The following is a 72,089-nucleotide window of genomic DNA, read 5'->3' on the forward strand; positions in this document are numbered from 1 at the left end:
AAATAACTGATGAAGGTCGAAGTAGTGAGGATATAAAATGTAGACTGGCAATGCAAGGAAAGCGTTTCTGAAGAAGAGAAATTTGTTAACATCGAGTACAGATTTAAGTGCCAGGAATCATTTCTGAAAGTATTTGTATGGAGTGTAGCCATGTATGGAAGTGAAACATGGACGAAAAATAGTTTGGACAAGAAGAGAATAGAAGCTTTCGAAACGTGGTGCTACAGAAGAACGCTGAAGATTAGATGGGTAGATCACATAACTAATGAGGAGGTATTGAATAGAATTGGGGAGGAGTTTGTGGCACAACTTGACAAGAAGAAGGGACCGGTTGGTAGGTCATGTTCTGAGGCATCAAGGGATCACAAATTTAGCATTGGAGGGCAGCATGGAGGTTAAAAATCGTAGAGGGAGACCAAGAGATGAATACACTAAGCAGATTCAGAAGGATGTAGGTTGCAGTAGGTACTGGGAGATGAAGATGCTTGCACAGGATAGAGTCTCATGGAGAGTTGTATCAAACCAGTCTCAGGACTGAAGACAACAACAACAATATTTTGAGCCACAAAAACATATTTGTGACTGACGGCAGCATTTCTTTCTGAAAAATGAAGGAATACTGGTTTCTGGTTTTCTAGGCTGTGTAATTTCTTCATCTGCGTCCAGTTCAGCAAAGTGCAGACTACGTAAATCTCGAATGCAACAAATAATCTCAGGAGATTTGCGGCAGAGACTAGGAGACGTTGACGCAGCACCGCTGTAGCCCGCAAGAACAGAGCGGGCCAGCAGGGGTGTAACTCACGTCCGGCTGACCCGCGAGGTTAATTCGATTCCGTGCGAAACGCATCGCGAGAAGCGTCGCCGCGCGACGGCGCCCTCTGCGATCGGGAGGCCGACCCGTACGCGAGCCGCCGCTGCGCATTTGAATAGCAAAGTGTCCTCCGCTGCCAGCTGCAGCGTGCGCGGGTCTGGCCGTGGCGGCGGTGTCGGCGCAGATCGCGCTGCCCCGAGGGCCCGAACCGCCGGCGCGGACTCGTTTTAGAAATTCCAATTGCAGCGGCCGCCGATAAGAAGGGACGCCGGAGGGACGGCATCTCAGCCAGCTGGTGCCGGGCGTGCGAGGAACGCGGCCATCGGCAGGGTTAGCTTCGGACCGCGGCGCGCCTGCGAGCTCTGCGGAAGGCGAGGCCCATCGATAGCGACTCGCGAAACAAATCGCACCGTGTCACCGGCACATAAAGAGCGCGCGCTATCGGGACAGCGCCACGGTCTCGCTCTCTCCCTCTCTCTCTCTCCGTCTCTCTCTCTCTCTCTTTCTCTCTGTACCGGGTCGTGCGCCGAGGTGGGAGCCGGCGAGAGCACGGAAGAAGGGAGAACAATAAAGAGCGAGAGGCGCAGCTAGGAGCCGTTCAAACAAATCGCACGATCACTTGCAGCCCGCCCGCTTCGCCCCTTTGTCCTTTTGTTATCCTCGGGAAACCGACACTCGAATAAACATGGTGGCAGAGATGGCCTGTGGGCGCGAGGGCGTACGCCGCAAAGTGACCGCAACAGATAGCTTGACTTACGGTCGCGCGCGCGCTCGCTATCGCCGCCGCATCTCGAACCCCGGACCCGCTGCCACGAGCACACCGCATCCTGCCGCGCCTCCGACGTCGCCGCCCATCTTCGTAGCTACCGGATCGTCCAGTCGAGATTGATCCCTTCTGCGCGACGAGAGACATACACGGTGAGGGGCGAGAGAAAAATGTCTTAATAATAAAGTCAGAGCAGGAGAGTTGGCATCTAATCGGGCAAAATTTTCCGGCTAACCAATGGTCGAAAATTCACCGTTGAGGATCTACGGCCGTGAAACGACAAGCCAATCATCAAGGAGTGCACAGAACTTCGTCATGTAAGTGGATGTGTTTGATTCCATACAGCAGTGCAGATTTATCCGACCAACAAGGAAAGTAAACGGGTGGCCAAAATTAAAGCAACAAACGGAAATTTTGGATGTCTGCATTTATTTTGCCACGAAAGAGTATAAACAGGTGATAGAAACAAGATAAATAATAAAGAACATAAATGGTTCAAATGGCTCTGAGCACTATGGGACTTAACATCTGAGATCATCAGTCCCCTAGAACTTAGAACTACGAGGTGCATTCAAGTTCTAAGGCCTCTGATTTTTTTTCTAATTAACTACTCACCCGAAATCGATGAAACTGGCGTTACTTCTCGACGTAATCGCCCTGCAGACGTACACATTTTTCACAACGCTGACGCCATGATTCCATGGCAGCGGCGAAGGCTTCTTTAGGAGTCTGTTTTGACCACTGGAAAATCGCTGAGGGAATAGCAGCACGGCTGGTGAATGTGCGGCCACGGAGAGTGTTTTCGTTGTTGCAAAAAGCCAAAAGTCACTAGGAGCCAGGTCAGGTGAGTAGGGAGCATGAGGAATCACTTCAAAGTTGTTATCACGAAGAAACTGTTGCGTAACGTTAGCTCTATGTGCGGGTGCGTTGTCTTGGTGAAACAGCACACGCGCAGCCCTTCCCGGACGTTTTTGTTGCAGTGCAGGAAGGAATTTGTTCTTCAAACCATTTTCATAGGTTGCACCTGTTACCGTAGTGCCCTTTGGAACGCAATGGGTAAGGATTACGCCCTCTCTGTCCCAGAACATGGACACCATCATTTTTTCAGCACTGGCGGTTACCCGAAATTTTTTTGGTGGCGGTGAATCTGTGTGCTTCCATTGAGCTGACTGGCGCTTTGTTTCTGGATTGAAAAATGGCATCCACGTCTCATCCATTGTCACAACCGACGGAAAGAAAGTCCCATTCATGCTGTCGTTGCGCATCAACATTGCTTGGCAACATGCCACACGGGCAGCCGTGTGGTCGTCCGTCAGCATTCGTGGCACCCACCTGGATGACACTTTTCGCATTTTCAGGTCGTCATGCAGGATTGTGTGCACAGAACCCCGCCAACTCTCGAGGCGATCTGTTCAACAGTCATTCGGCGATCCCCCAAAACAATTCTCTCCACTTTCTCGATCATGTCGTCAGACCGGCTTGTGCGAGCCCGAGGTTGTTTCGGTTTGTTGTCACACGATATTCTGCCTTTATTAAACTGTCGCACCCACGGACGCACTTTCGACACATCCATAACTCCATCACAACATGTCTCCTTCAACTGTCGATGAATTTCAATTGGTTTCACACCACGCAAATACAGAAAACGAATGATTGCACGCTGTTCAAGTAAGGAAAACGTCGCCATTTTAAGTATTTAAAACAGTTCTCATTCTCGCCGCTGGCGGTAAAATTCTATCTGCCGTACGGTGCTGCCATCTCTGGGACGTATTGACAATGAACGCGGCCTCATTTTAAAACAATGCGCATGTTTCTATCTCTTTCCAGTCCGGAGAAAAAAATCGGAGGCCTTAGAACTTGAATGCACCTCGTACTTAAATCTAACTAATCTAAGGACATCACACACATCCATGCCCGAGGCAGGATTCGAACCTGCGACTGTAGTGGTAGCGCGGATCCACACTGAAGCGCCTAGAACCGCTCGGCCACCGCAGCCGGCCACAGAACATAAATAGCGGCTGTATGCATAATGGTAGACAAAAATATTTTTCGGTTTTTCCAAGTTAACGGACTTACACATACATTCCGACAGCTGGTTAATGTGATCAGTATGGGGTGTGGTTCAAATGACTCTGAGCACTATGGGACTTAACATCTGAGCTCATCAGTCCCCTAGAACTTAGAACTACTTAAACCTAACTAACCTAAGGACATCACACACATCCATGCCCGAGGCAGGATTCGAACCTGCGACCGTAGTGGTAGCGCGGTTCCACACTGAAGTGCCTAGAACCGCTCGGCCACACCGGCCGGCTGGGGTGTGGTCACCTGTGGCAGCAATACACCTCGACAACGACATGGCATGCTGCGAATGATGTCATCAGCCTCATGTTGGAGCAGTAACGCCGACTCTTCCTGCAGAGCTGCTCTCAAGTCTTGGAGAACGGTTGGTGGATGCTGACGTGATGCCACCCGTCTCCGTAGACCATCCCAGACATGCTCTATGAGATTCAAATCGGGTGATCGAGCAGGCTATGCCATGCGTGCAGCATTTTCCGTTTCCAAGAAAACATCGACCACCCGTTCTCTATGAGGTCGGTCATTATAGTCCAACAGTACGAAGTCTGGGTCCAGACCACCTCGCAACAACAGCACATGACGTTCTAAGATCTCGTTACTATACCTGACAGCTGATAATACTTTCCGATTCGCGCTGATAAGTTGTTGAAGAGGTGTTCGAATGGTCCACACAATCCCTATTCACACCATTAGGGATCATCCCCGATATTGGTCTCTTTTTCCGAAATCGTGTTCCACATTCCTTCCAGATGGTTCAAATGGCTCTGAGCACTATGGGACTTAACATCTATGGTCATCAGTCCCCTAGGACTTAGAACTACTTAAACCTAACCAACCTACGGACATCACACAACACCCAGTCATCACGAGGCAGAGAAAATCCCTGACCCCGCCGGCAATCGAACCCGGGAACCCGGACGTGGGAAGCGAGAACGCTACCGCACGACCACGAGCTGCGGACCCAGATGCGAAAGCTTAGAGAATCACTCTCAAGACCAAATCGGGACTCATCTGTGAAAAGAACATTGGCCCTCTGTTCGATGTCCAGGTGGCATGTTACGACTTCAAATGATTCAGATGGCTCTGAGCACTATGGGACTCACCTGCTGACGTCATTAGTCCCCTAGAACTTAGAACTAGTTAAACCTAACTAACCTAAGGACATCACACACACCCATGCCCGAGGCAGGATTCGAACCTGCGACCGTAGCGATCTTGCGGTTCCAGACTGCAGCGCCTTTAACCGCACGGCCACTTCGGCCGGCTGTTACGACTTCACTCTAGACGTTCCCTTCTGTGAAGAGGCATCAAAGATACACATACAGCAGGTCTACGACAATAAAGACCACTCTACCGAAGCCTTATTTCACCGTTTGTCTCGATGCAATACGTCCAGTAGATGCTGCGAGGTCAAATGCCAGTCGTCGTGCAGTACTAAGGCGGTACCGTCGTGCCCTTACAGCCAAATAACACTTCTCTTTCTGATATCAGACGTGGGCAGCCCTCCCCTAGTCTTCGGGATACTGTATCGGTTTCTATAAATTGTCGCCACATCCGAGAAGCAACAGAATGATTCACACTAAGCCATCGGGCCTCATCAGTTTGTGACTGTCCCACTTCCATTCTTCCTATAGCCCTCCACCGCAGATAGTCTGGTAGGCGTCTTCTTTGCGCCATTCTGCCCCGTCTGTGTATGCACAGCGATTGTGGATGTGGGACTACCCGGCACACACTAACGAGTTTCATAGGTAGGCGTAGTTGTCCGTTGACCGAAATGCCACCTTCCGTGCAGAACACGACTGTACGGACATCTGTTGACTGTATAATTACTTCGTGAATTACACACAATACGGGGAAACAGCTGTTCGTTGCTTTAATTTTGGACACCAGTGTATTTCTATTCCAACGAACATATCTGTAAGAAATTTTGATTACAGGACCATTAAATACCCGTCAATGCGCTGATGAGTGTCGTTTTTCGGAAATACTCTGCAAAAGTGCGGATGTCATTGTAGAAGCTGAACGCAATGCAGATGTCTTAACTATAAACGCATGCAAGAACTTTCAGTAAACTGCTAACAGCAATATGAGTGACTACAAAAAGCACAGTGAAGAAAAGCAACTTGATCGAATGTCTTAACTGCAAATTCTATAGTATTAGTACTGAGTGCCAAGTCAATAGCATATTTTAAATCGGCCAGAGGTTCGCCAATATTGCACCCACAGTTCTACCATGCGTAACGTAACTTTCGCAGATAACTGATTGTAAATGACAGAACGCAATTTCATGATACAGAACTATTATGCAATTTTAATGTAATAATACTGTACCAACAGTCCTTATTTTGTTAGTGTTTTATAAGGCATTTTGTGAAAGTCTTATATAATATATTTTTTATGTCATGATTATATTGTATTGTAGTAATAAGGAATTTCCTAAACATCAATTTTATTTAGGACAACTAAATCATTAAATCTCTTGTCTTTTTTAATATTTAATTTTGCTCAAAAATAGATTTTTTTTCACAAAAATATTACAAGAACAGGCAGCTAAAATAGGATTACAAATTTCATTTGAAAAAACAAAATTTATGACTGACGTCAAAGATGCACCTTCTGATCTCAAAATTGGTAATAACTACATCTCTCGATTAAAAGAATTTAAATATTTAGGTGAATGGATTGCAGAAAATTGTAATGAAAAGAGTCCAGAAAATGGAGACGGCGTTTCAGTTAACAAAAAACATTTACAGCAAAAAGAGTCTCTCGTGAAACTGCAAAATACGACACTACACAACAGTAATTAGACCCGAAGCTCTCTACGCATCTGAGACACTAAACCTTCAACACAGAACACTAAAAGAGGAATTAGAAGTGAAAGAACGTAAGATAATGAGGAAAATCCTAGGACCAAGAACTAAAGATGGGGTACATTATCCAAAACCTAATGCAGAAATATATAAAAATATCTCCAAAATAACAGACACAATGCGCACGAGAAGAATCCAATTCATGGGGCACTTAGAAAGAATGGACTCAAACAGGTTAACGCACAAAATCCATACATTTTTAAAGAACAAAACTACAAGACCGAACTGGTACAAACAGACGGTAAAAGACCTGAGAGAATTAGGGTCTCCAAATCTACATGATAGAAATGAAATCAGAAAAATCACAAACACACGGGGTTTTGAGGAAGAAGAGAGAAAAACTAAACGACATACATGGTCTACGCAACGAAAGCTAGCCCATTCGTTGTTTATGAAGGAGTACTGGGCGAAAAGGAAGGCCAACAAATGTTGATTACGAGTGGTCCTAAGTGATCCATCCGCGAAGAAGAAGAAAATAGGGGGTGATGAAGCAAAGCAAATGCTGTATCATGTGTGAGGTACAGAGGCGAGCGAATGTGCTGGGACTGCCCAGTTCACTGCTAGTAGCGCCACGTCACCTTGACGCGTCTGCGCGTAGCGCGCAAATACTGCACCACAATTAAGTGTAAAATTAAAAGTCAAGATTAATGTTTAAAACTTTCATAAAATGTAGTTTAATATAATAATGTTTCAAATATCAAGTACCTACACTTGATAGTTTCCGTCAAAATGCAGTTTTAAGTGAAAAATAAGTGGCGCTAAATAATAAAGCTAGAAAGCCATACTTTCGCCAGAAGGTCCTATAGAGCTCATTAATAAGTATTGTTAGTTTCAAAACCAAAGAACGAAAATTACGATCGGAATCCACGTTTTTAGGAAAAAATAAGTGGCGCTAAATATGAGACTTAGAAACGTAAAAATTTTTCTTAGTGCTTAAGTTCTCCCTAAAAGTAACTGAGAGACCACTTTAATAAATGTCTTATAGTTTTTGAGTAATTAAGTAAAAACGAAATTTGTAAAAATATACCGAACTGTAGTTGATTAAGTGCCTGTATTTTTAAGAGTAGAGGATTTTGGTTAAAGCAGATGATAAAAGCTACCAAATAATAGAACTATACCAAGTTTGAGAGTTGTAGTATTAATAACAGCCAGTACAAGTTTTAGTAAATGTATGGTTCAGAGGTAACGATATACCGTTAGTTCCACTATAAAAATTCTAGAAGGCAAAATTTTTATTCAAGCGAGCTGAAACTTTTCCTGTGCTTTCAAATAACTTATACGAATACATGTAAAAATTAAGAAGGTTCTGAATTAATAAATAAATATGTCATTAATGATTATGCGTCCGAGAAAGCGGTCGTTCTGAGGCTGCTGCCATTTACACAAGACAGATAACAACAGATGTTCGCTGGGCCGTCCGTTGTGGCACGTATACAAATACTGCTCGAGATGCTGTAAAAAGCTTCACTTCGCACTCAGCCACTGTACGAAACACCTCTGTTAAACGTCGGATCGTGCTCTGCCTCGGATGACGTCAGAGCCGGACTGTGACGAATCGCGTATTTGCGGTAAAAACCTATAGTGAGCTCGCGAGAACTGCGTATGGTCCTCGATCGCTTAGAATTCGCCAAAGTAATTGTTAGTGTGTTGTCTATTAGTCAGGGCGAAAGACAATCTGATAGGAACGTATCATAGAGGTCGCCTCTGAACTGCTAGTTGTGCTGCAAGAGTAGAAGGCTTTACTTTCAATTGAACGTAGTGAATTATCAAGTGTTATACGTGAGAAACTTTACTCAACATATCTATTAAATAGAAATTTACACTTTCATTTAAAAACCATAGTTCTGATCCCGCTAAGCAGAAGGAGAATAGAAACATTTCTTTCAGTGGGCTGGACCAGAATGTGGCCGTGCAGATTGGAAACTAAAGTCAGTATGTTTCCCTTCGCTTTCTGGCTGACCACAGAATTATTTGCCAGGCTCGCGTGAATAAGACGGTGCAATACAATACAAATAACCAACAAAATTATTTAACCCGCCGCCCCACAAGCTGTATTACATTTGATCAGAGGCTTGGCAGGATTAGTTCGCAGAAAGTATACCCCTAAAAGCCTAGTATGTTACTGTGAGTCAGCGATGGTTCTTCCAGAACATGTTAGAAAAGCTGAGGATAATTTCTAAAAGACAAACCTAATACGATAACAAAACTGGTTGACTGAATACAAGTAAAAACCTCGATATGAAAGTGGAAGGAAAATTTCAAGCCTTTTTATGTAGTTTCCGAAAACGTCTGTTGTGCTACTTCAGAATTAACTTCTGTCATGTAGAATTTTAGATCTTAGTTTTGATCGAATATACAAAAAGAGCGACGCGTTCATCACAATGATTCAGTGGCTAACATGGGGGTCAAAAGAGGTGCCTCCACTTGTGGTGTTTTCACTATGAAAAAGTACCATTGGCCTGGCCAAATCTCTCGTCACAGAGGAAACCAAGATTTACAGATTAGGTCCGTTTCAAGACCACCGTTAAAGATAGTCTCGACCAACATCGAGGGATGTTCAACAACCAGATCACTTTTATTATCTGACCTATGTCAAAAACATGACTGTAATATTTTATGCGTACAAGATACCAACCGTGGTATGAACGACTGCCGCCAAGAATTGATGGCATGAGACTAGTTATAGAGTGACATCACTCAAAGTAAGAAAGTACAGTTTTCTGCAAACTGTCTCTAATGATAAAATCCCCTCGTCTAAGATATGATTGCGACATGCAAATTATAACTGTGGAACTCGACAGGTGTACTGTAACTTCTGTGTACAAACCCCCTGCCGCTAATTCTGTTATCCAACCCCCAGAAAATCACAACAACCAGAAAAGCAGAGAGTCATTATCGGCGATTTTAACAGCCACCACACTGATTGGCGATATGGCGCATGTAACAACGATGGATTTGAAGTTGAGCTGTGGGTAGAGTGCCAGAAACGCAAACTCATCCATCACCCAAAGCAGCCAAAGACACACTATTGCTGTCGACTGAAGAAGAGTTACAACCGTGATCTCATTTTTTTTAAAAAAAAAGAGTCACTTTATCAGATAATAAAGAAGAAGTTGTCTAAGCAATACCCTCCACACAACACATACCTAGACCAGTTATGTACTACTGAAAAAGTTTCACAACCTGAAATCGCACACGTGGGACGTCACGCGGGACGTTAAGTACAAAGAAAAGTTCACTACGTAAATACTAAAAAAACGCAAAATTACAAATCAGGTTTCGAACTGGGGCAGTTTCAGAAGGGAATGACATCCACGCAAACTTATAATTGAAAGATGGACAAGTGTGTCGTTTACAAGGATAAGTTCTCAATCAAAGTAAAAACACAAACAAAGGTACCAGTTTCCTAAAACGGATGATTCCATGGGAGGACAAGTTCCACAAAACTTACAGTTCAAAGCCGGATACCAGCTTCTTTTAAATAGTTTTCGAGCAAGTAATAAATAATCAAAGAGGTGAAATAAAGCAGTTAAACTTTTACGGAAGGGGTAGCACTCCCAACCAATTTTTTGTACAAGACTATCTGTGCTGCCGAGTACTTGGTACAATATGACGTAATTCAAATCCACCACCACCATAGAACACAGTGCCCAGAAGAGGTGATTTTGAACCAGTGTAGGTGGGCAGGGTAGTACTTGTGGACCAGCTTCGTGCAGGTGAGAAGGGTGGGATGAAGCCTGCTAAACTTTACCAATATGAATGATGGCCATTAAGAGACGATCAGTTGTACAGTAGCCACGTGGCAGCCCTTTTAGATCAAGCTGACCGTCAACTTGAAATCGCTATAAGACTTCGGTGTCGTGCGGAACTGCCTTCCGTAATGCTTCTCTTAGCGAGGCGGTCATCAGTTTTATTTTGGAGACTGTCTTGATGCCCTTTTATCCAAAGCAGGCGGAAATCAATGCCTAACGTCCACGCGTCAACTATGCCCTCCAGAACATCCAGTACTTATCTATTAGTCTGTTCTCGTTCCTGCAACACACACTAGGGGTCCGTGACAATAGAAACCGGTAAGTCTGCATGCCATAATTAACAACCTCCCTGATGGTCAGTAACTTCGCCGTGAATATAGACGATTCAGGAGGCAGTGAAATCATTTGGTACGAGTCGCTTGAGGAGCTGAAGAAGGTGTGTCCCACAGAGGGCAGAATGTTTATGATCAGTGTTTTTGGATTCATCTTTAACAATACACACGACAACCAGAACATTTATGTCATGACTTCAGCACACCTAGGCAACATGAAGATGTTCAACGAACACATAATTGCAGTGACCACAGAAGAACAATAAAAAAATTCTATGTACAAACTGTAATATTTCTGGCTTAGTCAGCCATCATATTACGCTCCAAGAAGCTGTTCCCAGAGCAGTGGAGATGCATGAAGTACATAGATGACGAAATGTGGTGTGAGGTACGGGCGTCAAAACGTGAAAGTATAGTTATTATTATTAGTTAAAATACTCATTGAAATGACTTCAGTTTTTAATATAAATACCTCTCAACAGCTGACTATCAATCAGTCATTTTAGAATTATTAAAAACAATTTAAAACAAAAACAAAAGACTGACGAAATTGCAGACGAAGCACTTCGGAAGCGTTCGGGTCACGCCTTTTCTGGTATGGCGCGCGAAATGTTTCGGGCTGTTCGTCACTCTGGATTAGGCAGTCGAGAAGAACAGACATATTCTCTGTCGTAGGATGTGTTTCCAATTTTTATTTAATTTCCTGTTCGTCACTCTAGATTAGGCAGTCGAGAAGAACAGACATGTTGTCTGTCGTAAGATGTGTTTCCAACTTTTATTTAAGTTCCTGTTCGTTACTCTGGATTAGGCAGTCGAGATGTACAGTCATGTTGTCTGTGGCAGAATGTGTTTGCCAGTATTCAGTATTAAAAGATTTACTCCGGTAGTCATGAGGCAAAGACACGTTCCACATATAGTGTAAAGATACATATTCGTAAACATTGTGTTTGATCACGTACTTTGCTGTATCAGAAGGTGTTGTATTAAGATCATGTAGTCTTCTCGTGTGGCTATATTAAAATACGCAAGTGGCATCCCAAAGAAGTGATACATTATTTCAAAACAGAATCTCGCTTAAAGTCAGTTTCAGCTTCAAGATTCAGAACCTACGACCTGCGTGCTGTTTTCTGCGCTGGGGACATCAACTTGAAGAATGCAGGTAAGTGAACTATAACAGAACCTTCGTATTCCACACAGTGCAGTGGAAACAACTAGACGCCTCACGTGTACTGCATGCACAGAACAAATGTGCTGAGTGACACGTCATTTGCAGTACTGCAGAGGAGGTAAAGGAGGATGATCGTTATTAACACCAACAATAAATTAATTATTCTTTCTTGCCGTAAAACATAGTCTCTTAATGCGAAATGAAACCACGTAAAGACGTACACCAGCGAGCCAGCAGTAGTTACAATAGTGTCAAGTTAACATTACTACCATTTTCACAGTAGAACAATAATATACAGTCGCTGTGCAAAACGGTTCTGTATGAATCAACGTTGGTGTGGTTGATATTGCTCTTCACCAACCTCGCCGCCTAGGCACAGGATGCTTGACAACAGTCCCAGTCGAGAGGATCCGGGTTCTGGCCGGAATAGCTTCAACGGGTATCAGGCGGATAGTAACAGCGAAATCGACAGGGGGTAATGTCAACAAAGATGGCAGACACCCAACTCATGGGCATTAACCTGCTGCTCGACATCTTCGCAGAAGAACAAGCTTCAACGCTGGAGGTAAGAGCTATATGTGATTGCATACCAGCAAAAGAGAAACTATCCTCAGGGATTAGCCTGTCATGATTATCATGGAGATCACTTAATCGTCTTCGTGTGGACATTGGCCGAAGTAAAACTGTGATGTTAAAATGGGAACTCTGCGATAGCCGAGATGTGTTTGTGGGTGTGGTGTTGAGTGGAGATGATCCACTTCCTCACTGACCTGTTTAGATCTCATTAGGCATTGTGACCCAAGAGAGTCCTGCATCAGGAAGCCCAAAAGCAGTGTACCTTGCTGAGGTACCATATTTCATTTACGAGGGCTACTCGGAAAGTAAGGTCCGATGGAGTGCGCAATGGAAACCATAGTGAAAATCCGATGAAGCTTTGCAGAGATGCGTTGGGCAGTGCCTCTAGAATACCCGTCGATCGCGTCACGTCGCTCTTCTCAGTTCTGAGCACACAGTGAGCACGTTAAAAATGCTTAGAACAATAGTGTCCCCCCACCAAGTATGAGGACCTGACGTGAGATTTCGCCTGATGTCATGCAGAACAAATAACATGGCTGCCATCGTTTCCTCGTGCATGACAATTCTTGGCCGCACTCTGAAGGTTCAATGAAGATGCTCCTGCAGCGTCTTGGACGGTAAGTGTTTGATCACCCACAGTAGAGCCCGTAATTGACTCTCCCTGAATTTCATCTCTGCTCACATGAACCGCTGGCTATGAAGACAGTCTTCTGGCACAGACAACGAGCTGCAGACCAACGTAGAGAATTGGGAGGGAGCACAAGCGGCTGCCTTCTATGACGAGCGGATTGGAAAACGCTACGAAAGATGCCTAAATCGGATTGGTGACTATGTAAAGAAGTACCTGGGAGGCGTAGCAAAGTGTTGCAAATAAAACATTTTTTATTTTCACAGTGGTTTCCATTCTGCGACCGATCGCACCTTATTTTCCAAGTAGGCCTTGTAAATGGTTGTCTCCGACACGCTAAGAAGAAGAAGTGGCTACCATAACGGTTCCGTGTACGGGAGGTGCATCTCTCGTCATTTCTACATCTACATTTGTACTCAGCAAGCCATCCAACGGTGTGTGGCGGAAGGCACTTTACGTGCCACTGTCATTACCTCCCTTTCCCGTTCCAGTAGCGTATGGTTCGCGGAAAGAACGACTGCCGGAAAGCCTCCGTGCGCGCTCGAATCTCTCTGATTTTATATTCGTTATCTCCTCGGGAGGTATATGTAGGGGGAAGCAATATATTCGATACCTCATCCAGAAACGCACCCTCTCGAAACCTGGACAGCAAGCTACACCGCGATGCAGAACGCCTCTCTTGCAGAGTCTGCCACTTGAGTTTGCTAAACATCTCCGTAACGCTGTCACTCTTACCAAATAACCCTGTGACGATACGCGCCGCTCTTCTTTGGATCTTCTCTATCTCCTCCGTCAACCCGACCTGGTACGGATCCCACACTGATGAGCAATACTCAAGTATAGGTCGAACGAGTGTTTCGTAAACCACTTCCTTTTTTGATGGACTACATTTTCTAACGACTCTCCCAATGAATCTCAACCTGGCACCCGCCTTACCAACAATTAATTTTATATGATCATTCCACTTTACATCGTTCCGTACCCATACTCCCGTACCCATATTTTACAGAAGTAACTGCTACCAGTGTTTGTTCCGCTATCATATAATCATATAATAAAGGATCTTTCTTTCTGTGTATTCGCAATACTTTACATTTGTCTATGTTAATGGTCAGTTGCCACTCCCTGCACCAAGTGCCTATCCGCTGCAGATCTTCCTGCATGTCGCTTCAAGTTTCTAATGCTGCAGCTTTTCTGTGTACTACAGCATCATCCTCAAAAAGCCGCATGGAACTTCCGACGCCCGGCCGGAGTGGCCGAGCGGTTCTAGGCGCTACAGTCTGGAACCGCGCGACCGCTACGGTCGCAGGTTCGAATCCTGCCTCGGGCATGAATGTTTGTGATGTCCTTAGGTTAGTTAGATTTAAGTAGTTCTAAGTTCTAGGGGACTGATGACCTCAGAAGTTAAGTCCCATAGTGCTCAGAGCCATTTGAACCATTTGAACTTCCGACACTATCTACTAGGTTATTTATATATATTGTGAAAAGCAATGGTCCCATAACACTCCCCTGTGGCACGGGAGATGTTACTTTAACGTCTGTAGACGTCTCTCCTTTGAGAACAACATTCTCTTCAATCCAGCCACACACAGCTGGTCTGATATTCCGTAAGCTCTTACTTTGTTTATCAGGCGACAATGCGGAACTGTATCGAAAGCCTTCCGGAAGGCAAAGAAAATGGTATCTACCTGGGAGACTGTATGTAATATTTTCTGGGTCTCACGAACAAATAAAACGAGTTGGGTCTCACACGATCGCTGTTTCCGCAATCCATGTTGATTCCTACAGAGCAGATTCTGGGTTTCCACAGATGACATGATGAAAATGGAAAAAATGGAAATGAAGTCCCATGCTTCTTTACAGAGCGTAGGGGAACGATGCGGGAGACCCGGTGCGGGTCTACTAGGCAATGTCCTATTGTAGGTGGTTTGTCGTTGCCTTCCTCCGACCGTAATGGGGATTAACGATGATAATGAAGACGACACAACAACACCCAGTCATCTCGAGGCAGGAAAAATCCATGACCCCGCCGGGAATCGAACCCGGGACCCCGTACTCGGGAAGCGACAACGCTACCGCGAGACCACGAGAGCGGACATGATACGCGAGCAAAAGTTTCAGTATAGACAGAAAATATAAATTGTATAGCAAATCGTATTGGTACCAACATGCGACATAGAACTGTAGGAGGGATCGGGTTCCCTGCTATCGTATCAGTTTTACATTTCTTCTGCTCCAAACCATACATTTCACCGTTTTCAATTCCTACAGATATCTTACGGCCTCGTGTCAAAGCAACGAACAACACGCGACAGTTTGTCAGCTGTTTTACTGCATTCGCCTTTCGGCTACCTTTGATGTCTTCAGCGGAAACCATTACGATAAAAAGTGGTCGTGCCACGTCGACAATCTCGCACAAGCACCTCTCAGTCTAATTCTTTTTTTTTTTTTTTTCCCGGGTCTCACATCCTACGATCACACACACACACAGACCTCGGGACTCATCCGGCGGCTTTGGCCGCCTTCTGTGGCTCGGGGAATTGAGCAGTAAGCATAATCTTGTTTAACGAATTGGTTTCGAAATTGAAATCAGGTCGGTGAGCCGGCCCGCCGAGCTGTTCCGCAGCCATTAACGATCGGTGTTCCCTAATTAGCGTCGCTGCGAGTCGGTCGTGCCCGCCCCATTAGTCGGCGGGTGGGACGCCAGCGACGGCGGCGGCGTCCTTTGGCTTCGACTTTATCGTCGCCTGCGCCCATTATTGAGGGTCCGGTTTGGCAGCACAAGCGAGCGCTCACCCACGGAGGTGGCAGCTGGCGGTCCCCACGCGCACCAGCGTACGGGAACAAGTGTCCCAGCAGCGGACACAACCGCGCGCCAAGCCTCACATTACTTATCGTTTGTGGGAAGGAGTTGGGCGGAATCGGGATGAGCTCACAGTTTGTTACTGTCATGTCACCGCCCCCTCCCTAAATACATCTACATCTACTTGGGTACTCTGCAAATCATTTAAGTGAAACTTCCCGGCATATTAAAACTGTGTGCCGGACTGAGACTCGAACTCGGGACCTTGCCTTTCGCGGGCAAGTGCTCTACCAACTGAGCTACCCAAGCACGATTCACGCCCCGTCCTCACAGGTTTACTTCTGCCAGTACCTCGCCTCTTACCTTCCAAACTTTACAGAAGCTCTCCTGCGTACCTTGCAGAACTAGCACTCCTGAAAGAAAGGATATAGCGGAGACATGGCTTAGCCACAGCCTGGGGGATGTTTCCAGAATGAGTAGAGCACTTGCCTGCAGAGGTCCCGAGTTCGAATCTCGGTCTGGCACACAGTTTTAATCTGCCAGGAAGTTTCGTTGCGCACACTCCGCTGCAGAGTGACAAAGTTTCGCTGTGGAAACTGTTATAAGCATCTCGCATTGAAGTCAGTCCTAATTTTCGAGCTTCTGTGAAAGATCGCTAATCTTGGCGATTTTGCGTCTTTTTAAATTTGGCATGTTTGTTTCGTGGTTTTGTGCAACAGTGTTCTGACCCGTTTTTTGTACCAAGGATGATCAGCTCCGTCGTTTGTTAATTTATTTGGTATAAATCTCTCAATTGCTGCCGATACTATTTCTTTGAATTCCAGTCACATTTGGTTCAAAATGGCTCTGAGCACTATGGGACTTAACTTCTGAGGTCATCAGTCCCCTAGAACTTAGAACTACTTAAACCTAAGGACATCACACACACCCTTGCCCGAGGCAGGATTCGAACCTGCGACAGTAGCGGTCGTGCGGTTCCAGACTGTAGCGCCTAGAACCGCTCGGCCACCCTGGCTCTCCCACATTTAGTCTACAATTATATTATTAATTTGTAATGAGTGGAGATTGTCTCTCAGTAAGGCGTCAAGTGAATTTTTATCCGCTTTTTTGAATAGGTATATTTTTCGCTTACTTTTGGAGGATTTGGGGATTACAATATTCAGTCTCGCTACGACAACCCTGTGTTCAGTAATCCCTGAATCGGTTTTGATGGTGCTTTTTAACTCAGGATTATTTGTTGCTAAGAGGTCAAGCGTGTTTTCACAAGCGTTTACTATTCCCGTGGCCTCATGAACTAACCGCTCGAAATAATTTTCACAGAATGCGTTTAGCACTATTTCGGATGATATTTTATACATATCTCCGGACTTAAACATGTATTTTTGCCAACATATCGAGGGTTTATTAAAGTCACCACCAACTATTACTGTATGAGTCGGGTAAGTGATTGAAATCAAACTCAAGTTTTCTTTGAACCTTTCAGCGACTGTATCATCTGTATAGGGAGGTCGGTAAAAGGTTCCTATTATTATTTTATTCCGGTTGCGAAAATGACCTCTGCCCATACTAACTCACAGGAAGTATCTACTTCAATTTCGCGACAAGTTAAACTACGCCACCGCCATCTGTGTTTAGCCTATCCTTTCGGAATACCGTTAGGTTCTTCGAAAAAAATTCGGCTGAGCTTATATCCGGCTTTAGCCAGCTTTCAGTGCCTATAACGATTTGAGCATCACTGCTTTCTATTAGCGCTTGGAGCTCTGGTACTCTCCCAACACAGCTACGACATTATACAACTGTTATACCAATGGTTCCTGTATCTGCGTTCTTCCTGCGTTCGGCCTGCACCCTTTGTGACTGAAGCCCTTCTTGTGTTTTCTGGAGACCCTGTAACCTAGGAAACCGCCCAGTCCACGCCACACAGCCCCTGATACCCGTGTAGCCGCCTCCTGCGTATAGTGGACACCTGACAAATTCAGCGGAACCCGAAACCCAACCACCCTCTAGCGCAAGTCGAGGAATCTGCGACCGTGTAGGTCGTAGAACCGTCTGAGCCTCTGATTCAGACCCTCCACTCGGCTTTTTAGCAGAGGTCCGCAATCAGTCCTATCGACTATGCTGCAAATGGTCAGCTCTGCTTTCATCTTGTAAGCAAGACTGTCAGCCTCTATCACTTCTGCTAGCTGCTCGAAACCAGAGAGAATCTCTTCTGATCCCAAGTGACACACATCATTGGTACCGATGTGAGCAACCACCTGCAGTTGGCTGCACGCTGTGACCTTCATAGCATCCGGGAGGACCATATTCACATCTGGAATGACTCCACCCGGTATGCACACGGAATGCACATTGGTGTCATTCTTGTCAGCCAAGTCCCTAAGGGGCCCCATAACGCGCCTAACGTTGAAGCTCCCAACTACCAATAATCCCACCCTCTGCCATTGCCCGGATCTTGCAGGCTGAGTGGTTTCCTCTGAAACACGACAGGCGACAGCATCTGGCTCAGCGACAGTGTCAGTCACAGACAGCACTTGGAACCTGTTTGTCAGACAAACCGGGGAGACCTTACGTGCGGCCGCCTGGGAAGTCTTTCGCCGCCTGCTTCGCATCGGGGCGACCTCCCATTCGACCACAGGTGAGGGGTCAACCTCAGTGTGAGCAGTAACTGCGTTGGCCACCGGTGAGGACCGATCGGAGGACTCTGAAGCACTGGACGTCTTTTGGATCCCCACGGCCGGCTCACAACAGTGGTGCCCATCCACTACAGCCTCGAACTGTGTAACCAAAGCCATCACAACCTGAAGCTGAGAGCGAAGTGTCACCAACTCGGCTCTCATCTGCACACAACAATCGCTGTCCCTGTCCATACTAAAGACAGTGGAAAACTAAACTATGCAGATAAACGAACCATCGGCACGTGCTGCACAACACTACTGTAGACCCTGACGAAAACTCAGGAACCGTGTCTAGTAATACGCAGATATTCACAAACCTAACTACCGAAGCACTCAAATGAAATTAAATAATTCGCTCCTGATTTGGAACTTGTAATATGTCACAAAATCGGTTAACTTTCCGACGGAAACGAAAACGAGAGAACTGTGGCTTTTAGATATTAAATTTACACTCAGAAAAAATTAAACTATTAAAGCACACAGATGATATAATAAAATTCGTTCCTGGTTAGGAACTCGTAAATGTCACAAAAGCAGTTACTTCCCTGTTACTGTGTCTGTCTCGGTCGGCAACGACTGCCTGGTGATTCAAACTTCACGTGCCATATAACAAATAGGGTGAACCAGAACTCCACTGAAGAATTTCACAATTGGTGGTATGAACCAAAACAAGAAAAAAAGTCTAGTAAACATGGGCTCTAAACCGCATTCGTTACGGGCTATGGGCACTTGTTAATCTTCGCTAGTGTGAAGCACGTCTCACCTAAGGAGCAAGTGCTTGTAACGCTATAGATATGTACCTCAGAGCACTTGTTGAACGGACATATTTGCCTTGTTTTAGTCAATACTACAACGTCTCAAAATTTGGAGAGCAAAGAACCAGTAATAGTGTTCTATTCTTCTTCCTTCTCCTTCTTACGTTGTTCATCAGCTTCTTCTTTCATTGATCGTAGGAAGCTCAGATTGGGTTTACGTCATCTTTTTGATCCTCTTCAAACGTGGGAAATGTAACTCTGGACACCTGGGCGCTAGAGCTCTGACGTGGCCCAGCTAACCCCTGTCTGCTCTCGTTCGTTTGATTATTAACTTCTGCTACCGTCTCGACCTGTGTGCCTGTCTCTGTTTCATCCTCTACTTCACTATCATAATCACGGCCGCAACGCTGCTCTGAGATCGCGTCCAAATCACCTTCCTCATCAATGACCCTGGCGTCCTGCCCTGCTAAAAATGTGCCCATCTCATCTCCGAACCTATTCCCGTCGGTAAACTGCCCCTTATCCATTATGCTATCATCTTTTGTTTTAGCTTCGCTCGATAATAGTCGTGCCTTACTTCTCGTTATCATTCATGAAAAACAAATTTATCTAAATGCACAATAAAATTAACCTATTCCATATATTTTTACACATAGACATAAAATTTCAACAACGCCGCTCCAACGCTGTAATTATACGCACGATTTGTTGTAGTACAGAAACCGCACACAAACCCAACAAAGTGTGATGTGATACGGACACACCATCAAAGGAACACAAAAACAATGAACAAAAAAATATATACACTGAAAACAAAAACTGTAATCATGCGCCGCTACTTAAAACTAAACACGGAGCTACCAGAAAAAAACCTTGGGTATTAATCAATAAAAAATTAAGCAAAAAAAAATTCTGAGTGTCCCTACTGATAATACCGCTTGCTTATCAGCAATTCATAGGGAAGATCCGAGGCTAAGGGTCGCCATTTTATGCGAGGTGCCGGGGCAAGCAGTGTATTTAACACTAAATTCTTCTAGAATCTCCATATGTAAATGATGCTCTAAGCCCCCCTATTCTAACTACGACTTTTGCTGTTGCACATGGATTAAAAAATACACACGAGCTGACTGTAATCAACCCTGCAAGTGGAGTAGAAAAGAGTTTGGCACCTGCAATAATTTAATTTGATAAATAAGTTAAATAAAGGAAGGTTTCATTAACGTAGTGAGAAATGATGGGTTGGTCTACCGATTAACAGAATGAAAGTTCTGTCCAAAATAACAATATGATTTATGAAGACTAAACACAAAATAATAAACAAAAACACATGAAACATTTATAATACATCAAATTGGCTCAAATTGGATACTCAAACAAACGCTATGAATGTGAAGTTGTCCCTAAACTAGATTGTGAGGTTTAAGACGAAGTGGTATGTGGAGCCAATTCCTTGCCACTCAAATCTTAAGAGAGACACACAGCTAACCCAACATTAATTGCCGCTACTCAAGACAGAACAAAGTTAGAAAAAGACGAACAGGCGCGCTCTGCTGAGCTCTGATTATCACCTCGGAAAATCCCTATCTGCCGGTGCTGCGGTCATACAATACCAAACTGTCTTTTTAACTGCCAGAACACGATCTGGCGTACTGGAGGCGATGGCTGGTTGCTTCGACGTCCTCGACTGAAAGGCGAGAGCCGACTACCTAGAGCACCCGTACCAGCCGAACACACAACATTCCCGCCCCCACGACAGTGGCCGTGGTTAAACGTTCCAATCAGCAACTCGAAAACCGGCGGAAAATTCCACTCTATTGCCGGAGCACTACCATTCCACCAATGGAGATTCTTGGCGCCAATTTCTGCGCTGATTTTGCTACGTCACGGAGCTATGCCCTGAGCAAGCCAATCACAGTTACTATTTTGCAGAAAGCGCGGGAATTTTCCCGCCACAACTGTCTGGGTACACAAGTCATTCCCACGCCTCGCTGGCAGCCCGCCAGAAAGTGTTTTCGTTAAGTTTCTGCGAAGTAACGGAACCTCTAGCCCAGCCGCTACTTCAGACCCCTCCGGGCGTGTCTTTTGACAATGTCGGCATCTGGAAAGCATTCACTCGATTTCCTCACACCCGTCGGCTTAATCCTTTCCAGATCAGCAGAGCCCGCCTGTCACTGGACCACCCGGGTGACGAGAGACGCTGCGTGGGAAGTCCGCATGTGAAGGAATAGCGACTTTTCACTGCATGCAATTAGAGAGGAAAATCGTAAGATAGAAATATGAGAGGGGGCTCATGCCACCTCTCAAAACAAAAGATACGCGATGTGTTCATCAAATGTGACCCTCCCTGTATAATAAAATGTTCGAATGCACACCTCGTTAAAATAGAAGCACACATTGCAACTTTGAAATTCTGCACCTTACACTTCTTTCTGACAATTATATTTATTTCTGAAGAGCAAGCATTTTGCAGACGCTGAGCCTCTGATTACCAAAGTCACAACTTGGCTACTGGACCAACGAGACTGAAAGCGAAATGTTGACAATCGTTTAAAGAGATGAGAGAAGTGCGGTATCCATGTGGGCTAGCACTAAGTGCACGGTCATCAGCGACCGTACGAAGTTGCAGTTTTTACACAGTCCAGTTTTGACACCATCCAGTCTAGCCACTGTCACTAATGATGATGATGAAATGATGAGGACAACACAAGCACCCAGTCCCTGGACAGAGAAAATCCCCAACCTGGACGGGAATCGAACCCGGGACCCCGCTACCCAGAAGCAGCAGCACTAACTACTAGACCACGAGCTGAGGACCATTTACGTAGAGCTCAGTACAAACAGACAAGCAACATCGCTTGAAACAACTGCAGAAATCAATGTGGGATGTGGGCCGAACGGGGCGAAATTTGGCGTTAATGGGCGATGGCAGCACAGCAGACGACTAAGGCCAGCGCGCGGCATCGCTTGCAGCGCTGCTCCTAAGATCATGGCCATATTGATTGTACCCTATACGACTGGGAAACCGATTTCAGTTGGTAAGAACTGACGGTAGGATTCGAGTGTGACGCAGATCCCTCGAAGCCACGGGCCCAACTTGTCAACAAGTCACTGTGCAAGCTGGTTGTATCCCAGTAATGGTGTGCGCTGTGTTTCCATGGAATGGACTGGGTCCTCTGGTCCAACTGAACCGATCATTGACTGTAACTGGATGTATTCGACTATTTGGAGACCATTTACAGCCATTCATGGACCTCATGTTCCGAAACAACGATGGAATTCTTATGGATGACAACATGCCATGACAGTGGGCCAAAACTGTTCGCGACTGGTCTGGGGAACATTCTGAACAATTAGAGAAAATTATTCTGTCACCCATGTCGCCCTACATTAATCCCACTGAAAATTTATCGAACATAATCGAGAGGTCAGGTTGTGCACAAAATTCTGCACCTGGTACATTTTCGCAATTATGGGCGGCTGTAGTGGCAGCATCACTCAGTACTCTGCAAGGAACTTCCAGTGACTAGTTGAGTCCCTGCCACATAGAGCTGATGCGCTATGCCGGGAAAAGGAGCTCCAACACGATATACGACGGTATTTCGGAAAGTAAGATACACCGTACGCCAGAGGAACAGAAGAGTTCTGCCGAGCAAGTTGGCAACACTGGTGTTAACCTTGAACCGTTAGCTTTCTCCTCGCGGTCGTTTGGCAGTTAAACGTTGCTTCTGGTTGGAGTACATCTACATCAACATCCATACTCCGCAAGCCACCTGACGGTGTGTCGCGGAGGGTACCTTGAGTACCTCTATCGGTTCTCCCTTCTATTCCAGTCTCGTATTGTTCGTGGAAAGAAGGATTGTCGGTATGCCTCTGTGTGAGCTCTAATCTCTCTGATTTTATCCTCATGGTCTCTTCGCGAGATATACGTAGGAGGGAGCAATATACTGCTTGACTCTTCGGTGAAGGTATGTTCTCGAAACTTTGACAAAAGCCCGTACCGAGCTACTGAGCGTCTCTCCTGCAGAGTCTTCCACTGGAGTTTATCTATCATCTCCGTAACGCTTTCGCGATTACTAAATGATCCTGTAACGAAGCGCGCTGCTCTCCGTTGGATCTTCTCTATCTCTTCTATCAACCCTATCTGGTACGGATCCCACACTGCTGAGCAGTATTCAAGCAGTGGGCGAACAAGCGTATTGTAACCTACTTCCTTTGTTTTCGGATTGCATTTCCTTAGGATTCTTCCAATGAATCTCAGTCTGGCATCTGCTTTACCGACGATCAACATTATATGATCATTCCATTTTAAATCACTCCTAATGCGTACTCTCAGATAATTTATGGTATTAACTGCTTCCAGTTGCTGACCTGCTATTTTGTAGCTAAATGATAAAGGATCTATCTTTCTGTGTATTCTTAGCACATTACACTTGTCTACATTGAGATTCAATTGCCATTCCCTGCACCATGCGTCAATTCACTGCAGATCCTCCTGCATTTCAGTACAATTTTCCATTGTTACAACCTCTCGATACACCACAGCATCATCTGCAAAAAGCCTCAGTGAACTTCCGATGTCATCCACCAGGTCATTTATGTATATTGTGAATAGCAACGGTCCTATGACACTCCCCTGCGGCACACCTGAAATCGCTCTTACTTCGGAATACTTCTCTCCATTGAGAATGACATGCTGCGTCCTGTTATCTAGGAACTCCTCAATCCAATCACACAACTTGTCTGATAGTCCATATGCTCTTACTTTGTTCAATAAACGACTGTGGGGAACTGTATCGAACGCCTTGCGGAAGTCAAGAAACACGGCATCTACCTGTGAACCCGTGTCTATGGCCCTCTGAGTCTCGTGGACGAATAGCGCGAGCTGGGTTTCACATGACCGTCTTTTTCGAAACCCATGCTGATTCCTACAGAGTAGATTTCTAGTCTCCAGAAAAGTCATTATACTCGAACACAATACGTGTTCCAAAATTCTACAACTGATCGACGTTAGAGATATAGGTCTGTAGTTCTGCACATCTGTTCGACGTCCCTTCTTGAAAACGGGGATGACCTGTGCCCTTTTCCAATCCTTTGGAACGCTACGCTCTTCTAGAGACCTACGGTACACCGCTGCGAGAAGGGGGGCAAGTTCCTTCGCGTACTCTGTGTGTAAAATTGAACTGGTATCCCATCAGGTCCAGAGACCTTTCCTCTTTTGAGCGATTTTAATTGTTTCTCTATCCCTCTGTCGTCTATTTCGATATCTACCATTTTGTCATCTGTGCGACAATCTAGAGAAGGAACTACAGTGCAATCTTCATCGTGTTTAAAATGTCTGCGCCGATTCAGAATCCCCCCCAAACGCGAAGTGCGCTCCGTCATACGTGTTCTTCATGCAGAAGGTCAGCGAGCAGCGGATATTGACAAAGAAATTATTTCTGTTTATGGGAACACTATGAATCGATAAAATCGATGTTCATGACGGGCAAAGAACAGGTCGGCCATCTGTGATCTCTGATGCCCTTCTTCGGAGAACGGAGGAAGCAATTCGTGCGAATTGACGTCTCACATTGAAAGAATTGCATCAGATCATACCGGACGTGTCAATGACAACTCTTTATGACATGGTGATTGTCGAGTTAGGGTACAGGAAATTGTGTGCGCGCTGGGTTCCAAAACTGTTAACGGAAGAACGCAAAAGAAAAGGATGGGCTTTGCACTCGACTTCCTCACACGCTATGCTGAAGCAGGTGATGAGTTCCTTGATCACATTGTGACAGGTGACGAGACGTGGGCTTGTCACCATACTCCTGAATCCAAGCAACAATCAACGCAATGGCGCCAGTGGAATTCACCAAAAGCCAAGAAATGCAAAACGTCGATTTCAGCGTAGAAAATCATGGCTTCTGTTTTTTGGGACAGAGAAGGCATTCTTCTGTTGGAATTTATGCCTCCTGAAACGACAATTAATGCTGCTGCATATTGCCAGACTTTGAAACGTCTTCGAAGGGCAATTCAAAACAAACACAGGGGAATGCTGACAAGTGGAGTCAGCTTGCTTCATGACAATGCTCGGCCTCACACAGCGCTCGTAACCAAAGCACTACTCAAACAATTCAATGGGGCGTATTGGACCACCCGCCATGCAGCCCGGACCTTGCGCCCACCGGCTTCCATGTCTTCCGTTACCTGAAGTCACATCTTGGTGGAAAATCATTCCACGACGATGAAGAGATCAATGATGAAGTTGAAATGTGGTTCCGACAATAGGCAGCAACCTTCTATGAGTGTGGCATACAAACTCTTGTGCACCGACTTAACAAATGTTTCGATAACGGGGGTGGTTATGTCGAAAAATAACAAATAATCCAGTTAATAAGATGTAACTGACGTTTTCTAAATAAATGTTCTGTTTAAGGACTGCGAGCCATTGCATCTTTAATTTTCTAAATGCCCTCGTATATGGTATGGTGACTTCTGTCAGCTCTGTGCATACATACTTTCTTCTATCATCGCACTAGTGCTAACCTACAGTTTTAACACAATACTCTCATGGTCCCTTACCTTTCTATTTACGACACTATTGAAGCCAAGGCCTTAATCGGAAATTCCTCTCGTTGGTATCGACCTACGTTGTTCAACTTGCCAACGAGAGTGCCTACCAGCAGTGCACACTTCGCTGTGAGCTAATAACCTGACTTGCAAGAGTCCGCCTCTGCCAGCTACTCTAGCCGCCAGATTGCGAACCGATACTTAGAGAGATCGGAACGGGATTCCGACTGCTCTCTCTCTGTCAGTTAGAGTGTGGGCGGGTTTGGTGGGACGAGAGGAAAGGGGGAGGGGGGGACACAGTGCTTGCCAGCCGAGCAAATAGCAACAGCCGCGGCGCAGGCGAGGCTAGGGCGACCCGGCCGGCAATACGCTTTAATTAGGGTATCGCCGGCCGACCGCTGCAATCTCACCTGATTACAGTATTCGGTGTCATTAATTCAATTCAATTTTGATAATTACACTTCATAGGACATTCGTTGTACGGCGGCGCATAGTGCAACGTAATTAGTAATTAATACAATAGCGGCCGCAACGCTTTATTTATGTGATGGCTGGCGGTAATCACTGATTCTGCTCGGGGAAGGCACGTGCCTCTAGCCAGTGGTCAAGCTGCGACTCATCCGCAGGGTAACGGAGCGTCCACGCCACAGGCGCGGGAAGCCACATCGCACTGTAGGGAAGCGAGTTATTTTCCTCCACAACAAGTAGGAATGTGCGTTTAAAAAAACGGGTCACATATTCCTACAGGTAGTAGTTGCATTGGCCAAAACTAGAAAAGTTCTTGTAATCGTATGTCCGGAAACGGGATACCTGTTGAGATATGAGCCAGACTGTCTTCTGATTACCGTCTCTCCATTATGTAGAAGTTTCAGTTGTAGACTATCGTAAGTAAGAGCAGACGGCGGTAGTTTTCCTAGTAGCCTCGGTCAGTTAAGCTCGTAACCGTGTTACCTGTGCGCTTTGTGTGTTGCGTACATATCGGGCGTTACCTCATTTCGATCGCTTTGTTTGCATATTCGCTCAGTATCTTGCTAGACGGACATAGAAATCGGAAACGGTCACCGTCTAGAAACCGAGTGAGGATATATAAAGGACCGCGTAACTTACGAAACGTCTTTGTTACATAGTTATTCTCCTGTCTGTTACTTAAAAATAAACAGCATTTACAGCAAAACTGAAATTTTCGATGCTTAATTCAGATTTTATTCAAAAATTGTTGATTTATGACATGAAACAGAGGGATGTTACGGTAAAAATAAAAAGAGGTCAGATTTATCGTATAGCGCTGAAAACGCAATTTCCTCAAAAGAAAGATAAAATTATAAAAAAAAGAAAAGCAAAAACAAAATTATCAAACATCGCTTCAATACTTCGTCGAGCTTATATAAAACACGTTTCTGTTATTCATAAAAAAAGTTTTGCAACTTATCAATAATAACGGGAAACCCTTTCTTTGCCGGCCTGGGTGGCCGAGCTGTTCTAGGCGCTATAGTCTGGAACCGCGTGACCTCTACGGTCGCAGTTTCGAATTCCGCCTCGGGCATGGATGTGTGTGATGTCCGTAGGTTAGTTAGGTTTAAGTAATTCTAAGTTGTAGGGGACTGATGACCTCAGAATTCAAGTCCCATAGTGCTCAGAGCCATTTGAATCAAACCCTTTCTTTCGATCATGATGGAAGAACGTTCCATTGAGTAGAAAATAACAACGATAACTACACAGGTTTTTTATGTTTGTCCATGTAAACTCTACTTGTATGAAAAGCAATTGCTTTGTTCACATAAAAGCAAAACATAAGTGATCAACTAATATTTATTAAGCATAAAATTCACAATGGACTAACATTGAACGTCGTGCGGTTCTAACAACGTACAAAACAAACAATCAAAAAACAAAGGAAAGTCGGGGGCTTCCAGTTTCTTTCACACATTCATTTATGTTTGTTTCCCTAACAGTGTTACCAGTACTACTGGTAATGCTACAGTTCGCTATGTCTCTTACGCGCTGTACCTAAAGCACCGAATCGTAGTTTTGATAGATCGCGAGGCAGTAGACACTAAGGACAGTATTGCGTATGACTACCCCGCACCCTGACACAAACTGCTGCCCTTCTTCCCTGCAAATCCCGCACTCTTTCAAACAGATCTGGCTCCATTCAGATTGAATCACACGCATTGGTTACACACTTCTGTAACTTCTGCAAGTTTTCAGTGAGTTGGGCATACACCGACGCCACTAAATGTCCGCACAGACAGAAATCCAACGCATTCAGACCCGGCACAATCCGTAGAAAGTGGAGTGCGTTTCAGTCTTTCAAAAACTACAGTCTTTGTCATTCCGCATGGGTAACGTCCTTCAATAGCGCTGGTAATACATCGTGCTCATCGTGAAGATACTGGTGATACTCAGCACCTTTTATTCTTTCTGTTAAACTGTAAGGGCCTATGAATCTGTCGCCGACAGTTACTGCCCATACGCTGATACCGAAGCGATCCTGACGCCTCACCTCCAAGATTGCTCGAAGATTTGCATCTACACAGGTGGCTTATTACTGTAAAAACGGTAAATTACTGTGCCTACACAGAATACAGCACACTATTCGTCACACGTAAAACAGCCAACATCTCAGCAGTGAAATACTGCAGCTAGCGAGGACATGGAAGTGCTAAAGTACGAGGCACAAATAGTATAACAGGTCGTATAAGTAAGACAATTTGTCAAGTTTTCTGCGAACTTCTTGTGGGTTTCATTTTGGAATGTGAAACTGGAGAAAGTCACGTAAATGAGAGAAAATTACCAATCAATCGTCAATATATCAAATTTAAATGATTTCCAGTTAAATATGAAAGAGTGGTGTTGCGTCGACCAGCTGTCAAAAAAATTCCAAGGAGGCACAGCATGAAAATTCGACCATTACTATAACAGACAGAAAATTTTCATTTCCACGTACTCCAAAGCAAATACATCAGTAGTCTACACCGTAATTCCAACAAATCGAATAATCAACGGGAAACCACAATTTCGAAATAAAGTCACGGAGTGTGAATATCTTGGCACCGCCTGCATGACTTATAAATGTGCTACCGATTAGTGACATACGAAAATTTTTTCGGTCCGGGGCTCGAACCCGGATTTCCCACTTATTGCGAATGGTTGCTTTAACCTCTTTTTTGTCCTATTTTTTATTTTAATTCTATCCTTATTTCGCAGCTTCAAACATGACTGTATTCAATACACTGGAGGTATGAATTATAAACCCAATTCAGTCACAACTTTTCAGGGTTTTATTAAGTACACGATGATTTCGGACCCTGTGGTTCGATCAACAGGTGTAATTTGTCTTAATACATGCTTTATTTTTTCTCTTGAATGAGATGAAATGCATATTCCTGTCACAAAAACGTTTGATATTAGGTTCTGAGATTAAGACAAACGCGAAAATATATGTGCAAAATAGTGGAAAAGATGAACAGTCTAAAGTTACTACATAATCCAAGAAAGGGGCCTTTAACGTTTTAGCACAAGCAAACATTCTTTTCTACATCGTTTTTCTACACGTCGCTTAATTCAAGAGGACATTTTCATACACATGTTTGTAAATACTTCACAGATGTTTTTTGTATATGTTGTAGTCAAACATGAATTTATTCGTAGAGCTAAATATATAATTATCAAACAATTGACATATGCAGGGAATAACCTATTTTTTTTACCTTGTGGAGGTATATCTCCAGTTGTTCTAACAGGATTTAGGGTCTTACCATTGGCTTCATTATGTAGTACTACCAAATTGGTTTCTTAACTGTTGATGATATGTTTCGTTTCCAACATATGTTGTGCAATGACTGATTTTTCGAAGCGGTATTAAGACAAATTACACAGGTTCCGAAACCATCATGTGCGTAATAAAATACGAAAAGTTGTGACTGAAGGCGTTTTATGGCTAATACCTCCAGTGTATTGTCCTTTATTGTTTGTTATTGTTAGTTGCGTTTGGTCAAAGCGGACGTCACATGGACCCCCGTGCAAGTTCATTGTTTTTTTTTCTTATTATTATTACAGAGAGCATCCAATCCTCTGACCGAACACGCTGAACTGAACGCTCTTCTGCTACCAGTGCACGCGTCCTAGACCGACCTAAAGTTCCCGCTGTCTGTATCCTGTGCCACATTCCCTTACATTCATGACTCGATGCTCGCAGCACAAGGACGTGGACAGTGTGAATCATGGAAGTTTGGATTGGTCTGGGAGACGTGCACGGATAGCCGAAACTGTTAAAGGGACCTCTCGAGTAAAACGGAAAATCTGGGTTCGTGTCCCGGTCCAGCACAAATTTTCATTGTTGTCATTCCCTTATATAGCTGTTGGTTGTTAGTATTCGCAACTGTTAATACATTTCATGTAATACTTGAACTCTTAGGTAAAATACAAATTACTCAGGCTGACTGTATAAAATAATGTATAAATACAACTTAGACAACGACGCCCATAAGGTATCTTGTAAAATAAGCATGTAAATTAATCCTGTATAAAGTTAAATCACGGAAGGACAGCACAAATACTGATAAATTAAAAGAACAGGGCTCAAATCCGCTAAAGAAGAATGACTGCAGTGATAAAACGAGAAATGAGGAAGCACTCCGCAGAGTCAGATAGGAAAAAGGTGTACAGTGAACACTAACTTGAGAAAAGGAAAGGATCATGAGACAAGTTACGCCTTCGTAGTACGTCTCATGGTACTAAAGGTATCCATAGAGAGGAAAAATTTGTAGAGGAAGACAGATATCGAAGTATATAAAAATGCTACTCGGAGATATTGGAAAAGCGATGGAACAGTGGACTGTCGTATCATACTAGTTGTAAAACAGATTAAAAAAAGAGCATTTGTACCCAGGAAAAACTGAAGACTGGTAGTACATCATTTGGCAGAGACTGTCATTTTGCATCTTAAAATGAATTATACTTTGGGGACTACATGTTATAGTAACAATTTTGATTGAATTACTTTCACTTAATCAATGGCGGGACTATTTCAATGAAATAATAATGTTAAGCAAATGATGGACTACTCTTGGACTGGCGGTATTATTAATGAAATTTACTATGTCAGGCGAGAAATTTTATTTACTGCATTTACACGTATCATGAATGTAATCCTGATGTTTGAATAATTCTCACAAAGATATTAGGCAGACCGCTCACTAAATTTTATCTTACAGATGCTAGAGTTCAAGAATTTATTTAGGTTTAACCTTTCATGTTGTTTACGCTTGACTACTGCATTGCTCTTTATTGATAGAAAGCATTTGGTGCTCGCTCCCCTTAGCAATTGTTGTCGTAATCATCAGTCCAAAGACACTTTGATGCAGCTCTCCATCGTACCCTACCCGTTCCTTTAGCTACAGGAAGAATACTATGAGAGCCGTGCGCCAATACATCGGCGTTAACATGTTTTCCAACACCCATTCTACAAGTTTGGGTGGGCTCTAATTGGGTAAAAGTATTTCCGAGTTTCAGAAGACGCATGCTTACCACTTCCGTCGGAAATCTTGCATAATTCTTTGTTTAATACCTATGACAGCGCACCATTAGTTATAATAATATCCCAGAAGTATTTTTGACAATCTTACGAACTGGTTTGAGTGTTAAGCTTATTTCTCTAAAATACAGCCAGAAAGAGCCTTGATCCCGAATCACTTTACTTTTTTCGTGCTTAATCAAATGAAGATTTCCTATTTTCTTCTATGGCTTGTCTTAATACATGTAACGCTGCTGTATTCCGTCTCATGGAATTCATTTGGTCTTGACAGACTATACAACGTATAGGTCTTTAGTGACCAGCTACAACTTCTTTTCACGACCGCGACTCCAACACGGTCGCGTGCTATGTGTGGGCAGTGCTCTTGCGCTTGAAACACCAACTCAACGTTTACTACCATATCTGTCTCGCGCTATCCTGAGTAACCGACGAACAAATTAGGTTCAACGTGGAGTTACGTTACCACTGTCTCAGGATCCTTACTGAAATGCAATTCCGTAACCTTTGTAGGAGCAGCCACTGCGTTCGTCACTTTTATGGCAAGCTTGAAAGGTGGCTACACTGAGTCACAGCGCCAGAGATTGCGCCAAAGAGTATTATTCAGCCGCCTCCACAGGCAGTTCTTGTCGTGAAGTCGTAGTGGAGACTTCTTGTCGAGAAGCAGTGGTAGAGAGTGCTTGTGGAGATGTTGCAGTAGCGTGTCGTTGTTGAGAAGTTCCCATGGAAAGTGTTTGTTCAGATGTTGTCATATTGTTTTGATGGGCTAGACACCAGATGTTGTTGGATTAGGGATGCTGTAATGTGCTTTTCGTCAATATATATGAAGGTAAAAAATTCCTTTTTTTATTATTTCAATGTCTTAAACAATAATGTCTCTCGGTAACAGGTTCAGTCAACAAGCATCTGGCTCGTGTTCTTGTATCAGACTGTATTGTGGTTTCTATGTGCAATTATAGTATTTCAGTTTTATTTAATTAATTTTGTGTAAATGGTATTTAAAATATCTGGTCTTATTGAGGAAGAACCGTGCCAGATGTGTACGTTGAATCACACTTCCACACACAGAACAGCTACACTTGACTTTTGTTGTTTCGTAGGTTTTATAGTTGCTGGGGACTTAATTAATTAATTGTGTTAACGGAAGTTTTGTTTCATTTCTTGTTGTTGTTCTATGCAGTCAGATTGCGTACTAATACCAGTCAGGGCCAACCGGTTACGAGACTGCGTAACCGGACAGACAGTAAAATTATTTGCATAAGAAAATTTAATTAAGCCCCCATGCACGTGGCGACCGCTGCTTCGGATCGTCCCTTGGAATCTTCTGATAGTAAAAAATAGCAGACAGTAGTATTGTTGAAGTAATTTGTAGTTTAGTAATTGTAGTCTATATTGCATGTGTACATTTTGTAATTGAACATTTGCAGTTGTCTTGTCATTCTTCTGGCGGTATTTTTGCAGAATTTAATTTTTGATGTCTTGTATACGGGTTTGACAATTTTGTGCAATTGTGAAGGTTTTAATTGTTCGTTAGGCGTGTTTGTCGGGAAGCATTTCGTGTGAATGGTATTGTTGGAGATAAAGTCTCATTGTGTGTAATTTTCATATAGGGACGAGTTTTGTATATTTTGTAAATGATTACGCGATCGATGGAAAAGGTGAAAATGATGAATAGTGAGAATGACCAAATTGTTAACATGGCGAACTCGCCAACACAGGAGAACAGGATGATGAATAATGAAGTGGAAAACAATTTAATAAGTCGGGAAAATAGTCCGGAAAGAGTTCAAAATTTTTCACAATCAAAAAATTTTCAGAACACGAGATTAACGACAGAAGATATGGAGCAGTTGATGAGTGCTATATTAAATTTGGGATCTGAATTAAAAACACGGTTAGACTCACTACTAGGAACAATTAAAACCGAGTTAAAAACAGTGGGATCACAGTTAAGATCTGAATTAAAAACAGTGGGATCACAGTTACGATCTGAATTAGAAACAGTGGGATCACAGTTACGATCTGAATTAGAAACTGATATGGGAACAATGGAAACATTGTTAGGCTCACGAACAGGGACATGTTTCAAAAACATGAAAGATGAATCAAAGAAAGAAATTAGAGAAGAAGTACAACCGATTTTGAAGGCTCACAATAATAGATTATTTGCAGTAGAGATTAAACAAAAGGAACAGGATAGAGAACAGGAAGAAAGAGATCGCGTGATAGTACAAAAATTTTCAGAGTTAAATTTACAACGTGCATGGGGGCTTAATTAAATTTTCTTATGCAAATAATTTTACTGTCTGTCTGGTTACGCAGTCTCGTAACCGGTTGGCTCTGACTGGTATTAGTACGCAATCTGACTGCATAGAACAACAACAAGAAATGAAACAAAACTTCCGTTAACACAATTAATTAATTAAGTCCCCAGCAACTATAAAACCTACGAAACAACAAAAGTCAAGTGTAGCTGTTCTGTGTGTGGAAGTGTGATTCAACGTACACATCTGGCACGGTTCTTCCTCAATAAGACCAGATATTTTAAATACCATTTACACTGAATTAATTAAATAAAACTGAAATACTATAATTGCACATAGAAACCACAATACAGTCTTATACAAGAACACGAGCCAGATGCTTGTTGACTGAACCTGTTACCGAGAGACATTATTGTTTAAGACATTGAAATAATAAAAAAAGGAATTTTTTACCTTCATATATATTGACGAAAAGCACATTACAGCATCCCTAATCCAACAACATCTGGTGTCTAGCCCATCAAAACAATATGACAACATCTGAACAAACACTTTCCATGGGAACTTCTCAACAACGACACGCTACTGCAACATCTCCACAAGCACTCTCTACCACTGCTTCTCGACAAGAAGTCTCCACTACGACTTCACGACAAGAACTGCCTGTGGAGGCGGCTGAATAATACTCTTTGGCGCAATCTCTGGCGCTGTGACTCAGTGTAGCCACCTTTCAAGCTGAAACTACAATACCCCACCGGCATTGTGTGAGAGACGCTCAAGACTGAGAAAATGAAAAAGAGAAGCAAACGGAAAATCTAAATATTGCATAATTTTCATCTAGGAGACAGTCGTAATAATGTGACTCAAAGAGTACTGAGACCTGGTAGCAAGGAGGCAGGACTGGGTTACGATTGTGGAGGGGGCCGTAATCAATTACTGTTGGTTAGTTTATTTTTCAATTATGTACACTTTATTTGGAAACAACAACAAATAGAAGGTGACAATAAATTAAGAAGTGTTCCACAGCTGAAGGCCTTAATGACAACAAATTCGAACTGTTTCTCGGCTGAAGGATGCAATACTAATAATTTAAAAACTGTTTCACGGCCGAAGGCCTGAATAGCAATCCTTTAAGAACCAGTTAAATATCTTCAAACTTAACATTACAGTTATTAAATTAAAAAAAAAGAAACTCATCAAATCTGACCACATCACGGAGAGAGGGAGGGGGCGAAGACGTTGCTCCAAGGATCGATCTGGGAAAGTCCCTCGAAACTTTGCAAGCGATGATACAGGCAGGCAAGAGTTGCATTCACTTCACGAGATGGTAACTCAGACTAGTGGCAGTTTAAACACATGACAAATAGTCATTTGTCGAATCTACCTAACGACCGATGACCAATGCAATGATGGAATAACACACTCAAGCCGGAACCAGCAGTCAGCAGTACGTCTTCAGACTCCAGTGTTCAGAGCATCCGGAAGCAGAAAGGAAATACTACTACCAGGGTAGGAAAAAAAAAAAGAACACACCACCCAGCCCACAAATCAAGGAAGCTGTCGAAGTACATGCCATACCGGACAGCAGCAGCAACGCGAGGAAAACTACATTGCCATAACATACACTAAGCTCCAGGGCAGGTAACTGGGGCGTTAGTGGCCACTAGGCAGGAAAAATACCACTGGTTGAACTTCACAAATAATAACATATAGAATGCAACAAAAAAACGGTTCAAATGGCTCTGAGCACTATGGGACTTAACTGCTGTGGTCATCAGTCCCCTAGAACTTAGAACTACTTAACCCTAACTAGCCTAAGGACATCACACACATCCATGCCCGAGGCAGGATTCGAACCTACGACCGTAGCGGTCGCGAGGTTCCAGACTGTAGCGCCTAGAACCGCTCGGCCACTTCGGCCGGCTAGAATGCTACAATTAATAATGAGAAGTGGAGGAAGGCTAATTAGGTTCGCGTTCCCCAAACGCTCCACTCGCTGCTCTTCGTCCCGGCGACACTACGAGGCCGGCCTCAGTGGCCGTACGGTTCTAGGCGCTACAGTCTGGAACCGCGAGACCGCTACGTCGCAGGTTCGAATCCTGCCTCGGGCATGGATGTGTGTGATGTTCTTAGGTTAGTTAGGTTTAAGTTGTTCTAAGTTCTAGGGGACTGATGATCTCAGATGTTAAGATCTGATAATGGTGGAGGTTTCACTGCTTGAATTAAGGTCCACTCAACTTAAACTTCCTGGGTCCAGTTGACAACGAGGTTGTACCCCTCGCAACTACAGCCCTTCCATCCGGTAGTGCATGCGTGCCGCCAGTGGTCCCGGTGTGTTCTCGAGCTGCGCGGACCTAGCTGCTTGTCTGTCCCCATCCGAAATGCCTACTCACACCACACGGAAACATCACAACGTCACCCCAAAGATAGTACCACCATCACTAGATATCGATAACCACCGCTGCTGCCACTAGTGGACGGACAACGCTCTCAAACGGAGTGGCGTCAATGAACACAAGAAGAAGACGACAGCCGTAATTATACCAACTAAACGATGTCAACCTAGCAACGGCACCAACGCAGGCCGCAGCATGGCACATGTACTCCTTTAAAGTTACGACTGTTGATAATTTTTGTAGAATGTTATTCGACGGTCTCTCGTACGTAGTAGAATACGTCCTAAATCGTGAGTCTGTTTTACACTGAGGGGACAAAAGTCGCGGATTACCTCCTAATATCGTGTCGGGCCAATTTTGCCTCCGGTGTAGTGCAGCACCTTGACGTAGCATGGACTCAACAAGTCGTCAGAAGTCCCGTACGGAAATATTATCCCGAGCCGCCTCTGTAGTCGCCCATAATTGCTAATGTGTTACCGGTACGGGATTTTGTGCAAGAACTGACCTCTCGATTACGTAACACAAAAGTTCGATGGGATGCATGTAAGGTGATCTGGATGACCGAGCAATTCGCTCAAACTGGCTAGAGTTCTTCAAACCAGTCGGGAACAATTGTAGCCTGTAATATTAGTAATTTTCGCCTCACAAACATTAATATACGCTCAATAGTAAACTCCTGATGGCCTAAAGTTATCGAACAATTGTAAAGTAAAAGAAATGAACCATCGCATAGCTGCGACAGTATCTATTATTCTTTATCTTTGCCGTTCTTGCGCGGTGCCAGTAAATCTCTATGTACATGTATCGATTAATGGTGTAAAAAAGAATTCTGTTGTTTCAAGACAAATGAGGTTTTTGGCGCCTCACCTTTTACTGTTTGTATTCCATGAGAGGCGGACGCGGACTTGCTGCGTTCCGCAACTGTATTTTAGATTCTATGTGAAAGTATCGAGTGAATATGCTAATTGTTATTTTTTTCCAATCAGAAAACATGTAGTTTCTTGTAACTGATATTGAACAGACAGCGTCAAGAGGACATTTTGAGTGTTATGTATAAAGTATCTAACCACAATGGTCATCTATTGTAATTTAATATGAAAAGGTACGTAGCATTAAAAAACTTGTGTTAAAGATAAGTGTGCTTATTTTCGTAAATTAACCTTGATAATTCCATCTCCTTATTTAGTTGAATGTTAATTATTTTGTGTTACTTCATCCTCAGAAATTACGATCACGCTGATGGGCCGAACGCAGCATGAGGCAGAAGGAACATTATCGTTTTCCTATTATTTCTGAACCAGCTCTTTTTTTAATTGTGTAGTGTTGCCTTTCTTTTGAAGTCTATAAATCTTCTGGTCCCTTAGTGTTGATCCGGGTATGACTACATCGCGACTATAAAAAATGCACAGAAATGATAATGTTTCTTCCGAACGATCTCAAATATATATCAATATGCTGCTCTTATTCAGGTATTTAATGCTCAACGTATGTTATTATAATAGTGTAATCAATCCCTGATTCTGTTGCCAAGTGGCCGACCAAAATATTCATTTTTCGACATTTTTTTTAAATATAAAATAACAATTCTTTTTTTTTTTTGCCCCCCCCCCCCCAAGAGCAACGCTACAAGCCCGACGATACGGGGCATTGTTATCCACAAAAATTCCATCTTTATTTGGGAACAAGTAGTCCATGAATGACTTCAAATGGTCGCCCAGTAGCCGAACAGAATAATTCCCATACAAAGATCGGCTAAGTCGGCTTAGATAACCAGTATATTCCATGTAAAGACATCCCACACCATTATGGAGCCACCACCAGGTATCACAGTGCCTTATTGACAACTTGGGTCCACGGCTTTGTGGTGTCTGCGCAACACTAGAACCAAGCCATCAGCTCTTACGAACTGAAATCGGGACTCATCTGATCAGGCCACTGGTTTTCAGTCGTTCAGAAACCAACTGAAGTGGCCACGACCCCAGGAGAGGCGCTCCAGGCTATGTCCTGCTGTCAGCACAGACACTCGCGTCACTTGACTGCTACCATAGCCCACTAAAGCCAGATTTCGCCGCCCTCTGCGAAGGCAAACGTTCGTCGTACGTCCCACATAAAATCCTTCCATTACTTGACGCAATGTTGTTTGTATGTTAGCACTGACAGCTCTACGCAAACGCCGCTGATCTCTGTCATTAAGTGAAAGACGTCGGCCATTGCATCGTACGGGGTGAGAGGTAATGCCTGAATTTGATATCCTGGGCACGCTCTTGGCACAACGTATATGGTAATACTGAATTCCCTGCCGGTTTCCTAAGTGGAATACCCCAGGTCCCTAGCTCCAACTACCATTTCGCGTTGGAGGTCCCTTGATTCTCACCGAGCGAGGTGGCGCAGTGGTTAGCACACTGGACTCGCATTCGGGAGGACGACGGTTCAATCCCGCGTCCGGCCATCCTGATTTAGGTTTTCCGTGATTTCCCTAAATCGCTCCAGGCAAATGCCGGGATGGTTCCTTTGAAAGGGCACGGCCGACTTCCTTCCCCGTCCTTCCCTAAAAACAGATGAGTCCGATGACCTCGCAGTTTGGTCTTTTTCCCCCAAAACAATCCCCAACCCTTGATTCTCGTTGTGCACCCATAAACACATCGAAAATTTTTTCATATGAATCAACTGAGTACAAATGGCAGCTCCACCAATGCACTGCCATTTTACTCCTTGTGCACTCTATAATATAGAGTCTATATTACCGCCATCTGTATATGTGCTCATTGCTGGCCCATGACTTTCTTCCCTACAGCCCAAAAAGACGTATTGAATGAGACAGACATATTTGACTTAGAATCTGAGTTGCAGATGAAAAGTAAAGCTTTGACGGAAGTGCTGAAAGTATTCGAAAATAGAATTCTCTCTCTCTCTCTCTCTCTCTCTCTCTCTCTCTCTCTCTGTGTGTGTGTGTGTGTGTGTGTGTGTGTGTGTTCCTAACTCCACCCTCTCCCCCACCCGCCGGCCGCGGTGGTCTAGCGGTTCTACGCGCTCAGTCCGGAACCGCACGACTGCTACAGTCGCAGGTTCGAATCCTGCCTCCGGCCTGGATGTGTGTGATGTCCTTAGGTTAGTTAGGTTTAAGTAGTTCTAAGTTCTAGGGGACTGATGACCACAGATGTTAAGTCCCATAGTGCTCAGAGCCATTTGAACCATCCCCCCCCCCTTTTCCTCTATTTTTCTTTTCTTTTTTTCAGACTCTGTAAGCCGGCCGGAGTGGCCGTGCGGCTCTAGGCGCTACAGTCTGGAGCCGAGCGACCGCTACGGTGGCAGGTTCTAATCCTGCCTCGGGCACGGATGTGTGTGATGTCCTTAGGTTAGTTAGGTTTAATTAGCTCTAAGTTCTAGGCGACTGATGACCTTACAAGTTATGTCGCATAGTGCTCAGAGTCATTTCAACCATTTTTTTCATCATGTAAAAGTTCTGCCACATCAGAAATATTTGAGTCATATGGCGTTTCCAGCGGACCATTTTCAGTAATTTTGGGACGCATTTCAAAGAAAGATATGTTCAATAATTTTAAGGAACACACAGCCTTAAATTTTCAGGATATAGTAGACTTTCATATGCAGCAAGATCTATCGAACACAAAGCTCCGCATACCGGCTCTGATGGGCCAATCCTGGCGACCGCCAGCCGTGTCATCCTGCGACAGAGGCGGCACTGGACGCGGTATGGGCAGGCGTGGGATCTCCACACTGCTCTCCTAGCAGTTGTCGGATTTGCAGACCTTGGATCTTCTATTTCTCGCTCAAGTAGCCCTCAGTTGGCCTGACAGGGCAAGAGGGCATCCCGGTTCAGTCGTCTCGCCAAGGAAAAATCTTTGGCAGCACTGAAAATCGCACCTAGGTCCACCGAATAGCAGCAAAACGTTCTGTCCACTGAGGTATGGAGGTTGAAGGAAAAGGATCTACACTGAACCTAAATTTACCGAGAAAAAAAAGCATAAATTTTAGAACAGCAGTTTCTACCAGACAATGAAAATGTGCAATGAATTTTCCAAGGAGATCAGACTACTGTCAAGAAATGGTTCAAATGGCTCTAAGCGCTTAACTGCTTCCTACATAGTTTCTTGTGCAATATCTTCCACTACAGACCCTAATATTTTAATGTGAATACTAAATTTTGTGGGAGGTTCAAATGGTTCAAATGGCTCTGAGCACTATGGAACTTAACATCTTGGGTCATCAGTCCCCTAGAACTTAGAACTACTTAAACCTAACTAGCTAATGACGACACACATATCCAAGCCCGAGGCAGGATTCGAAACCGCGACCGTAGCAGCAGCGCGGTTCCAGACTGAAGCGCCTAGAACCTCACGGTCACGACGGCCGGCTACTGTCAAGAACTTATTTTAAAAAGCTTTCAAGGGCACCCGGACAGTGAAAATGTGAAATATATGGAATTTTTTGTATACTAAAATTTCACAGAGTTTTCTAATTTGCTTCAAGAATCACTTATCTACCTTAATTCTAAGTATTTAAAAATAAATATATAAGAAGGGCCTGCGCTGCTCTTTGTGGACGTTTTCCAATCCGATTGACAAGTTGTTTTTGTTTGTTTGTTGCAGAAAGATTTTAAGATAATTTGAACTACGCCCTATTTTGTTCGGCGGTAGGGATAAGGATTTTGCATTGTGTGGGTTCTATTCAGAGGTTGGCAGCTCTGTCAGAAAATAAGACAGTTGTACATCGAAATTTGTTGTTGTGTGGTTTCCGGGCGCGATTTTGAGTATGTTATTCTGAAGTGTGCTGAGTATGTAGACAGAGTGGGTGCATTCTTGTTTGAATATCATTTTTGAGCAAAAATGCCGTGAGTGAGTAATAGAATATTTAAAAAGCGGAAAAACAAATAGAAGATGCAGTTTTGGAAGAGATACAGAGATTAGGTCTGAGGCAGATAGACTTCTGCGTCCCAGTGCAGTGAATCCAAGAGGAAACTGAATACTCGTGAAGACAGCTACAATAAAATTTCTCAGGAAACACATCAAAACAATGTAAATGCATTATTTGACATAAGTGTACAGTCAGACATTATTAAAAACATTTTCAGGTATAAGAATTGTAATCAGGTAGATCTTGAACTTCAAGTAAAGCGACTTATTGGCCTTGCATGTGAAATAACGCTTTCATGTGATATGTGTGATTACAAAGTATCATTTTTTAATTATCACTCTGTGCAAAGTAAGTCAGGATTGCTATTTGAAGTTAATCTGAGACTGGTTTATGCCTTCCGGTCTACTGGAAAAGGTGCAACCGCAGGACAAATGATGTCTGGTCTTGCGGACTTACCAAAGCCTACCACAAAGCGGGCCGTGGTGGCCGAGCGGTTCTAGGCACTGCAGTCCGGAACCACGGGACTGCTACGGTCGCAGGTTCGAATCCTGCCTCGGGCATGGATGTGTGTGATGTCCTTAAGTTAGTTAGGTTTAAGTAGTTTTAAGTTCTAGGGGACTGATGACCTAAGATGTTAAGTCCCATCGTGCTCAGAGCCATTTGAACCATTTGAACCTCCCACAAAATTTAATATTCACATTAAAATATTAGGGTCTGTAGTGGAAGATATTACACAAGAAACTATGTAGGAAGCAGTTAAAGAAGCTGTTAGTGTCAAAGATACTGTCAACAAAAAGGATCTTCCTGTAGGCTTAGACGATTCCTGGCAAAAAAGAGCGCTTTAGTAACTCATTGATGTGGTAACACCCACTAATGGAGACACTGCAAAGGTGACTAATGTCGTAATTTTATCAAAATATTTCAGCCTGAGAAAGTTAAAAATTAACATTCTGAAAGCTGTCAATCTAATTATAGTGGAAACAATGGCGATATGGAATTTTAAGAGGTAAAGAAAATTTTTGAAGCGTCTATCTCATGATACAACGCTAGATACTTCAATTTCCTAAGTGATGGTGACTGCAAAAGTTTCAAAACAATTGAAGAACTGAAACCCTATGTCAATGACATCCAAGTGAAAAAGTTGGAATGTATTGGTCCAATTCAGAAGAGAATAGGGTCAAGGCTGAGGCAGCTCAAAACAAATTTAGGAAGAAAGCAACTTACTAATGGAAAGCCTATTGATGGTAGTAACAGGCTGACAGATGATGTCATAGACAGATTGCAGTGATATTACAGGCTTTGTATAAGGCAAAATACCACACGTGTGACATGAGGAAAGCGATTTGGGAATTATTTTTTATACGATGTAGACATATGAAAACCTGAGCACATTTTATGTTCACGTGGTCCATCTTCATGGAGTAAGTACAATAAATTGAAAAATACAGGAGAAATCTATGACCACAGCAGTTTACCTGTAGCAGTTATTGAAGAAATGTAGAGGATTATTGGAGAAATATCCAAGTGGAAAAACACAAAATCGCAGTGAAAGTGTGAATAATGTAATTTGAAGTCGCATCCCCAAAAGGGTGCTTGTTGGAATTAGTACTCTACATTTTGGAGTCTATGATGCAGCAGCTCTTTACAATAAAAGAAATGTGATTAAGTGTGAAGTTTTTAAGAAGCTGGGACTAAAACTAGGATGCTTCACAATTCAGTCCATGGCTACGACCGACTCTGGAAGAATGAGAAATGTTGAAAGGGTACAAACCGCTTATGAGAACAAACTTCAGCAGAAAAGTGAAAAAAGAACACTTTTAGATGAGATTGAAGACACTAACAATCCATATTATGAAGTTGCAATGTTCTAAACAGGTAACAGATTTTAAAGCTTCGTTTCCCAAATTTACATTTTTTAAAGTAAAAGTACCATTTTCTTTAAAACTAAAATACGTACAGATCTCAAACTTTCACAGGCTGTTGTAATATGTATGTTTAGTATAATTCTGCTGAATTTCATGTTACACGATTTTGTGATACATTATTTGTGGTATTTTTTGTTAAAATATTAGTATTCAGATAAAAAAATTAATTTTTCGTATTACATTCCATTCCTCTCAAAACATTTTTAAATGCTGTAAATGCTTGTAAAAAGTCATCATAATATCTTTAGTAGTTTTCAAGGAAATGTATCTACAGCCTTTAGGGTCCCCTTAAGCAGTACATTCTATACAGTGAAGGTTTGATAAAAATGTAACACAATAAGTAATAATAACAACAATAATGATAATGAAACATCTATCAATTCATATAAAATTTTCATGCTATTTTTTCATTTTTCTTTCTTTTCTGGAAAATCTTACTCCAAAAACTGCGCAACGTGTAATACTAAAATATTATCCTCTTTCTGAGCTCAACACTTCACTCATCATACAGGAATGCTGACACATATTTTCAGGCTAGCAGTGCGGGAGTTATGATACAGGAAATGGAAACCAAACAGTGTAGCTGTGTTTCAGTTGTCAGCTGATAATGTGTTTGGTATAACAATATGACATAGTGTCTAATGTGCGCAGTAAATGGTAATAAGAAGAGAATGAAAAATGCGGCACTAGCCTTTTACATCAGTAAGTAACATATTTACAAAACACTGCCACAGTGATAACACCGGTTCCCGTCAGATCACGGAAGTCAAGCGCTGTCGGCTTTGACTAATACTTGGATGGGTGACCGTCCGGTTCGCCGAGCGCTGTTGGCAAACGGGGTGCACTCAGCCTTTATGCGGCAAATTGAGGAGCTGCTTGATTGAGAAATGGCGGCTCCGGTCACGAAAGCTGACAACGGCCAGAAGAGCGGTGTATTGACCACATGCCCATCCGTATCCGCCGCATCCAGTGGCGCGTATATGCTGAAGATGACACAGCGGTCGGTAAGTACCGTTGGGCTCTTCGAGGTCTGTTCTGACAGAGTTTGCAAAACACTATTGTACACTAGGATTGAACCGAATGGCATCGCACCGTTTTAAACAGACTGATTTTGTACTGTGGAAACTGGAGGTTCCAACCTTCATCTGGCAATTCTGGTTAATGTTTTATCGTGATTTCCTTTAATTACTCCTCTTACATGACTACCTGTCACACCTTCGTCAAACTATAGCCCAGTCCACACGCAACGATCTGTCTGCGCAGACATCGGCGCAGATGTCTGCACATGCAAAAGATCGCTGCAAATGTGGTGTGTTCACACGACACAAACCCCAATCTACTACACGCCCGCCATCTGTCGGTGTAGAAAAGAAATATCAGTGGCAAGCGACTACGCTCCCCGTAAACGTCAAAAATTTAATTCAGTTATTTTGAAATATAGAAATGGAGGAAGTTCTGTTGTGGTCTCTGTTCGCAACTTGTGTTGCAAAAAACATTCAGACCAACCGCAGGAAACAGAGAAAACGGTCAAAATGGCGTAGACAGTGGCTGCTAAAGCGAAAGCAGTTTTCTCATGTACATTTACTGTTAGAGTTGCAGGGCGAACCTGTTTTGTTTTACATTACATCGTGTTCCATTTCATGGCACATTGACACTCCAATTTCATCTTCCATTGAGAGTTGCAGGGCGAACCTGTTTTGTTTTACATTACCTCGTGTTCCAATTCATGGCACATTGACACTCCAATTTCATCTTCAATTGTACTCCTGCTTGGTCTTGGCGTTTCTTGATCACTACGAAAGCCAAGCAAATCAAAATACCATAACGTTGGCTGGTGTACTTGATCTACTCTTACACCAGACCTTCTAGATTTCTGAACTTTGGACAACTCTTTTCGGTAAACAGTTCGCTGACAGACTTAATTTACTTGACTTGCCTTCATGAACTCATCCTTCAGGACAGCATAAATAGCTTCACACGTGTTGGGTATTATTTTACTCAACGCTTGTTTCGATATTGCAATTGAAAATTCCAAATCCTTGTAGCTCCTTTCTGTTGCTAGGAATCTTAATGTTACCGCCAGCCGTTCATGAGGAGAAATTGCCCTTCTCATACAAGTGTTTTTTCTCATAATATGAGGGGTTACAAGCTTTAAGAGATAATTATAAGTTTCGACATCCATCCGCAAATAATTTCGCCAGTTCGCAACGAATTTTTAAATTTCTTTTATTATCGTTTCTCTGTTTGCCGAGGCGTCAACTGCCCGTAATTTGTATGCTGCTGTCTTTTTGTCTGGGTCACTATATTCTTTACTTTTAATCTTCCACAAACATGGGTGGTTTCTATATACTTCAATGAATTCACTTACAAAGTCTCGAGAACACTGACGAGCATCAGCCATTTAATGCCCTGTGCGCACAAATACAAACACTAGACTGAACAAACAGCTGATTCGCGCCAGATTTGCAACGATCTTCTGACCACACGCTCCAACTTGTCTGCGCAGATGTGGTTTGAACCCACAGATTCGAGAGGTTTCGCTCAAACCTCCAACTCCAACTTCCAGGTTTGCACACACCTCTGGTTGGTGCAAATCTTCTGTCCACACGCAACGATCTGTCTGCGTAGATGTCATGTGCGCAGACATTTGCGCAGACAGATCGTTGCGTGTGGACGGGCCTTAATGTAAAGGCATTCCTTTCCCCGAAATTCGATAGTATTTTTTTTTTCTTTTGTACATTACCTTGTCATAGTACGTATGTATCATTTATTTCAACTATTCTTTATTTGTTAATACGTCACAATGTTTCTTCATTCATTTTGGTACTGTTTTATATTTTAAATTGTACGAATATGTATGTTCTGGTTTTATATACTTTGTAAATCTTTGGTTAGGCTAGGAGAAGTACTGTGTCATAGAGAGAGAGAGAACGACTATCGATAGAGAGCGTGCGAGTTGTGGTGGTATCGTGGCCGGTTCGCGGGTGGAGAAACGTTGCAAAGTTCGGCGTGAAAGACGGTGATACGCGGAGGAACAATTAATTACAGTGCGTCCGCTGTCTTAATAGGAGATCGTGCATTATTAAGTGAACAGTAAAACCTGAAAAGTATATCGAATGTTTGCGGTGACAATTTTATATACTGTGTGAACTTGTGACAATTAGCCGTGAACCAGACACCACTGTCGTGTGGAGACACTAACTGTTAGAATTGCATGAAAGTGGAACAAACCAAAATGTTAAGTAAAAGAACAGTGCTGTGACTTGATCAAGAAACATTTATTATATCATCCAAACTGTCTTAAAGACGACGACGTAAATTGAACTCACGTTTAACGGACTGTTATAGTGATAAACACATGTGACTGTTTTCCTGTGGCAACACGGTGAAAGAACTGTGCGAAGTATTGGCATTAACCGGCTATATATCGTAAATACTAAAGACACTGCATAATTCCGACCTACCCGCACCGCGTGATTAATAAACTTTTGATAATAAAACGTCGCGCGCGTAACGACAACGCACACATTGGAACTATTATTATCGCGCCAGTGCTGCCAGCTGATTCGACTACAACGGAGACGTGGACCACCGCCGTAACTGGAATATTAATGAAACAGGAGGATCCATCATTATCTTCACGCCACAAACCAGGATTAACTTCAAACATCATCCGCGCGGACCATCGCTGACGTCATCGCCCTGCCTGCAGCAACAGTTAAGATATTAAAAGAAAATTATTACGCTCTCTCTCATTTCAAAATTAAAGATAATTTCTGTTTTAAAAATACTGTCACAATATCAGAGTTCAATTTTGTTTAGTTCCTATAAATATTCTTCCCAGTATTTCGTCTTGTTGACGTTGTTGAAAACCCGCCAAATTAAAGTTCAATTAATAATTTTGTTTCAAAATTCTTCTCAGACATTTTGTTGCTCATCATAATTTTATTTTAATGTTTGTGTGTAACTTATTTTGGAGGGAGTACATATTTTATTTTTTGTGCAGTTAAATTAGCTTCCATAAAATTACGTATATTACCAGCTCATGCTGTCCGCCATTACTGCTTGAAAACTGACCAATAGTATTTTTGTACCTATTTTCTCATTGGCTGTCAGCTTCAAAACAAAATTACTTATTTCATGGGCATCTAGCAGACGCGCGTTGTCTATGTAGGCTCCTACAATAATTTTTTTTTTTAACTTTTGCAGGTTTACTGGAATTATATTGACTTTAATTGTTCATTTGGCCCCCGTTAAAGTGATTTATCGCATCTATATAACAATTGTACAGAATTACTTTATTTATTTTTTTTACTACGTAAACATTGGCATACTACATTTAGACTAAAATTGACGTCTTATTAGCCCCACATAAGATTCCGCACGTTCTGACAAAGACTATGCCAAATTTTTTTTCGTCCATGACTAACAGGGGTAGTCAGATTTCTTGTATAGGTCATGTTTTGTTATTTAAAAGATTTTTTTTTCAGAAGTAGGCAACCAGTTTCTTTACAACTAGTCACGTGATATGTAAACCCATGAACGTATGAGCTATGTTATTTTCGTTGTTTTTAAACTGTAATGCTATGACAAGTGGTAAATGGATGACCAAAACTATTACTGCTACTATTACTACTACTGGATAGCATGTCCACACTCGCGCCGTGTATATCTAGTGGCAATAGTAGTGCGTCTTTCTACATCTACATATACCTCCATACTCCACAAGCCACCTGACGGTTTGTGGCGAAGGTACCTTGAGTACCTCTATCGGTTCTCCCTTCTATTCCAGTCTCGTATTGTTCATGGAAAGAAGGGTTGTCGGTATGCCTCTGTGTGGGCTCTAATCTCTCTGATTTTATCCTCATGGTCTCTTCGTGAGCTATACGTAGGAGGGAGCAATATACTGCTTGACTCCTCGGTGAAGGTATGTTCTCCAAACTTTAACAAAAGCCCATACCGAGCTACTGAGCGTCTCTCCTGCAGAGTCTTCCGCTGGAGTTTACCTATCATCTGCGTAACGCTTTCGCGATTACTAAATGATCCTGTAACGAAGCGCGCTGCTCTCCGTTGGATCTTCTCTCTCTCTTCTATCAACCCTATCCGGTACAGATCCCACACTGCTGAGCAATATTCAAGCAGTGGGCGAACAAGTGTACTGTAGCCTACTTTGTTTTCGGATTGCGTTTCCTTAGGATTCTTCCAATGAATCTCAGTCTGGCATCTGCTTTACCGACCATCAACTTTATATGATCATTCCATTTTAAATCACTCCTAATGCGTACTCCCAGATAATTTATGGAATTAACTGCTTCCAGTTGCTGACCTGCTATATTGTAGCTAAATGATAAGGGATCTTTCTTTCTATGTATTCGCAGCACATTACACTTTGAGAGGTGGCATGAACCCCCTCTCATATTTCTATCTTACGATTCTCCTCTCTAATTGAATGCGGTGGAAAGTTGCTATTCCTTCACATGCGGACTTCCCATGCAGCGTCTCTCGTCACCCGGGTGGTCCGGTGACAGGCGGGCTCTGCTGACTTTGAAACGGTAAGCCGACGGGTGTGAGAGAGTCGAGTCAATGCAGATCCTCCTGCATTTCAGTACAATTTTCCATTGTTAGAACCTCTCGATATACCACAGCATCATCCGCAAAAAGCCTCATTTAACTTCCGATGTCATCCACAAGGTCGTTTATGTATATTGTGAATAGCAACGGTCCTACGACGCTCCCCTGCGGCACACCTGAACTCACTCTTACTTCAGAAGACTTCTCTCCATTGAGAATGACATGCTGCGTTCTGTTATCTAGGAACTCTTCAATCCAATCACGCACTTGGTCTGATAGTCCATATGCTCTTACTTTGTTCATTAAACGACTGTGGGGAACCGTATCGAACGCCTTGCGGAAGTCAAGAAACACGGCATCTACCTGGGAACCCGTGTCTATGGCCCTCTGAGTCTCGTGGACGAATAGTGCGAGCTGGGTTTCACACGATCGTCTTTTTCGAAACCCATGCTGATTCCTACAGAGTAGATTTCTAGTCCCCTGAAATTATACTCGGACATAATACGTGTTCGAAAATTCTACAACTGATCGAAGTTAGAGATATAGGTCTATAGTTCTGCACATCTGTTCGACGTCCCTTCTTGAAAACGGGGATGACCTGTGCCCTTTTCCAATCCTTTGGAACGCTACGCTCTTCCAGAGATCAGAACTTTCTAAATAGGACAAACCTTACAGTGATTTTCGGTCATTCAGTTTATTAACATCACTGGCAGCTTGGAGATCTTTAAGAGACAAATTCACTAACATCACTTCCTGTTTGGGTTGTGTTCACTAGTTCAGCGACGGTCGCTAGCGTAAAGCTGCTCAGCTGCAGCGTATCCCGTTTTAAACGCTCGCCCAGTGTAATCCGCGAATGGCGTCGGGTACGGATCTCGCCCGCATGCCTGATCGAATGGCCAGAGATCAGCCACCGAGTCACGGAACGCCGAGATTCGTCTTCGGGTCGCGGCAGCTGATCGATGCCGCGCTTCGACAGCAGGTGCTCACCCGAAGGCGAAAGGAAAGAAGGATGGCGCCCGACCGAAAGGCCAGGAGGACGGCGGGCGAATGGAGACGCGCCTCCAAGGGCGCGGCGCTTCAGAAAGCGAATTTGCGTGTCCATAAACGTTATTTACGGCGTTCGTTAAGGCGCGCGGCGGACCTTTCATTGGCCACAGCGCTGCTTTGGAAGTGACCGTATTAGTGGACATCTGATAGGTTACGACCGGGCAGGGTGGGTGCCTCAGATAAATCACTAGCGGAATGGCGGCCGTTAAAATAATGGGTCCCCTCTCACTGCCCCTCTTCCTTTTTCTCCGGGACTCTTGCCCATTTGCCTCCTTTGTTCCAGTGTTTTCCGATTTCCGAATCGCTCGCCTTCGGTCTGCGAGCTGGAGAACGGATCTGTCCGTGGGAGACTTGTCGATACCAACCAGCATTTACAGCATCCGTCTGCGGGTAGCACCGTCCTATCTTGTAGGGACTGCGGCATCAGAGTCACACGGATTGCGAATAGTGATACCTCCACTTCCGAGCAATCGCATTAAGCAACACCCCATCTGAAGTGGGACAGCCTCTTTCATATTGATATGACGATGGTGGCATGGACTGCAGAGACACCGAAAACGTTTTCGACAGGTCATAATGGTTATTGGTGTTTATCTGTTAACTTGCTTCATTCCAATGTGGTATTACATGTTGGAAATGGTATCTTCTCCATTATTTTATAAGGGCAGTCCTATGTGTGAGACCGGAGATTGTAAAACATTTTTCTCGAGACAACAGTTCCACAGTTGTATTTTTTAATTTCTTCCTCGACTACTAGCTTTCGTTTTGCAGATCCATTCTTAAGCGCTCATTCTCATTAAATCGGCCAGGCTATCGAGTGGCATCCTGATATCACCAACGCCTGCAATTAAATTAATCATCAGAATGGAGCCGCTGTAGGTGGCCCAGGTGTAAGAAAATGTGGTAAGGTCTCTACCGTTGCTACTCCTTTACAGTCTCTTCCCCGTCCATATATCTAAGATAGGTGATTGGAAAGTTTGTTTAACGACAGTGGTCTAAGTTCCTACCTCAACTTTCAGCGAAGAACTCCTTTCTACATGACATCGTCGTTTGTAGGAAGGCAGAAATGTTCCAACACAGTGCAGAAGTTAGACGTGGGGGGGGGGGGGGATGGTCGTTACTATGTCAATTAAAGTAACACCGTTGTGGTAAATTCGTCCCTATTCTGAAAATATTCTTTTACAGGACTGTACAGTTAACATGCTATTCTCGTACATCGATCGGAATCACTTTCATGGCCAAACAGCACAAGTATATCGAGCGCATTGTCGCAAACATTATCAAATTCCTCCCATTGCGATAATCACTTAATTCGTTTCTCAGTATCACAAGATACGTCCACAATCAGCGCATAATACACAGTACGGTATTTTGGCAGTTGATTCTTACGACAGAGTTCACTGTTCAAAGAAATGGCCCTATCACTGTGGCGAGGCACAAGCGTCCGAATACACGTCGTAGGACGCAAGGATTTTCTTTCAATGAGAACAAAGTCTATCGTGACGGAACTGTTGTAAAAAATATTCTCGTTTTTCTTGCCGTGACAGTTCATGTAAAACCACGAACTTTCGACGATTATCTCAACCGTCTTCGTCAGGAGCAACTGACTGTCGAAACTGTTGCTGTTGTGGGATTGTATAGCCCAAAGACGACTTCTGATTGATCGATAATTAAGTCATGGTGCCATCTATGATATCATGACGTAATTATTGACCCATCATAAGTCGTTTTTGGGCTACATAAGGCCACCACAGCTGGAATTTTGGCTGTCAATTGACGAAGACGATGGAGGCAATCGTCGAAAGCTCGAGGCTTTATCCTGAACTGATGCGGCAAGAAGTCCGAGAATGTTTTATAGAACATTGTCCTTTAATGTGCTCTGAAATGCATCTTTTGCACTATTATTCGGTATGTACGTGCAGGCAGCACCAAATAATTGGCGTTATAGCTCTTGAATAGACTTTTAACATTACGTGTCATCCGTTGTTCTGACGAATGAGTCTCCATTCTACATCATTCTCAGGAGATCCGAACACACTCTGACGCTCTGGATTTACGTGGTAGGCACACCAATCGTTCACCAACGACATAAACGTTACACTAACAGTGGGCTATCGATAGCTGCACCCAGCGATACGCATCTGAATACCGAGACCATGAAGCTCTAACGAAGAAAAAAATGTAAAAAGTTGAGGTGTATCTGCGGAACTGTTATTTTCCGAAAAATCATTAAGATTAGTTGTAGCTCATCTTCGTCTAAAAGCTTATCTGTCGTCCAAGACGTATTCATATTGATCTATAACATCCCACGTGTGCACAGTAGGTATGAGGTCAGGTAACTGGGGCAGGGATTGGTGAATTGGGTGTGGGGTAGTCGTAACGTTACCACTCGTATATTGGGAAGCGTACGTCTAACCACTCGGGAGCGGTGCATTGCCTTGATCAAGGCGCACGTCAGATGGTGTGGACAAAACAATGGATGCACATGATGCAGTTGATTCCAGTACTCTTCACCGGTGGACATGGCATATGCATCAGAGCCTCAGTTTCATCCCATGTAAATATCCACTTCAAAGGAATACCTCAGATACCTGTCAGAATGATGAGCATGATGCTATGTCTGAAGCACGGAGAACAAAAACACCTGTTAGTTGGCATTCAAAACAGCTTCCAGTCGTCTCGGACTGGGTAAATAAAAGCCCTGTGTGCTTTTCAAGGGAATCGTATACCACTCTTCCTGCAAAATAGTGGTAAGTTCGTGTAGCTATGATAGGTGGATAGCGATCACTCTCCCTCCTCTCCAAAAGAGACCACAAAAGCTCAAGAACACTGTGATACGGTGGTGACTGTGCTGGTCAGGAAAAATTGGACAATTCATCCTCGTGCTCACAAAACCAGTTCTGGATGATGGGAGCTGTGAACAGAGGCCCGCCAGCTTGGAACACAGCATCACCATTGAGCAATAAATATTGTGGTGATTAGCCAAAATGGGCAATTACTCCTTGGCGGTAATGTAGTCTTCCAGAACACCCAAGGGCCCTTGGAATACCGCGATATGCCACTCCCAATCATCAAACTGTTACCATGTCGGCCAGAAGTTGAAAACAGTTTGAAACAAGATCTGTCCGACCAAATTACTTCGTTACATTGCTCCCTAGACCAGGTTTTGCGGCTTCAACACTAGTTTTTCTGTGTGACAGAGTTCGTGAGTGCGAGATTCAGTTCTTCAGTGTGCAGTTGCCTTTCTATTTTCGTCACAGTCCTCTTCAGTGACTGTCTGTCACGATCAGTTAACGTACATTTTTGTGACTGTTGTATCTTAACAGATGATGTTTTTCCGCTTTCCCTGTAAGTGGTACAAATCTTCGATATGGTGTCTCTGGAAACACCAAACTCTTCAACTGCATGGGTTACGGATGCACCCACCATACGACCAGTAGCAGTATTCCCATAATCGAATACACTTAGCTGTGACATAATGCACTCACAACTATACAGAACACAGTTATCATCAGGACTGGCATTTGCAACGTATTGAGGACGTTGAATCGGTGTCGTTCGTGGCCAAATACAACAGAGCACTTTGCGGACTTGACTGGCATCTGCAGAATGTTAAAGCATGCATTTCTCTCGGTGTTTCCATATCCTTGTCCAACCCGAGTACTTTCCGATGTACTCGTACTATGCATGGTCGTGTACCAACTCGAACCGCCTTATTTCCACCATGTAGGAAAATTTGTTGGAATCTGCAACTGTGTATAAGCCTGATATAAGTAAGCTACGTCAGTCACTTCCTTATTAAAGCTCTACTAAGAATTTCAGTGAATTTCACCCTTATCCTAAGGAGGGCACTGTATTTTGACACTTTATACATGTCAACAAAAATCACCACAACTGCATTGCAGGTACGTTTATTACGCCAAATGTTTCATTCTAAATAAATATTTTCAAGTTAACTAACAGTCTTCATAACACAATTTTCACGAAGTGGTGGAAGAAATGCCGGTGTCATTACTCAAAAATGTCTGATTGCCACACACACAAAGCTAAAAGGAACATTCTGGAACTGGCCTATATAAACACCCTGTGAAAAAATAGTTTGTCATGTCTCTGGAGCGGACAAACACTTTCAAAATGTAAATGAGGTCGTGTTTCGAAGAAAATTGTGGGATGAAATAAAATCCTTTTTTATGCTGTTTGGTATGGATAACAGAGATAGATAGAAACCTACTCTCATTCTTCAAACCGCATTAGAATAAACTATACTGACAGATTTGTATAAGAAGTCAAAACCAGAAAGGTGTAAGTTAAAGATGTTCGTTTGTTTATTTACACATTGAAAAGCGAATGAGGGAAGGACTGTTGTTTGCCAAGGACAGAAAATCAGGATAGTTCGATTAAGAATGTTTTATCGAAGCACGAGATTTGACGCGGGTTTCAGTGATATAACTGTCTCGAAATCTCGCAGAAAATCGAAAGAGATTCTGGTCATAAGTAGAGGACACCAGCGGAAAGACACAAGCAATACCTCCACAGCACCATAGCTATCGTAATAACGGATCCCTAAAGCGGAATTACTGTACAAGTTTATTTTTTTTTAATTTCTTCCACAAAGAAGAGAAAATAATGAAGAAAAGCAGTCAGCTTGAGTAACTTAGTAAATATCCTCAGTGAAGAGAAGAAGCTTAAACCACGTAATGAAGGCAAGGCCTCCGGTCAAGTTGTATATTAGTTAGCTTACTTTCACGCTACGCTGGTACAGTCGCTCCTTATTTAGCAATGATATACAACCATTCGCTCGACAGAAGGTCCGCAACTAAAGACTGGAAAGTTGCACAAGTCAGATTCAGAAAATACCATTCTTGTGAAACACAATTAGCTCTTCATTCACACGAATTAAAGAGCGCTGTCGACAGAGGATCTCAGATTGATTCTGTATTTCTAGATTTGCAGAAGGATTTTGACACCGTTCCTCACAAGCGATTTCTGTTTACTTTGCATGCCTATGGAGTATCGTTTCAGTTTTGCTATTGGAACGGTCACTAGTCGTAGCAACTGACGGAAAGTCATCGAGTAAAACAGAAATGGCATCTGGCGTTCACCAAGGAAGTATTATAGGCCCTGTGCTTTTCCCAATCTGAATGAACGATTAAGCAGACAATCTGAGCAGCTGCTTTAGATTGTTTGCAGATGATGTTGTCATTTACCGTCTCATAATGCCATCAGATGATCAAAATCAATTACATAATGATTTAGGCAGAATATCTGTAGAGTGCAAAAAGCGGCAATTAACTCTAAATAATGAAAAGTCTGAAATCTTTCACATGATTATTGACAGGAATCAGCTAAATTTCAGTTAAAAAATAAACCACACAGAAATTCAAAGGGCTGTCTATTCACCTATATACTTAGGGATTACAGTTACTAATACCTTAAATTGGAACGATTTCATGTTGTGAGATAAGCGAACCAAGGACTGTGAATTAATGGTAGAAAACTCAGAAGATGCAACAAGCCTACTAAAGAGGCTATCTACACTACGTTTGTCGGTCATTTTTTGGAGCATAGCTGCTCGGTGAGGAATCGGCATCAGACAGGATAGGCGGAGGACATCGAAAAGTTCAAAGAAGAGCAGCTCGTTTTGTATTATTCCAAAGGAAGGTGGAGAGTACCACAGATGCGATATGCAACTTGGGGGCAATCATTAAAACAAAGTGTTTTTCCTTGCACCAGAATCTTTTCAAGAAATTTCGATTACCAACTTATTCCTGCGAATGTGAAAATATTTTGTTGGTGCACACTTCTCATAGGGAGAAATTATCATTGTTATAACATAAGAGAAATCAGAAAACGCACGGAAAGCTTTAGATGTTGCTTTTTCCCGTACGTTCTTTGAGAGTGCAAAGACAGAGAAATAGCTTGAAGGCGGTTCGATGAACCGTCTGCCACGCACCTAAATATGAACTGCAAAGTGTTCATGTACATGTAAAATTGATGATGCAGCATTGGTAGCCGAAAATCAACAGTTACTCTGTTTTGTTCTATATATGATGGAATATGTGCTTGCTGTGGGTTAGCATATGCACATAAATCAGAAGAAAGTGTCTCAGATGAACTTGCGGGAACATGTTATAGTCTCGAAAGAGAATCTTGAAGAAGTATACACGAGACGCAAAATAGATAAACATGATAGGTACTCGCAAGGCATAGAAGCAAGGACAAGACCAAAAGGTCTTTTATAAGAATAAATACCCTCTCTTATACGAATAAATACTGGTTAATATCCAACAATATGATAATTTTGATTAGTCGTGAAAGTATAAAAATGAGTCTGAAATCCGAAAAGAAACCCACGAAAAGAACTATAATCTGCGCAAAGCATCAGAAGAAACGTGGCAAACGAACGGATATACTCGTTATCAGTTCCTTTTGAACTTAAACACATCAAGTTACAAATTATTTAAAGGCTTTCCGATATTACATTGACTCATATTTTAATATTATATGTTGACATTAGTAGGAGGTGGAATATTAGTTTAATTACATGTTCTAATCGTATTGGAAAAATCGCCGTCTCGATTACTGACTGGGAAATAAGCAAGCAATTGGGCCAAAAATAAGAATTTATCAGTCTGTATCATGCCATTCTTCTATTACTACATGTTACCCGCTTGTAGCGCTAGTATAGCAGCAGCTGTCAACAGGTTACACTTTTTTTTTACCTATAAAGTTTCGTGATTGATCGTCGCAAACTGTGACTAGCGCACTGAAACACTTCGCCGTCGGCCTTTGAGAAGCACAGCCGTCATTACGTTGAGGGAACATTACAACTTGCTGCACAATGTCTCAGTGAACAATGTGGCTGTGGAAATCGTATATACACTCCTGGAAATGGAAAAAAAGAACACATTGACACCGGTGTGTCAGACCCACCATACTTGCTCCGGGCACTGCGAGAGGGCTGTACAAGCAATGATCACACGCACGGCACAGCGGACACACCAGGAACCGCGGTGTTGGCCGTCGAATGGCGCCAGCTGCGCAGCATTTGTGCACCGCCGCCGTTAGTGTCAGCCAGTTTGCCGTGGCATACGGAGCTCCATCGCAGTCTTTAACACTGGTAGCATGCCGCGACAGCGTGGACGTGAACCGTATGTGCAGTTGACGGACTTTGAGCGAGGGCGTATAGTGGGCATGCGGGAGGCCGGGTGGACGTACCGCCGAATTGCTCAACACGTGGGGCGTGAGGTCTCCACAGTACATCGATGTTGTCGCCAGTGGTCGGCGGAAGGTGCACGTGCCCGTCGACCTGGGACCGGACCGCAGCGACGCACGGATGCACGCCAAGACCGTAGGATCCTACGCAGTGCCGTAGGGGACCGCACCGCCACTTCCCAGCAAATTAGGGACACTGTTGCTCCTGGGGTATTGACGAGGACCATTGCAACCGTCTCCATGAAGCTGGGCTACGGTCCCGCACACCGTTAGGCCGTCTTCCGCTCACGCCCCAACATCGTGCAGCCCGCCTCCAGTGGTGTCGCGACAGGCGTGAATGGAGGGACGAATGGAGACGTATCGTCTTCAGCGATGAGAGTCGCTTCTGCCTTGGTGCCAATGATGGTCGTATGCGTGTTTGGCGCCGTGCAGGTGAGCGCCACAATCAGGACTGCATACGACCGAGGCACACAGGGCCAACACCCGGCATCATGGTGTGGGGAGCGATCTCCTACACTGGCCGTACACCACTGGTGATCGTCGAGGGGACACTGAATAGTGCACGGTACATCCAAACCGTCATCGAACCCATCGTTCTACCATTCCTAGACCGGCAAGGGAACTTGCTGTTCCAACAGGACAATGCACGTCCGCATGTATCCCGTGCCACCCAACGTGCTCTGGAAGGTGTACGTCAACTACCCTGGCCAGCAAGATCTCCGGATCTGTCCCCCATTGAGCATATTTGGGACTGGATGAAGCGTCGTCTCACGCGGTCTGCACGTCCAGCACGAACGCTGGTCCAACTGAGGCGCCAGGTGGAAATGGCATGGCAAGCCGTTCCACAGGACTACATCCAGCATCTCTACGATCGTCTCCATGGGAGAATAGCAGCCTGCATTGCTGCGAAAGGTGGATATACACTGTACTAGTGCCGACATTGTGCATGCTCTGTTGCCTGTGTCTATGTGCCTGTGGTTCTGTCAGTGTGATCATGTGATGTATCTGACCCCAGGAATGTGTCAATAAAGTTTCCCCTTCCTGGGACAATGAATTCACGGTGTTCTTATTTCAATTTCCAGGAGTGTAGAATTTAGGTCAGGACTGTGTGCAGGCCTGTCCATTACAGAGATGTTATTGTAATGTAACCACTCCGCCACAGGCCGTGTATTATGAACACGTGCTCGATCGTGTTGAAAGATGCAATCGCCAAACCTGAATTGCTCTTCAACAGTGAGAAGCAAGAAGATGCTTAAAACTTCAGTGTTCGCCTGTGCTGTGACAGTGCCACATAAAAAAACAAGGAATGCAAGCCCCCTCCATGATAAACACGACCACATCACAACACCACCGTCTCGGAATTTTACTGTTGGAATTACACACGCTGGCAAATACCGTTCACCGGGCATTCGCCATACCCACACGCTGCCTCGGATCGCCACATTGTGTACCGTGATTTATCACTCCACACAACGTTTTCCCACTGTTCAGTTGTCCAATGTTTACACTCCTTACACCAAGCGAGGCGTCGTTTGGCATTTACCGGCGTGATGTGTGGCTTATGAACATCCGCTCGACAAAGAAATCCAAGTTTTCTCACCTCCGGCCTAACTATCATAGTACTTGCAGTGGATCCTAATACAGCTTGGAATTCCTGTGTGATGGTCTGGACAAATGTCTGCCTATTACACATTACGACCCTCTTCAACTGTCGGTGGTCTCTGTCAGTCAACAGAAGAGGTCGGCCTGCACAATTTTGTGCTGTACATGTCCCTTCACATCTCCAGTTCACTATCACATTGGAAACAGTGGACCTATGAATGTTTAGGAGTGTGGAAATCTCGCTTACAGACGTATGACACAAGTGACACCCAATCAATCACCTGGCCACGTTCGAAGTCCGTGAGTTTCGCGGAGCGCCCTATTCTGCTTTCTCAAGTTATCTAATGACTACCGAAGTCGCTGATATGGAGTACCTGACAGCACAATGTTTTTGGGGGTGTCCGAATACTTTTGATCACATAGTGTAAACCACTCCGTTTTTTGCACCTCTTCTCCTCCCACCCTCACCCACAGTCCCACCCCCGACGTGCTTTATATAACCTCCATTTCTAAAGCTACCCCCTGTAGTCTGTAACTGGTTATTTCATGCTGACGTGGAACGTAGGCAGTGGTCGCATTAATGCGATTGGACTGCGTATTTTATTTATGTCAGTTTTTAGCAGGAGTCGGACAACTGAAAGGCGTCTACTGAATTTTGCCGTGTACCTAGGCACTTCTTCCTATGCATATAGCGAACTGCGCTTTAGTACTAGATTGTAAAAGTCACTCAATTATAATACACTACTGGCCATAAAAATTGCTACACCAAGAAGAAATGCAGATGATAAAAGGGTATTCATTGGACAAATATAGTATACTAGAACTAACATGTGATTACATTTTCATGCAATTTGGGTGCGTAGATCCTGAGAAATCACTACCCAGAACAACCACCTCTGGCAGTAATAAAGGCCTTGATATGCCTGGGCATTGAGTCAAACAGAACTTGGATGGCATTTACAGATACAGCTGCCATGCAGCTTCAGCACGATACCACAGATCATCAACAGTAATGAATGGCGTATTGTGACGAGCCAGCTGCTCGGCCACCATTGACCAGATGTTTTCAATTAGTGGGAGATCTGGAGAATGTGCTGCCCAGGGCAGCAGTCGAACATTTTCTGTATCCAAAAAGGCTCGTACAGGACCTGCAACATGCAATCGTGCATTATCCTGCTGAAATGTAGGGTTTTGCAGCGATCGAATGAAGGGTAGAGACATTGGTCGTAACACATCTGAAATGTAACATCCACTGTTCAAAGTGCCGTCAATGCGAACTAGAGGTGACCGAGACGTGTAACCAATGTCACCCCATACCATCACGCCAGTATGGCGATGACGAATATACGCTTCCAATGTGCGTTCACCGCGATGTAGCCAAACACGGATGCGACCATCATGATGCTGTAAACAGAACTTGGATTCATCCGAAAAAATGACGTTTTTCCCTTCATGCATCCAGGTTCGTCGTTGGGTACACCATCGCAGGCGCTCCTGTCTGTGATGCAGCGTCAAGGGTAACCGCAGCCATTAACTCCGAGATGATGGTCCATGCTTCTGCAAACGTCGTCGAACTGTTCGTGCAGATGGTTGTTGTCTTGCAAACGTCCCCATCTGTTGATTCAGGGATCGAGACGTGGCTGCACGATCCGTCACAGCCATACGGATAAGATGCCTGTCATCTTGACTGCTAGTGATACGAGGCCGTTGGGATCCAGCACGGCGTTCCGTATTACCCTCCTGTACCCACCGATTCCATATTCTGCTAACAGTCATTGGATCTCGACCAACGCGTGCATCAATGTCGCGATACGATTAACCGCTGTTGCGAAGGCTACAATCCGACCTTTATCAAAGTCGGAATCGTGATGGTACGCATTTCTGCTCCTCACACGAGGCGTTACAACAACGTTTCACCAGACAACGCCGGTCAACTGCTGTTTGTGTACGAGAAATCGGTTGGAAACTTTCCTCATGGTAGCACGTTGTAGATGTCGCCACCGGCGCCAACCTCGTGTGAATGCTCTGAACAGCTAATTATTTGAATATCACAGCATCTTCTTCCTGTCGGTTGAATTTCGCGTCTGTAGCACGTCATCTTCGTGGTGTAGCAATTTTAATGACCAGTAGTGTACATTTGCAACAAGTATATGATCCCTTGGTAGTCTCACACAGTCTAGCCATAATGAAGAATTCACAACATAACAAACGTTCAGAAAGATTTGTGCCCCAAGCTTCCTGGCCATATTTTATTATTTCTTCCGGTATCCATTTATGTCGACCGCCAACTGCACTATATTCAGATAGCCATGCTACGTCAATGGCTGTCACTCGCATATTACTTGATTATCCACCTTTATTGCTTATAACTTTCGATGCTTCTAAATTCACTAAACTTCATCCACGTGTAAATAATCGAGTCCTCTGTTCAAGACACCTCTCATATTTTTTCAAGACACCTCTCATAATTTCAGTCGAGCTAATATTTCCCTAAAGATAATTTTTATTCCGGCTCTGGCCCATCACTTTTGGCCACTCGTAACTCAATTAACCGTCTCTTCAGTGCCTCCCAAATTTGAGAAGGCCAGTAGGTGCCTGTAGAACTCCTGGGGCGGAACTGTCCCACCTGGAATCCTCTAGGAAGCCAACTGTATATTAGTCATTGGAAGTGGTTGGCTGTTGTTGAGTGCCGGCCGGAGTGGCCGTGCGGTTCTAGGCGCTACAGTCTGGAACCGAGCAGCCGCTACGGTCGCAGGTTCGAATCCTGCCTCGGGCATGGATGTGTGTGATGTCCTTAGGTTAGTTAGGTTTGATTAGTTCTAAGTTCTAGGGGACTGATGACGTCAGAAGCTATGTCGCATAGCGATCAGAGCCATTTGAACCATTTGTTGTTGATTATTAGAAAGAGTATCGATAAACCTGTGTCAGGCACTAAAGTACTAAAATGTGAATTGCAGAATACCCATGAACTGACAATAACTTTTTCCACTGCTGTTCCGTTCTCATGATTCACGTCTGGCAATCCACATATCTCGTTCCTACTGTCCTTCATCACATTCGTCTTTGCCTTGATCATCCTTCCACATTCTCTGTTAGGATATCAGCCATTTCTTTCAACCGGTGTTCCAAGTCTCAGTAACGTTCTGTCACGAAGGCTACGCTGTTTGCTAACCTTGGTGATGCTATCCGTTCCTTCCGCATTCTTATTTCTCTGTCGATTTTTTCTCTAACTACCTTCAGTGCTTCTTCGATACAAATTGAACGATACCGATGAGGTGAAAATTTCGGTTGAGGGATGAGTCGCAATATCATTTACTGACAAGTCGGTGTAGGGGAGGAGGAGGGGAAGGGGGGAAGGGGTACAAATAGGTTCCTGAAACATATACGCAGGGAGTGAGAGAGATGGAGATGGAGAGGGAGGTGGAAAACGGAGTGGTTAAGTGAGACCGACTGTCGTTTCCGTGGAACCTATAAACTGCAAACGTCTCGATGCCTCCTTTGCCAACAGACCTTCCTCCGTTCACTCGCGCCAGGATTATGGAAATATGCCGTTGCCGAGCTCCTATTGTCTCAGAGAAGGGCAGCCCGAAATACATAGCAGAGCCTTCTCTCCCCCTCCCGCCCTTCCGCTACCACCACAGACGCCTCTTATTGAAATGCATGCGCGCAGACACACAAACACAATGAATAGATATTCTGATTGGATTCAAATCAGGCTTAGAGCAGCGGCGGCTGCGGCGCCCCGCCGCCGTCCTTCCCGGGCCTTCTATCTCTGCACGCGGGGCGCCCTCTGTGGGAGGAGAGGCCAAGATGCCGACCCGCTATATCAGGCCGCGCCGAAGAACTGGAGGGCCCGCGGCCTCCGGCAGCGGCGGGGGCGGGCGGCGGCCATTGTCCAGGCCCTTTCCGGCCGCCCCCGCGCCCGCGGGCGATACACTTGATTCCAGTGTCACGGCATTGTCCGCCGGAATCGGGCCGGCTTAGGCCGGCGAACGGAACCCAAACAGCAGCCGGCGCGCAGTCACTGCCACCGCCGCCTCCCCCGCCACTGCACCGCCCCCACCTCTTTGCAAACCCTCAGGCCCACAGATCCCCCGGCGCGCCTGTGACTGGGTTTCAATAACATCCCTCCAGAGCCAGTGTGGCTTCCCATTCAGCCACCCCTGGGTCCAGAACGGGCCCGCCACCGGCAGCTAATCCGGCCTTCGACCATTCAGGGCACCCGTGTTGCCTCAGGACGCACTGATCCGCGGAAATGTCGATGTTTTTAAAATAAATAACACGTCCGATGTAGACCGAAACAAAGCGACACTCCTCCGTCTGCTTTACGCTTCGCGCTGTATCTGCTCAATGTCACTGAATACGATCACGACGACACCCCTCGATCGACGTTAACACTCGCGGTGTCACTCGCCTTCATACATGGCAGTGGACATTTGAAAATTCGTGACGCTAGCTCAATGGTCGTCGATTGATTTAAATGTATTTCCCAGCTGACTCTTAATTCAATTACTGCCACGGGGGTGAGGAGAAAGAACACATCCTGGTGCTACCAGCATTATGCGTATTTAGATGTTCGATTAATCTGAATGTTTTGCAATGTTCCAGCATCTATGCAGATGTACAGACAAGGATCATTTACGCAGATAAACATGTAAGTACGTAATGTATGTTCAGTTTCTCAATATACCAGGTGATCAAAAAGTCAGTATAAATTTGAAAACTGAATAATTCGCGGAATAATGTAGATAGAGAGGTATAAATTGACACTCATGCTTAGAATGACATGGGGTTTTATTAGAACCAAAAAAAATACAAACGTTCAAAAAATGTCCAACAGATGGCGTTTCATTTGATCAGAATAGCAATAATTAGCAAAACAAAGTAAGACAAAGCAAAGATGATGTTCTTTACAGGAAATGCTCAATATGTCCACCAGCATTCCTCAACAATAGCTGTAGACGAGGAATAATGTTGTGAACAGCACTGTAAAGCATGTTCGAAGTTATGGTGAGGCATTAGCGTCGGATGTTGTCTTTCAGCATCCCTAGAGATGTCGGTCGATCACGATACACTTGCGAGTTCAGGTAACCCCAAAGCCAATAATCACACGGACTGAGGTCTGGGGACCTGGGAGGCCAAGCATGACGAAAGTGGCGGCTGAGCACACGATCATCACCAAACGACGCGCGCAAGAGATCTTTCACGCGTCTAGCAATATGGTTTTTTTTTTTGTTCTAATAAAACCCCATGTCATTCCAAGCATGTTTGTCAATTTTTACCTCTCTGTCTACATTATTCCGTGGTTTATTAAGTTTTCAGATTTATACTGACTTTTTGATCACTCGGTAGTTCGTCGCACTCACACATTATACATCCGCTGTAAAAACTATTTCGCCGGCCGCGGTGGTCTAGCGTTTCTGGCGCTGCAGTCCGGAACCGCGGGACTACTACGGTCGCAGGTTCGAATCCTGCCTCGGACATGGGTGTGTGTGATGTCCTTAGGTTAGTTAGGTTTCAGTAGTTCTAAGTTCTAGGGGACTTATGACCTAAGATGTTGAGTCCCATAGTGCTCAGAGCCGTTTGAACCATTTGATTTAAAAACTATTTCACGTATTTACTTTTTTGGTGTCCCACAGTATTGGTTGGCTAAATACTACGACGATACGTTGCATACATCTTCCACAGATATTGTTTATCATGTAGTCAAGATTACGTAATGAAGCCAAAATCGTGGATAAAATTTAAATGTAGTTTGTTTATTAACACTTCTCTTTTCACTAATTAAATATGAACTATGAATTGGAATTGGAGGTGATGAGCCTATCCTTCTTTTTTAGTATTTTAGGTCCCCGTCAATTAATATCTGGTAGTTAATATGTGACCTATTTTTTTGCTGGCGCGTTGTTTTTATCAGTTACCCCCGCAATCGTCCAAGGATAAGATTCTATTAATGTTCCGCGCACACGCGTTTCACCATTTTATAAAATGCAGAATTACGTAGCGCACAACTTTCGTGGGTTCCACAACCATAATGGTTCCCCAAGAGTATTTTTCCCAGCTAACACAAAGTTCGAAGTATGTTGTCGGATTCGTTTTCACTCCACCCGACAAGAAACGTCTCTGATCACTTCGTCACACGTAATGTATTTTAAACGTGCTTTAAGAGTCTTTAAACGATCTCCTTAACGAATTTCGCAGTCGTGTACCACTTTTTCATCGACTAGCCCGATTGCGATAACTGAATGTAGAGAGCTCAATAATGTGTTACATGTTCTTTTATATGTATTAAAAAACAAACGCGACTCTATATCTTTCTGTCCCGTTTGGTCTTTGCTACTTTGCTTTTTATTACTTTTCATGATATTGCTTCTTAGTAATACTGTGTAGTTATTAAAGTTTCGTATTACTTTTCCCTTTTTAATTCTTCCAAAATAAAGTCTATTTATCCACCATTTTAATTAATATGATGCTAATTGACATGCCTGCCCGCAAAGTACCGTTATAGCGCCAAGAACTGAAGTAGAGGATATGACGCGCTGACAGCCACAGACGCATTAGCGTGCCTAAGTTTGATGTACGACGTCACCATTTTAATTGCAACAGGAGGATATCCGAAATATCATCTTGACAAACTGTACAACGTAACCAAAACGCAGACACTGCCAGTGATCATGGATTACAAGGTGGACCATTATGACGATGGATGATTAAATCTTAAACTTGAACATGAAAGTTTTCCAGAGGCGGCCAAATTTTGCTGTCTCAGAAGCAAAATAAATGAACCGCGTACTGCAAAAAGGCAACATGTCCCCATTTTACAAATGGTTCAAATGGCTCTGAGCACTATGGGACTCAACTGCTGTGGTCATAAGTCCCCTAGAACTTAGAACTACTTAAACCTAACTAACCTACGGACATCACACACATCCATGCCCGAGGCAGGATTCGAACCTGCGACCGTAGCGGTCGTGCGGTTCCAGACTGTAGCGCCTTTAACCGCTCGGCCACACCGGCCGGCCCCCATTTTACAGTTTTACAGTAGAGACGAAATGGTTCAAATGGACCTGAGCACTATGGGACGTAACATCTGAGGTCACCAGTCCCCTATAACTTAAAACTACTTAAACCTAACTAACCTAAGGAATCACACACATCCATGCCCGAGGCAGGATTCGAACCTGCGACCGTAGCGGTCGCGCGGTTCCAGACTGAATTGCCTAGAACCACTCGGCCACAGCGGCCGGCACAGTAGAGACAAAAGAACCGAATACAACCATTTTAATCCACTTTACCTCCCAAAATGTTCATCTGGTTTCATGTTGTAGGATTATTTGCTTGTTGTATTCATCCAAAAATCAAGTATGATGGAGGGGGACGACTATGTTGGTGTTGGACATGTTCCCTTTGCGCAGTAAACTGGATTTCCTAATTAATTTTAGCGTTAAGTCGCATCTGTTGAAGCCGATCTGTACATATCAATGGTTGCTTGGTTGATTTGGATGAGGGGACCAAAGAGCGATGTCATCGGTCCCATCGCCTTAGGGAAGGATGGGGAAGGAAGTCAGCCGTGCCGTTTCACAGAAACCGTCCCGGCATTTACCTGAAGCGATTAAGGGAAGTTGCGGAGAACCTAAATCAGGATGACTGGACGAGGGGTTGAAACATCCCCCCCCCCCCCCCCCCCCGAATGCGAGTCCAGTGTGCTAACCACTGCGACACCTCGCTCGGTGCACATAAATGCCTTTTATTGTGATTCACATGGATTGTTATATGTTTCTAAACAGTATTAGTCGTTTTGTGTGGTTACATTGTTCAGTTATCTTCTTCTACATCAAGAGATGCCATGTTGTCGGCTATGATCTTACCGAGCTCCAAAACTGCGTTTTCTTTTGAGAGACAAAGATTAAAGATTTCTTGAATGAGATTTTCACTCTGCAGCCGAGTGTGCGCTGATATGAAACTTTCTGGCAGATTAAAACTGTGTGCCCGAGCGAGACTCGAACTCGGGACCTTTGCCTTTGGCGGGCAAGTGCTCTACCATCTATTTTTTTTTTTTTTTAATCTCCTTTTGTTCGCTTTCGTTCGTTACATGTCCTCGGGGCGGACGTCGTAAGACATCCGTTTAAGTTCGTTGTTGATCGATTAACTCAGTTGTTTTTTATTACAGAGGGCTGCTAACCCTCTGACCGAACACGCTGAGCTACCGTGCCGGCACCATCTGAGCTACCGAAGCACGACTCACGCTCGGTACTCACAGCTTTACTTCTGCCAGTACCTCATCTCCTACCTTCCAAACTTTACAGAAGAACTGGCAGAAGTAAAGCTGTGAGTACCGGGCGTGAGTCGTGCTTCGGTAGCTCAGATGGTAGAGCACTTGCCCGCGAAAGGCAAAGGTCCCGAGTTCGAGTCTCTGTCGGGCACACAGTTTTAATCTGCCAGAAAGTTTTTAAAGATTTCTTGATTTAATCCATTTCGTTGTTATGTATAAGCGTTACAGATACGTCGACTTTCTTCGAAGGGAGTTCCACCGGTTGTACAGCTTTTCCCCAACTACAGATGCCCATCTTCAAACAGATTTTTAGCTGCAAAAGTCAGTTGATGGTATTTTGAAATAGTGAGAACCCTTTTTAGGTTTATAGGTACGATTTTACCATACTAATCGTCATTCAGGCAGGTTCTTTTGTAGAATGTTAGGAATTGTAGTCGTAAAAAGAAACTACCTTCATTTGAACATCCAAAAATTTGATGGTTTTGGGGAATTTTTTTTTATCAGTTCGACAACGTCAAGCACTCTTTAGTACCTCCTTTCCTTCCACCAACATGTCGCGTAATAGTTGTCTATCAGCAAAAAACGGAAAATTGAAGGCGTTGTCAGAGCCTTGTTGTCGTGCAAACAGATTTCCTTCCCGCGGTAAACAATGTATTGACCCACTTAGAAACATAAAAAAGTGAACATTTATAAATTTTGGACTAACAAGCTATCCAAATGAAGTCGGAACATAGAAGAAATGATATAGTGGAAAAATAATTTGTACAGGGTGACTGGAGGCATTTTCTGGCTGCTCGTTACAGTTTAATAATGTCTTTACGATTTACTTTGTTTGCTACCCAAATTTCTTTGTATCTGTAAAGATACCTCCACAACAGGAAAAAAACGTTAGCAATCACCAAACCGTCCAACTTATTACACACAATAATACAAGAACATGCATACGAAATAGGTGCACATCTATCACAGTGTGTTCAATCCGTTCTGCCGGTGTATGGTACATCGCTTAACAAATCTTGAACTGTTCAAAATACTGACCACCATGACAACGGAAGAGTGTACAACCAAGCAACATTCACTGTCTTACACGCTCAAGAATGCCTGGAGTTTGGCGTAATTCTTCCACTGCTTCGATAATCCTGGCAATAAGATCTATGGGAGTACTGACCGGATTACTGTAGACCAGGCTCTACACATGCCTCAAGAAGAAAATGCCAATTCAGGTCACTTTTAGTGGAACAAGAGCACAGCGATGGATCTATTACCATCAAAACTTTACAGCACTATGGTTCCTAACATTACGTACTTTTGTGTCCAAGCAAGACACACAGCGAATCCCGTCGGCCTTTTTTTTTTTTTTTTTTTTTTTTTTTTTTTTTTTTTTTTTTTTTTTTTTTTTTTTGAGCGGGAAACAAAACTCGGGTCTCCATAGTCAAAGGACGTCCCATGATAGACGTGATGATCAATATCTGGATGGGCTGAGCCCAGATACACACTGAAAATATCTGTCGAAACGTCAAATGAAATGCATTTGACGACTTTTAGGGGTGACACCCTGTACACATACACTCCTAACAACCCAAAATATAAATCTTGATAAATGTGTGTACAGAGAATAGCACATACAGATCAAAAGGAAGAAGTAAGTAGAATGATCATACGCTTTTGAAATATGGTATTACATGCTGTTGAAGATCTGTTAGGGTGAGAAACGTTGCCGTCAAGCAGAGTCAGTGAGGAAATAAGCTTGATAAAGAATACGATGAATCGAACAAATACAGAGGCTGGAAACAGAATACAAAGAGAATTCTTGAAAAATATATTCTACAACCACATACATACCACGCAGGCACCATACGGTGCATGGTCGACAGCACTTGTAGCACGGCTTACCATTCCCTTTTCTCTTCCAGCCGCAAAAAGAGCGAGGAACAACTGTTTATATATTTGCGTTCGAACGCTGATTCCTTCTTTGTATTGACGGTGAAGCGTCTCTGTGTAATCGCTTCACTCATTTTCCGAGTTGATACCAATTTATTTCTGAACAGCTTAGCTCATGTGTCGGTGTTCCTATAAATTCAAACTGAAAGAAAGATGATAATCTGGAAGATATATTTGGCAGCCACAGTGATATTTCAATATTAAATTACCATATTCAAATTGAATTTCATACAGAGTTGCGCACGAAATGTGCTACCATTTTGTTTTTAAAATATAAACTTTATTGTGAATACAATCTGAAAGGAACATATACTACAATGAAATGTCGTCCATGGAGATTTGTTCTAACTCAGCACATGCTCAATATGTCCACCATTTCGTTTCCTAACTCCCTTCAAATGAACACTGAAGTTAGTGATTACCGTACGGCACATGTCTTCCGTAATTTCACTGCAAGCTTGAAGAATAAGTCTTCTGAGCTCCATTAAATCACGTGGACGTTTCCGGAAATTTTTTTCCTTTAGGTACCTCCAAAGAAAAAGTCACATGGATTGAGGTCTGGGCTATTGGGGGGCCAATTTTGTCCGTCATTGAAGCGACCTGGAAACCTGAGTGAAATGATCCGCATGTCGAAATACTCATGTAAAAACTCCAATACAGTGTTTGCAGTATGTGGCCTTGCTCCATCTTGAATGAACCACTGCGTGTTGAAGGGCAAGGCAGTAGCAAGAAGCAGTGGAATGAAGCTATTGCGAAGCATTCTCAAATAACACTCGCTGTTCACAGTTTCTTCAAAGAAAAAGGATCCAATAAGTCCGTGACTGCAAATTGCTGCCCACGGTACAATCCTCGGAGCATAATGTTGTCGTTCATGAAGCACTTGTGGGTTTTCAGTGGCCCAAAAGCGTACATTTTGTTTGTTAACCACACCGTCTAAATGAAAATGTGCCTCGTCTGAAAACCAGACGTTGTTGAGAGTTTCTTCCCTATCCTCCGCCCACTGAGCAAACAGTAGTCTCTGCTGCTTGTGTTCTTCAGTGAGCTTCTGTGCACAGGTCATCTTGTATGGGTACATATGGAGGTCACTTTTAAGAATGCCTTGAACGGAGCGTCTGGATATTCCCAGTTGCACTGCTGCCTTTCTACACGATTTCCCGGGACTTCTCTGTACAGCAACTCGTACCGCTTCAATATTCTCCGGCGAACAAACAGGCTTAGGCTGAGGTCGCTTCGCTTCCAATACTGTTCCTTCCTGTACAAATTTATCGTACAACCTGTGGATGGTCTTCTTGCAAGGCTGAGGTCGCTTCGCTTCCAATACTGTTCCTTCCTGTACAAATTTATCGTACAACCTGTGGATGATCTTGTTGCAAGGGACCCATCGTGTGTTAAACTGCTGTTGAAAACGCCTCTGAGTTATACAACAAGGCTTTTCGTTTCATGATAAAGCAACACAACTGCCGATCGTTACTGTGTCGTCAGTCTTCCATTGTCAGCCATTGCTGCTTACTAGTCTCCTAGCGGCTGTATCGTGAATTACACGTCATTTCGTAACTCATTTGTTTTTCCAAGCTCTGCTGGTACTGCTGTAGAGATTCCAGCGGGATACCTAATGTGCCTCGTAAATTGTCAAAGAAACAATTGGTAACACATTTCGTGCACAACCCTGTATATAAATCATTTTTCACTTTAGATAGATTCATATTAAGAGTTAAGTTTGGTACAGAAAAGCAATCATAATATATTTTGCCACCATTGTTTTCCTTGCTCCATCCCTCTGGTTTTCTGTCAGGAAGCCTGGTTGTCGTCTGCTAGAGTGTCTATATGTCTTTGGACTTAGGGTAACTTTCTGTGAACGTATATACAGCTTAGCCAACTTTTGCGAGTAGCAAAGGGAAATTCTGGATCGGAGAGCCATCGGCGATCGATGATCAGTCGCGTTTATGATGTCACAAGTAGAAAGTGCATATTGTCTGTGCGCTGTCTTCCTGTCCACAGTAGAGACAGTGGGTAAGTAGCAGACTCGCTGCGATAGGAATCGTCCAACGGCTAACAACTAGTTTTTAGTCCTTAGTGTTGTGATTTTGTGAATGTGTAAGTTTCAGCTGAATTGAGTCCTTAATTCATTTCTTAGTAGGTTTCAGCTATTACAGAATAACTCGGGATACCTTGCATAGGCAATAATTGAGAGTAATTTCACGATTTTTCGAGTTAACAGCAGTGTTTCCTTTGTGCTCTATAACTTACGGATTGTGAGGCATGAGGCCACGTGGCTCTATGAGTGTGAGTAGCTTGCTGAATAAATCGTGTAACTGACTGTGAGCAGTGCATATGGTTTTAACATTAGGTAGTCGTATTAATAAAAGACCACTGTTTTTTGTGCAGATTTGAATGAGCTTTCTTTGTGCATGGTTGGTAGCCGTTACCACGTCTTTTATTTATGAAATTGTGCTCCAGTATTCTTTGCTAGCAATTTAAACGGTTTCCTTGCTTAAGAAACTTCTCGAGTTTTGTTGTTTGATTGCGTAAACTTTTTTGTCGTGAATTTTCGCGTTGTAGTGGGTAGCCACGTGATTACTACTAATTTCGGTTGCTCCTACATTTTGGAATAATTACTCACAAGATGTAGCTCCTATTCATTGTTCTTAATTATAGTCTCGCATATTCTTTTGTCTATTTATTTTTCTTTTTTTTTTGTAATTTTGGGAACAGTTTTCTGTGAACGTATTCGACCACCGAGGCTACTCTCTCTCTCTCTCAACCCGGTTTGGATCTTGCTTCCCTTACGACTTTGTCTGTGACGACTGGTTAGTCTGAATGCGTGCGGCGTATGTAATCTATGTTTCCCATGGGGCACCCGAATTCAAATAATCGTGTTATTGTTTTATGCGTTTCGAAACCTCTTAACAACAAAATTCAATTAAATTACTCCATGGTAGGATAAGGTTTTCTGTTGAATATAAATTTGTTCATGTACTTCCCTCTTAAAGATTTTATCATGACACAGATATATATAGTAAAACCGTTCCTGATGTTCAACAACTCATTCACTATTTACCAAATTCCCTATCTGGGCTCTTCCAGGAGAGCTTAGCTCACACTTTTACTATTTTTTCGTGTATCTAGGAGCAGTTTCCAAGCTGATTCTCATACAGAATTAATCAAGAGTTATCAAAGTAATCAAAATTTCATTAATTTTTCCTGAATTGAAACCTATCAACTGATCACTTTTTCTTTCCAAGCAAATATGCAGGGTAATTAAGTGTTAGGTCAATTCAGGTGGCGACCCAAGACAGCTTCTGTAATAAAATGCCAGTTTAAAGTCATATAATAATGTACTAGCCTATGTAACAGAACAATACTCCATCAGCCAATCTATATATATGACTAAATAGGTACTTTACAAAGGCTCTTAAGCGAAACGTATGTTGGTGGCCTTGGGATCGTTCTGCAGTCTGTCCAAACTGCCGGTTCAATAGCGTTTCGCGGAAAGAATGTCTTCTTCCCTCAGGTAGTCCCATTTGAGATTGTGGAGCATTTTTGGTAATGGTCATCTATTGATGGACAATCTAGCAGCAAGCCTCTGGATTGCTACGATGTCTTCCTTCAATCCAGTATTCAAAAATTGGTCGCGCTAGTGTTCCATATGTGATCTCCCTTATAATTCTATATCTACATCTA

Source organism: Schistocerca cancellata, chromosome 9 (assembly GCF_023864275.1).
Source record: "Schistocerca cancellata isolate TAMUIC-IGC-003103 chromosome 9, iqSchCanc2.1, whole genome shotgun sequence".
Classification (NCBI taxonomy): domain Eukaryota; kingdom Metazoa; phylum Arthropoda; class Insecta; order Orthoptera; family Acrididae; genus Schistocerca; species Schistocerca cancellata.